Below are 72,089 nucleotides of genomic sequence, written 5' to 3' on the forward strand. Positions count from 1 at the left end.
TTTCATTCTAGCAAAGCTCTTAATTTAGGCACATCTGTGCATCCTAATCACAGATCAGATGCCTCCTAAACTCCTTGTGATGCAGTGTGACACACCACAACTTCTGAGTGAGGTGCTATATTAAAGACGCAGTAAAGTCCAAGAATCCAGGAGTCCTTTGTCAATCTTTCCATCAATATGGAAATTTAGTGTTAATACTATCTGTTTATTGATTCCTGCTTTGCAATTTGTCTGAGCTGAAGAACTTCTGAGTTTGTACAGCCCAAATTGCAACTGGAAAAGCATCAAGACATGGAGATCTTAATCAGGATAAAAATCAATAGTGTCCAAATACACTTGCAAGATAAAAGATAGTATTCACAAGCAGAACCATCAATGCCACTGACACCTTTGTTTGTGTGTGTGTGTGTGTGTGTGTGTATGAACTAACATCTGTTGCTATTCTCCTCTGGGAGATGGCTAATCCAGCAGGTGACTGTTTTCAGTCACTGCTGCGTCTGTCTGGTTTTACATCAGGGCTGAGAAGTTTGTGCTTCATGGTAATGCCAGTCCTCCTAGAGTTGCCTGGGGTTTTCCACCATTATCTTTTATGATGCAGAATATCCCTACTCTGTTTGAAGGGGTTTATGAGCTTCTCTGAGCACAACTGATGCTGCCTGCAATGGAAATAATGTGCCTTAGAAAAGCTAACTGCAGTTTAAATAAACACTCGCTAGATTACAGTAGCTTCCATCAGAGGCTCATTTCCAAAAACTACTAAAGAAAACACCAAAGAACAAGAGAGGAGGAAACATGCTGGAAAAATTACCTTGAGATAAATACTGTTCAAGTTTATTTTTCTACTCCATTTTAACGAGGTAATATTGCACAGATGTAATTACTTTGGCTAACTGGGTTTGCATCCTACATCACCATTTTTCATCCTCTAGGATTTCCTTCTATTGGATTGTGGGGAATTTATACTATGCTAAGTGCTTTCTTGGTATGGAAAAGAGGAATCCTGGTGGAGGCGTGTTGTGTAAACATGCCTTGGCTATCAGAACAAAGTTAAGGTGAGCATGCGAGCGTGATGGTTTTCTGTTTGGTATGCAGTATGCCTAGCCCATCTGAAATTCTTCTATGTGCAAACACGTGTGTGTTTCTGAGTGCTTTGGACTATTTGAGATGAGAAGGGCAAGCTGAAAGGATGATTATTTTTTTTTTAAGTTAAACATACTATGTAATAACAGCCCAGAGACATTTCACATGCAGCTGTTAACAGCAGAAAGCAGAACAAATGAATGCAATACCCCTGAACACTAAGTGTTTGCAGAGGGGAGGGATCAGGTTTTCAATATACACCAGATTTTCTGTTCTGAAAAAGCATTCCCTGTGCATTGGAGCATGTAGAAAGTATTTGTAATTGCTAAGCTCCCTTCTTAATTCGTGAAGAAAAATAGGCATCTCTAAAAGGTGATTCACCTCTTCTTAAAACCAGAGTGTACAGTCAATTACAGTAAGCCAAACCACCCAGCTGATTTGGGGTATTTATCCATGACTCCTCTAAGAGACATTCTCATCCAGATCAACATTCACAATGAATTTTTCTACACACATTTCTATCTATTGTACTTCTTAGACGAAGCTATCTCTCTCCAGCTATCTACTGACATTATATTCCTATGGTCTATGCTGGCTCTTAGTTTTCCTCCTTTTCTTTGCGGACTTTGATGCCAGATTCTCAGTGCCAAGGACCTGGGATTTCTTTTCAGAGAACGTGATATTTTGGAGTTATCGACCTGAGGGACTCTGACAGAGCTTTTCTAGTATTCAAGGCACTGGGAGTCCCTGGAAGCTGCTACGAGAGGGGTAAATGAATGCAGCCAGCTGCAAAACATAGTTATACCTGCTATTTTCCTGATTGCTGGGAGCAGGATTCATCTCACTTGAAAATTAAGCACTTAGTCTAAGCAAGTTGCCTAGGCTGCTTAGAAAGGCAGAGCACTCTTAGGGAAAGAATCACCTAGATGAGACACTTGAGTCAACACAGGTTTACTGATGCTAAATGTTTACATCGATTCAAAATATGAACAAGCTAATGACAGATAAAAACCATGAAGTTCACTACATAAAGATACCCACTCTGGGTCAGGAAGTCCTCGAGGCAGAAATTTCTGGAAGGTATTTTGAGGATGTGTAATTCTTTTGATTTTATATTCTTCCTAGGCATTTACTGTTGGCCAATTTCCAAGAAAGACTGTGCTCGATGGATCGGAGGTCTGGTCCACTGCAGTTCCTCTTACATTCTTATTTTTTTCAAGTGGAATGAATTACTCTCTGGAAGTACCTATATGTTTATTTATAATATATATATGTATATATATGCATATATATGTGTATTTATATGTATATATATACACACACATAAAAACCACATATATATGCTTACAGATAATCTTTAGAGAGATTAGAGAGAGACCCTGGATCAGTTGTTACTGGACACGAGGAATGGGGTTCTTACCTCCTGTTAGACAACTACAGTGTAGACGTCTACACTGGAGTTAGTCACTCCCAGCACCCTCCAGTCATTGCAGAGGAAAAGGGCATTTTTAGAGAGCGATCCATCTCATGTTGGAGTCAGTCCCTTCTATAGACCAGAAACACCATACCTACCACACCTACAAAGTTTCTTTTTCTCTCCCATATATTTTTCAGAGAACAGCACATATCCTAACTTCTGCCTCTTCTACAGACCAGTTGAGTGACCTCAACTTTTCTATTTCTCTTCTGTTTCTTTCCCAGACATCTGGGGTACACAAACAGTGTTGTGTGAAGTGGTGGTAGCTGGTGGTAGGTGAGATGAATTCCTCCTCCGTACATTTAGGTAGCTGAAGATAATTGCTGTGGATCTCACCTTTCATGTCCTTGTTCCAGATATAACTAGTCAGTTTCAGGCTTATTTTTGTGCCTTTGATTGGTAATTCAGTCCTCGTGCCTAGCACAGTGATCACGTGTGATGCTCTTTGAGTGTCCCCACCAGGGATATACAGAAGGCCTCCTTTGTTCTCTGAACTGTCTGGTCCACTTCTTCAGACCACCATTTTCCACACAGCTCCCACCATGATAGACAGGAAAGGTTTTGCCATGTTGACATAACATAGTTTCCATGGCATCTGATTAATCTGTGATGTCTTTTTTTACCTCTTGGAGCAAGAGTGGGTACACAGTAGAGGAAACGGTATTCCATGGACTGGTAATCAGGGTTGAATAATAAGATGAAATTTTATTGTGTAGGTCTTCCAGGAAAAAATGATGACCTCTGAAAGGTCTTCCTGTTTCTTTCAAGATTTCGCAGGGTGATTTGACATTTTTTTGGTCAGACTTATTGCTTTATATAAAAAAAACAGGACCTCTCCTAGTCTCAGGACAAAGATGCCACATCCACGGGTCACCTCGCAGAGGCAACAAGCCTGAGACTCTCAGGGTCTCTGCAGTCTGTAGTTGTCACACTGCAACACAGCAATCCTTGTTCCTTCTGAGCGATTTCTTTCACTCACCCAACAAAATCTCCTATATAAGTGGGATGGTGGAACATGCTGTTAAATGTTTATTACCGAAAATTTGAGGGAAACCACATGGATTTGCTAGACAAGATTTACAAAAACAAGTTGCAATAAAAACTTTATAGCATCTCCCCCAGTGCCCTAGCATAGACTTCCTTTTTGTTTATGAAACATATGCATAAACTGATGGACAAAATTTGTCTCTCTGGCTACATGGCAAACATCCATTTCTGACTCTGCTCATATGCACCAGATGAAGAGTTTTCCTGTTACCACTGCATCTTAAAAATCAGAATTCAACACACAACTGAGGTTTGCACTGCATGGGGCAGAGTTGCAGGAGGAAGAGAGGAACACTATGTTGCTAACATAAAATCCTTTTATTTTACTTCACTTCTTTCTCCCTCCGCTTTGGGTATGTTTACTATGAAATTGATAGATTTGATTCTGACATCAGATTGAACAATTAGTAATGGTCTGATTATCTCAACTTAGTGAGTTACCAGTGACAGAACTCATGAATTTATTTCAAATGCCAAGCATGGTGCATTAAGCAAAGGAATTCTGCTTTACATAGACAAGCTTGAAGCACATGCAAATACAGTGATTTCTTCACTTGCATTTTCCTTTCAATTTTTAACTAATAATAATCAAATCTGTAGATGAAAAAACATTAATATTAATATTTTGCACTGTTACAGTACTGCACCAATGGAAGCTATTCTCTGTATGGCTTGGTGCTCTCTAAACTTGAAGTAGTTGAAAGTTCCCAAGAAAAATGAAGAGCATCTGCAGAGTAAAAATAACACAGTGAAGAAAGGGCTAAAAAATTTTTTTCAAGTTCTCAGTGTCCAATCCAGATAGGCCAAGTAGTCAGAGGGTTAAATCACAAAAAGGAATAATCAGTTTAAGCACCTGCACAAAACCGAAATAAATCCATGAAAATCGGTGTAATGGCTTGGGGAAGGAAACCAATGCATTACTTGGGAAGACAGAAAATTTCCCATCCCTGCAGATTTTAGGCACATTCCTGCTGGGAATGACAGGTAGACTCAGTCCTGTCTTGGCAGAGGAGACATGAGTGAGATGATTTTGTGAGATTTCAACCAACTCTGTAATTGCAGAGAAAGGGTTAGTTTTGCAAATATTTTGTTAATTCTTCATTTGCTTTTTTTGGCATAGGCAGGAAAATGAAGCCTTGTTAGGGTGAAGATTTATAAATAAGATTAGGATGAGGCCTAATGGAGTGAAAGGGGACTCTAGTAGCTTTGCTATTTGATGGGTCCCATCCAGTTTTCTCCCATATGTCAAGTAATGCTAACAAAGAGTTTCCTGTTGGAAGAACACTCTCAGGAAGTACTGCTTGAAATAAACCTAAACAGAATAAAATGATTTGTCATTCTTTGGGGGAAAGATGAGGTCTTATAAACACATTTTAATTACACACCATCACTTTGCCTTCTGTGTTCATGTACGTGCAATGATCTGCCTTTTACTTAATGTAACACAAGCTAAAATGATACTTAGAAGTGGAGGAAAGTGGCTTTTGCAACCGTATAAGTGGGTAATTCCTATGACAAATTGGGCAGTGCCAAAAAAGCTTCCACGAGAGCAAGGAGACAGGACAGATGGAGTCAGAGACTGATTCATCTCTCTTTGAACATCCGCCATGAAAACTGAAAAATTTCTTGCTCTTTACCTGCTTCCACCTTCCGTGCCGTGCTGGCTGTTTGCTACAGAACCTTCTTTGGGGTTAACTCTCTTCACGGTTTGGAGTATTTCATATGGGTGTTACCTTTCACCACAAGGTTACCTGTCTTTGTGCTGAAGTGGAATAAAGAGTGTCCCACCTACCCTAATTCTGCTGGTTGCATGGGCTTGAGGTTTCTTCTGGGGACAGGGAAGAACAGACATTGCGGGGAGGCTGAAACCACATTAGCTATATATAAAACCAAGCCTTCATCAGCAAATCTTAATGACTTTGCCTGGAGTACCTAATGAATGTCAACATTGCCTTGTGCTCTAGCAGGCTGCAGGAATATCAAACTTCAAGCTGATCAATAGAAACAGACAGTTGAACATGCTAACATTTTTATCCAGAACTAGGTCTGGAAGAGATCCTCTTTCCACTTACAGCTGAACCTCTGGTCTGTCCCCAGGACATGATGGCTATTCAGTGCGCTTTTTATCTATTAGTGGTGAATATTCTCTGGCTCTTTGTGTGATGAAATGTAAGACCAGAGATGTGCGCATGAACAATTCTTCAGTATAGAAAGGACCATGAGGGAATGTGATCTGACATGAGACTGCAGACCTTTGAATATGAAGATATCTCAAATCCCTTTCAGAAAGGCAGAGCTATGTGACCTAAATATAACAACTACAACTTTCTGTGCTCGGCTTTACAGAGAAAAACTCCTTTGACTTCAGCAGACCTTGGATTGGGCATCTGAGAAATCACCAGTAAAAACACATCAAATAATTAGATGGGAGAAATCTTGAGGATCAATCAAATCAATATGCATACCTCGAGGCAGAATGAAGCTGGCTCTAAGACAGTCTTCTGAGATGATGGACAAGTGGAGAGTATGGCAGACCATTTGCCCATATACCATCTTGGTGAGACTGAATATTCCTAGGCCCAGTAACAAAAAGTTTAAGGCTCTAATACCTGTCTGGATGGCCCTGTGATGATTTGGTCTTCTTTCCTTCCTTCTCTGCTTTTCCAAGTTACTAGTGAAAAAAACCCTTCTCTAGACCCATCTGACTCCCTTTGTCCCTGCTGGGACAGAGAAACATGCAGGTAGCAGAGTCTGGATCGTGGGTCATGTTTTCATAGCCTGTGCAATTAATAACTACCCTGGTCAGGCAGGCTGTTCAACAAGAAGAGCTAGATCCCAGCTGGATCCGAGTATGAAAACTTCCTGAGGAACCTGGACTGCTGTCAGCCTACCTGATTGCATAATTGGTACCATTCACTGACACACCAGATCTAGTGGTCTATACAATGACTGGGGTGGTCAGAAAATGGAAGAGCCTCAGGATGTGGCCTAAGATTGGTTCACCCACACTCACATAATCCTCTCCAACACACTGTGGGACTCTCCATGGCATGGCTCCTTCCCATGAGTTCACGTTGGTTACTGAACCCATCTAGGTTTCAATGTAATGCCTTCAATGCAAAACAGAACCTTAGGATCAGATGACAGCAATTGCTCCCACTGCATCCAAAACACTGCCTCTCAGCAGAAAAACATGTCTGGAATGCACTGTCATTGTATTACACAGGGACGCAATTTCACTGCAGGGGATACAGTAAACCCCTGAAAGATGTTGGCCGATCAACAGATCATGCCATAAGACTCTGCTCAGATTGCTTTTGGCATGGCTGCCTTGAGACAATTCTAATTAAAACCAGCTGGCCCTAACTATATTTAGTGATATTTATTTGGGTTTTGATGCTTCTTTTTTTTTTTTCCTTCTGTTTAATCCATATGGCTGTAAAGAATTTCTAAACAAGCAGAAACACGCATGTTGTTGATCAGCTAATGAGAACAAGAGCTGGATAAAAGGGGATGGCAAACCCAACTAAGGGGTATGATATACCAATGAATGGGCCATAGGCAATAGAGCTGTCAAGCTTTATTTGTCGTAGGATTGTGACTGAAAACTAAAGCAGCTAATTGTCATGCCTGTGTGATCGAGAGAGTGGGATTAGTTCTGATTCCTAGTGGGATTCCCAACATCCTGGCAGACCCTGAAAGACCATCCAGTCCCAAGGCAGGAAGAATTACATCTATGCTCTTCCTGACAGCAGTTTATTTAAACTCACCTTAAAGCTTTCCAGCAGGCAAAAGTTTTCCATAAAACAGATTCCAGCGCACAGGATTCATCCTAACACAGAATTTCTCCTAACATTTAAACAGAAAGATTAACTGTCATGCAGTTTAAGCTCTTGATTATCACAGACATCGAGAACAGAGTAGTTTTGTATGCTGAGGCATTTTTTCATGTTCTTGAAGGTTATCAAGTTCTTGCCTTCTCTTCCCCTCCTCCGCATCTCGTTCCTCTTTAGCCCAAACAACTCCAGTTCATTCAGTGTGTCCTCATAGTTCATATTATCTGGGTAAGTGCTGTTTGGCAGCGTCTGGGGAAAGCCCACCTGCCCCTACCCACACAAACAAGGAACCTGCTTCTATGTCTCTGCCTATCCGTCTACAGGATTTGATGGGTTGACTTTGGGTTGAGATGAGTGGGCTGCAGAGCACGTGGCCATCCCCACTTCACAAGAGTAGACGCTTGCCCCTTACCAACCAGTACTCATCGGATGAGGATTTACACAACTGGAAGCCCCTTCCCTTCCTCCCTCCCTTTAAATCAACTTCCAAGCTAGTGTTGTAACAAGTCAGATGGTCATATGGCTCCTATTACCCTGGGATCCCAGCAACGCCCATCACTTCATCTAACACCTTGTGAGTGGTGGCTGGGGATCTGATGTTTTGTGAAACCATGCATTTCACAGCTGATGAACCAGAAGGCAAAATCTGGTAGACTCCGTGTTTTATGAGAATGGGGAGAACAATGCTGTCATCGGTTTGCACTTAATCTTTCCCTCTTGGCAGTCCAGATGTAAGCGAGGTTAACATGCTGCTTTGTTTCAGACTGTGAAGTGCTGTTGTGAATGACTGTTCTCTCTGCAGCTGTCACTCAGTGTGACACAAATGGGACAAAATCAAGCTCCACAAGACTCGGAAAACCCACCTGGTGGGTCCTCTATCTGACCTGTTTATAGAATCATAGAATCATCTGCGTTGGAAGGGACCTTTAAGATCACTGAGTCCAACCATTAACCTAACACTAACAAAATGCACCACTAAACCATGTCCCTCAGCACCATGTCTATCCGTCTTTTAATTACTTCCAGGAATGGTGATTCCACCACCTTCCTGGGCAGCCTGTTCCAATATTTGATAACCCTTTCTGAGAAGACTTTTTTCCTAATATCCATCCGAAACCTCCCCTGGCACAACTTGAGGCCATTTCCTCTTGTTCTATCACTTATTACTTGGGAGAAGAGACCAACCCCCACCTCGCTACTACCTCCTTTCAGGCAGTTGTAGAGACCGATAAGGTCTCCCCTCAGCCTCCTTTTTTTAATTCTTCGTAAAGCTCTCTTTTTCTGTACTTTTTCTACACTGTGTGGCTGTATACAGGGAAAGATGGCCAGCAGGCTGATATTGACTGAAAAATGTTGATAAAAAGCATATCCATAAGCAGTTGTAGGAGGTTCTCTTTCTCTACAGATGCTTTTACCAGATGAGGATGGGAAATGGGAGTAACAGTGTCCACTACCAGGTACTACTCTCCATTCATTTCATTGGGTTTACTTTGCATGGTTGTGTGAATCCCAGGAAATAATCATATTTGCATATCTTTTGGAAACACACTGAACAATTTATCATGACTGCACCTACACTGGAGGAGATCTGAACCAATCATAGTGTCCATCATTTCACTCGTGGCTGTGGGACTGAGACTTGTTCACCAAGTAGGTCTTTCCCTGCCCAGTATAGGATCTGGTCCAGGGTTGACAGCCTGGGACTGCACCCCCTGAGGTCTGGGCTGAACACTAAAAAATTATCGCCATCACCCTCAGCGAACAGATGAATCTCTCTGCATTATTCCAGTTCTCCCTTACCAAGTCCCAGATCACCTATATCCTGCCAGAAGGACTGTAGACCTTCCTTTACCATGCTTTCTGTGCCAGCAATTTCAGGAATCTTGTGTCTATCCAGTGCTCCTGTCAGAAGGAGCATAAAACCCTCTGGTCATTCAAGAGCAAAAATAACAGGCAGATTTTGAATTATTTTTTTTTTAAATGACATTATTAATGCTTTCATATTGATTACACACATAATATGGTTGTCTATGTGTGATATACACAAATTCATATATGTATATGGAATCATAGAATCATAGAATGGTTTGGGTTGGCGGGGACCATAAAGATCTTCCTAAATGCAAAATTTCCCTGACAGGTTAATTGAAATACATTGTATTTTTCACTTCCAGATAAGCCAATGTAACAAGCCAGACAGCAAGCAAATATGCTTTGATATCAGAACCTCAGAACATTCTTACCGAACCACTTCTGGGTTTTGGGAAATACTTTAAAATGGTCAAGCATTATCTCTGGTTTGCTGACGTCAACAAGTATGAATTGGAGTCATTCTTTCCAGGAACTGTCCTCTTCTATTACATCTTTGCGGTGTGCTGTAAAACCAAGATGTGACTGGCCTGAGCTACTGGGGATCACATGCCTCTTATCCCATGAGCTGGAGTCCAAGGTCCACTTGCGAGTGTACGTTAAGTTTTGAAGTGCTCACAGACACCTCTTTGGGATCTTGAAAGGGATACCCAGCGCGTCTTCAACTCCTGTCAAGTGCTAACCACTGTATAGCTATTAGTTGCTATTTTGGGGGCAGAGGGATTGCCTTTCAGTGTGCTGTGTGCAGGACATCCTGCAGACAAAACTCACGGGACACAACTCATTAGTTGCAGTAGACTGATAACCCCTGTGGGTATCACAGCGCAGAGGACACTTGGTGGAGTCCAGGTCCAATGTCGTATTTCCCATGTCCTTACTTCAAAATATCTTTTGGCCACTTTCTGTACAATGCCATCTCTGGAGAAACTCTTGTAACTGAAACTGAGCAGGACCAGATTATTATCTACTTTATGTCTTTTTATTTGTTTATATCAACATTTACTACAGAGAACCGGGATGTCATCTGTGGGAACAGGCTTGTTTGTTTTAATTTTGACATTTGTTCACTAGATATGCTTGGAGTAGGCTGTGTCTTAGTGGGAGTGTATGGCTGTTCAATGTATCCTACACAAAAAGTGCAATCCCGTAAGGACCAGACACCCTTGGCATTTCTTTAAACAGAAAACTGAAGGAGTAAGAATACCTAAGACCAGAACATCAAGCCTCTTTCCCATGTGCCTTCTAATAACCCAGTCACAGGACCATTGCAACATACAATCCACCTACACTTGTCTTCTCAGTGAGAAATAGTGGCATTTTCTTCTCTTTGGCAAAGAATTCAGATGCACAGGCTTGGGAGATGCTTGGTAGGTCAACTTACTCAAGCCATGTTGCACAAACACATAAGGATTGTAGTGAAAGGGGAAAAGAGTCTTGTAGATGAATTCTCTGTGCGGAAGGATATCCAACATTAGCCCTTCTCTGTGATCAGCAGAATACAATGTCAAAGGAAAAAAAATCAGCCTAAAGCAACATAGAATCATAGAATGGTTAGAGTTGGAAGGGACCTTAAAGATCATCTAGTTCCAACCTCTCTATGGCAGGGACACCTCCCACAAGACCAGGTTGCTCAAAGCCCCATCCAACCTGGCCTTGAACACCTCCAGGGATGGGGCAGCCACAAATTCTCTGGGCAACCTGGGACAGTGTCTCACCACCCTCAGAGTGAAGAATTTCTTCCTACTATCTAATCTAAATCTTCCTCTTTCAGTTTAAAACCGTTTCCCCTCATTTTATAGCTACCCTCCCTTATAAAGAGTCCCTCCCAATCTCTCCTATAGGCCCCCTTTAGGTACTGGAAATGGCTAGAAGGTCTCCCCGGAGCCTTCTCCAGGCTGAACAACCCCACTCTCTCAGCCTGTTCTCATAACAGAGGTGTTCCAGCCCCCTGATCATCTTTGTGTCCTCTTCTGGACTTGCTCCAACAGGTCCATGTCCTTCTTACGTTGGGTACCCCAGGGCTGGAAGTGGTACTGCAGGGCGGGATCTCATGGGAGTCTCCCCAGTGAAAAATGCTTATTAAATATGAATGATTCATGACAAACAGCTTTCCAGGTCCCAAAATCTGTGCCTCTCTTATCTCAAATGAGATTGGGTGAATGTTAGCAATGGTTTAGCTGACCAATCATACTGCTCATGCAGTTTTTAATCATTAGATAACTGTCCAAATCTTATTCCAGCTTCTTCAATCTGTATGTGGGAAATCTCTCTTGGCAGAACTAAAAAGCTAGAGGAAGGGGAGGGAAGAGTAGAACAAAAAGGGAAAAGAGTGATTTTTGAAAAACGATGGAAGTTCAATTAGATGTCAAGACCAAAAATATGTGTTTGGTGGACCCCTTTTTAAAAAATATCTCAAGGTCCTTCAGAAAAGTGCCAGCAGATCAATAAAGGAATAAGAGGATAAGCTGATAACTAAGGCTGAGCAAGAAATGTGACTAGAAATACACCCAAGGACAAGTCCTGGGTATGAATGCTGGGGGGTTAGCATGGGATCATATTGCTTGTTTGCGGGTTGAATTGTGTCTGTATATCATGAACTGATCCATGGGCAGAGCTGGATCTCCACGTACTTTGCACATACTTGAACACTGACTCAGTTGCCAGAGCTCAGCTCTCTTTTCACACCTCCGTGGCTTCTTCACCCAGGCAGTGCCTGATGGAGGGTCCCCAGGTTTCAAGAGAACAGAGCAGAGCTAGCCCTCAAGTCCTTCAGCCCAGGACATTCCTGGAGTTCCTCTGCCAGCCGACTCTATGTGGCTATTGTTCCCAAGCTGTTGGTCCAGATTGGGTTACAGCCCTTCACAGTGGGGGTTGAGTTTCACAACCAGGCCAGAAATTCCACTGCATGAAAAAGGAAGATGAGTATTTTGGGAAGTGACATTAGTGTTACACGTGTGACATCACAAGAAAAGACTCTGTGTTTCCTTTTGATACCCCCTATACTTATTAAAACAAACAAAAAAAAGCATCTACAAGTAAATTATTTACTGTTAAAATATTGCTCTGTAAGATTACTTGAGTATGTTCCCATCACATAACACTGTGTGCCTCCTGCAGGAAATCTATTCAGCTCCCAGGATGGATAGTACAGTGTGGAAACACCAAGAGAAATTTATTTCCTGAATCTGTCACAGACTCTCTGTTTGACCTTGGTCAAATAATCTATCTTACCACTAAAAAAAAAAAAAAAAAAGGTATAGGATAATACTCCCCACTCCCTTTTTCTCCTCCTGTCACTTGTATATATATTCTAAATTTTTATATTTTTATTTCTATATTTTAAATAATTTCTTATTTTTTTTCCCTCCATGTCTGTAACTAGTAAGCTGGAACTGTGGTTTCTGCTGGGACCTCAAGATAGTCCTGTGACTCAAATGATAATGATAAATGATAGAAAAGTGTCAATTACTTTGATCATCACTGCAAGAGTTGCCTTTATGGTTATGGCCCAGAATTTTAAATATCTCTAGTAATAAAAAAGGAATAAAGAAATGAGTAGCAGGGCCAGATCATGATTCTTTATGGTTCATTTGAAGTTGGTAGTGCTCATCTGCAAGCAGGATTTGTCCTACAGGAAGCAGAAGTGAGATAAGTGGGGTGCATCTATTTTTGTTGTTGAACAGAAGTTCCAACAGACACCTGGCTTGTTGAAGGCTGTTTCTTGTGATGTGAGATTTCTGCCTTCATCTCCCATCACATCAGGAGATAAGCTCAGAGCTTCCCAAAGCTGTGCTTAATGTTATAGTTGTGTTATGTCCTGGGAACTTGCTCTGATGGACTCTGGGCTCATGCTTTGGTAACGACGGGGATAGAGAATTCAGGAGTGTTTCTTGCACATCACTCTGACAGCATCAGAACCAAAAACTGGGAGTCTCAGACTCAGTCTGGGACCTTTGCTGGAATACCAAAGTTGCAATACTGTAGCAGTTATCACAACTTTACAGCTTGAAATATAGTTTCATTTGGCTGGAGCTCATTTCCATATAACTAGCCATCCTGATTAGTCTTCCAGGGTTCTTTTCTGCTAAGTGGAGTGATATAGATGTCTTTGTAAAGCAAGAAAGACAGATTTCCATAAGAATGTGAGAATATGCCCTTTTTCCATGGAAGTCTTTCTACTAGTTCCTAAATGGAACCTGAATGGACAATAATACAAAAGAATAAGTGTATTTAGGGGGAGGAAAGAAGGAGGGAAGGATGACTTGTAGATCCACCGTGGGAACAAACTTGGCTCTTGGTGTTTCCCTTCAAACAAGGAAAGAGTCAACTACAGGCCCTGACTAGATTTTTTTGTTGTTGTTGTTGAGGTTGAAAGCAGGAGTCTTAATTACAAGAGGTAGTTAACAGTGGCTGGGGTTTGGGCTCTGGAGGTGACCAGAAAACTTGTTTCTGGAGAACTTCAGATCAAACTTTGCTCTAGGAAGTATGCCACTGCCATTGTGATTCATCTACTTTGTGACAAAAAAATCAGTATTTGATGATGGGTCCAAATGAAAATGCTTCTCAAAATACTTACCACATTCTCCTCTAGTGTGTGATACTTCTTTTTAGCTTAAGAGGTAGGAATTTGTGCTACAGCTTTGCTTGCATGTGACTGTGCAGAAAGGAACGGGGTGTTCAACTTTTTACAGATGATCCCATTAAGGAGGCTGTACGATTAATTATCTCCTGTGTCCAGCACCAGGTCACAGAAGTCTCCTGAGATGTCCTCTTCTCAGACTTTACTGTGAATCCAAATAAATTGCTTGCTTGTTTTTTTTTATTTTTTATTTTTTCCCCTGTGTCTATCACTGGCCCCTTTGGGGTCATTTTCCCAGTATAGAGCTACATCTCTGTGAATTCACTTCAGGTTTCTAGAAGAGGGCAGCTGTTACTTATTGTCCCTGCGATTGATTTTCAGCTAATGTCACTGAAAACAACACAGCTTGGAAGAAGGGAAGAAATCCACCTTTGCCCACCCCTCTCACTGCAGCTGTCTCTGGTAGTGGTTTAGTAACAACATGAAATACTCAGCTTCGAAATTTGCAGCAGCCACATTGCAGTACAAGCGGGGACAGTCAAAGGCTATAAAAATAGTTGCAGTGCCATATGAGCTGCTGATCTCATACAGTACCAAAAAAGAGAGAGCAAAGGAGCGGAAAGGAGGAGAGCAAAATACCTCAGCCCCATTGAAATCAGCTGTGATGATCTCATTTTCCTTATAATAGTCTTTATAAAGTTGAAAACACAAAGTAATGATGAAAAGGTGGTGGTAGTGGGGACTTCTAGATAAACCAATTTGGATCTACCACTTTTGCCTTCAGCATCTGCTCTAGGATCTGCAAGGTCACCCTGAAAAGAAGTATTTACTTGCCTGCTAAGTGTATGGGCAGTAACCTGATGTCAACCTGTCAGTCGCTGAGGTAGACCATTTTACTTTGTCCCTGAGAAGACCGTGAGTTGACTTGCTTGTGGCCCATAAGTATTCAAAGGAGAACAGTTGTCAGACTCTGTTGAGTCCCAGAGACAAAGGCAGAAAAAACCTGTGATGGATGGAGGCTCAGGGTAGGTATATTACTTTTGGAAATAAAGGAATGCATCATTTTATTCCTTTCCTGAAAAGAAAATTGAAACAGCCTAGTGGGGATGAAATGGGCTGTATGAGTATGGAAAAGTGGAATTTCCTTATTTTAAGCATGTGAAAGTTAAGCCTACAATCATCTGGGACTTCCTTTGCCAATATATATAGTAAAAGAAAAGTCTAGAAGGATATTCATCCTACTTTGTTATAAAGACCAAAAATTGGAAAGAATCACCATCTGGGAATGTTTCCTCACTTGGACAAAGGGAAGGCATTGCTGATTGCCCATCTGAAAGCTAGGCATTTCATCAATGCTAAAGTTAAATGACATCACTGTCCCCTAACCTTTCTAACAGGAGCTAGGTGATTTTCTGAAGAAAATAGAAGTCTATACTTAAAAGAAATAAGCTATCATGAAGTCTGCAAAATAGCTGTTAATTAGTCCTTTTAATTGACATCTAACACTTTTTCCTTTCAACAACCAACTGAAGGATCCCGTTGATTTTTGTAGACTTTTAATGGCTTTGCAGAAGGACTTTAGATTGTTTGCTAAGTCTGTAACGAGCAAAACGTTTCATTCAGAAATGAAAACAAAACATTTCATTTTTGTTCCTCTTCTTGTGGTACCTAAATAGTCTCAGAATCCATTATATACTGATTTTCTACTAAATCCCACGTGTAGAAGGACCAAGTTTTGTGTCACCAATGCTGCTTTGCTGCTTGGTATCTTCAGTGTTGCAATTTCTATATAGATTCAGATTTTCTTTTTTCTTTTTTCTTTTTTTTTTTCCTGTCCCCCACCCCAGCCTAATGAACAGCAAACATGTGTTCTCCTGATCCCAATAGTCAGAAAGTAAATGATGGTTACTGCCAGACAATCTACTATTCTGGTCCGTATCCACAGCTGGTATAAATCAACATAGTTCCCTTGAAGTTAGTGGAACTCATTGATTTATAGCAGCTGAAGAGTTGGTCCAAAGGCAGACATTTGCTCTTCTTTCGAGCTGATGTTCCTATAGGGAGCAGTGGTAATATTGGTCAGATGATTCACCCTATGGACGTTGGGAACAGAAAGAGTAATCTCAGGAAAATTCTCATTTTTACCTTTATTTCTGTCCTCCACCTTTGCTCACAGCAGCTTCCCATCAGATAAATACCCTCTCAGTTGGCCTGCCACTCTCTCCATGCAGATACCACCCCTTATGTTCTTCCTTCCAGTATATTTTTGTCTTTGCTTTAACCCCTCAGGTGTTAAAGTATGGATGGAAAAACTGACGAGCTCTACAGCTGGCAAAAAATAGAGAGAGAATTGAGATTTCTTGGAAATTCTCCTTCTGGTTTTCCTTTTTTTTCCTTTTTTTTTTTCATTAACTATCTTTGAAATGCAATTGCCATTTGAAAATATTTGATTTTCTGTTTATAACTTGGTTATATTAAAGTACAGAGGCTGAGTAACATATGAGCAGATGTGGTTTGGAGCTTGCTTTCTTCGTCCAACAGCTGACAAGACATCTGCTGTGCTGGGGACTGAAGGAGTAGAAAAATAAATCGTCTTCTGGTTGCAAATCTTCTAAAAACACTTTTTCTCTGTTCTCTGGGGAAGACACTCAAGCTGTGGCCATCTCACAACTTTAAGGACAGCATTCCTTATTGGGAAAAGTTGCACAACCACTTTTGGTTGGAGAGAGAACATCTTTGACGTGCTCTTAGCCTCTCATTTAAAGATGTCTGGAGAGTTTCCATCAATGGTTGTTTTTAAAGACTGAATTGAAGTTTAAACTAAAAGATTTATTTTAATTTTATTTTTAACAGAAAAAAAATCCCAACAACCTACTTGGGGGGCAGGGGATATTATTCAGTTGAGAAGTCAAATATCTGAAAACTGATACGTTTTGGCCCAAAATAGTTAAATTCAAACATCTCACAACAATATTTCATGAAAATCGTTAACTTGTCCCAGCTCTTCGTTTTCCTCAGAAAGAAGCAGTTCACATTCTTTATATAATCTCCTCTACTTGGTCCGAGGGGGAGTGTGGCAAATAGCAGTAAGTGGAGTAAGATCGATAATCTCATCTGGGATCCCTTTCCTATGAAAGATTGGACCAGATGATCTTTTGAGGTCCCTTCCAACCTGGGCTGTTCTATGATTCCAGTAAAACTGGACAGACAGACTTATCAAGGACCAGAGAACGATAAGACACTGAGGCAATACTCCCAAATTTAAGTGATTCAGATTTTGGCTGGAATATTTTGTTTTTAATTTTATTTTATTTTTCTGGTTCTTAAATCCATTTTTTTTCAGGTGGGAAATGTCTTGATGGGCTCTCTTCTCTTTGAAGATGATCCCGGTCCATCTCTCAGGAGAAACTTATCATACCCCGATGATCAAGAGAATTTTAGAAAATTCACAGCTAGCCCAGTCTCTCATGTAGGACTCTAGGGTGACTCTGGAATAGCTTTTTGTCACTTATATCTGCTGCTAACATCTGTTGTGAGCATGACTGAAAAAAATTGAAGAGCACAACCCCCCCACACCCCGTGCCCTTCAAAACCTATTAACAGGAAGAGGGATTTTTGGTCAGGGTTTTTTTTTTTTTGCAGCTGCTGGGACTCTAGGGATCCTCATGGAAGAGATGAATGGGGGATTTAGGGCAAGATTAGCTGCATTGATTTGGCTGTTTGCAGAAGGATTTACAGGGCATTGGAGTATCTTTAATCCATGGAATTGATCCAAGACATCCACCCAGCAGTGGTTAGCCAGCCCTGCAGATACTTAAAACTCATACTGTACCTCCCTGTTTTTCCCTTGACATTGTATATTTAAATAAAGATAAGCATACATATAAGAAGTAATCAGATAGATGGGGCTACTTCCTGCCATCTACGCTACCTTGTGTTGAAAAAACAAAGCAAAGAACCACCTGAAGCTGGGAGAAAAGGCTGATCTGTTTGGGTATTTTGGTCATTGACAGGTCTACACAATTAAAGTAAGCAGAAGTCAGGAAGGAACATGCCATGGGTCTAGAAGAGGAACAGAGACGTAGGATACTGAATAAAATCCCAAAGTATTTGACTGGGATTTTTTGGCATTGCCAGAAGCCTCTCCTTCCAGGCAGAACCTGCAATTTACAAAAAGTGTCAGGATGCTGCAACCATTTTGATTTTGACAGAAGTGGAAAGGATCTTTTCTGTGACCTGTGTCGAGCCAGTTGTATCATGAATATATTTTATCATGAATATATAAAAAATGTATTTGTATGACAGTATGACTCCTGAATTTTGGCTGAGAATCAGATGGAGGTGAGCTTTCAACCACCTTTCTGGATCATCTTTGCTATTATTTCTCTAACATCTTTTTATTAGTGAAAAGCTGAGGGGAATCCCTCCCTCCTCAACTAATTCCACAACCGTGGCTGATTTGTGGAATTTGGAAGAGAAGGTGAAATATGACTCTCCTTGTTATTATGGTCTCTTCTTATCTCGCAGAGGTGGAGGTGACAAGATCCCAAGCTGCTGTTGAGCTGCTGCTGGCATCTTAATTGCCTGATATTTTCCAGTGCTGTTCCCAGTTTAGGAATAAGACCTGGTGGCTTTTTCAAACCTTGTGTAAAACACACTTATGTGCTTAGGCTGGTGCCTGTTCAGATGCTGTCCTTGTGGTTACAGCTGCTCTCAGAGCACACAATAATTTGCACTGCAGTTTTGCTGCTTTGAATTAGCGGAACCCAGGATTTTCTGGGTCTGTGCTGGCCCCTGCGGTGTCAGTCGAGAAGTCTGTAGTGGGGGAACATGGTGAAATTACTCCCTGGTATTTCTTCAGATCTGTAGAAAGCTCTTACAGTTCTTTAGCCATGACTCATTTCAATGCAGAAATCAATGCAGCAAAACTTTCTTACAGGGCATGAAAAGAATGCATGATTCCAGTTATTTCTTCTGCAGAAATATCTACAATTTGCAAAGTTTGCAGAGATTGCTTATTCTGATCATCAGGATACATCAGATACTTTCCACACTTCATTCTTTTTTGCCCTGGACAGAAAATGGGCAAATGAGAAATAGAAACCTGCAGAAAAACCTCTACTCTGGAGCTTTGCAATATGAAGGAAATGTCAGAAGATGGAATTCAGCCCCAGTAGGGTTCCTTTCACTTAATTTAGGTGTCTACAATGTAAATATCTTTATGTGAACGGTCACGTGGTGGGTTCCTGTGGTGGGCTCCTATCACAGTCACCAGAATCCATATATTCAGTGTGAGGGTGATGCATGTATTTCAGCTGCAGATATCTATCACTTCACTCAGTTGCTTAAAAGTAACTATCTGGTGTCATTTGAGATGATTCTGCCTACAATGGCCTCTCCAGAACTGTGTGAGTCTCCTGAAATTTAATAATTCACAGGGGATGGAATTAAGTTGCCTACATAAGTGTTTCTAGAGCCATTTCTGATACCCTATGGTATCTGAGATGTGTATGGCACTGGTAGGTATGCAGTTATGGCACAGACCCTACAGGACACTGAGGCCCTTCTGCAATGGCAGCTGATGGCCAGGTGGGATCATCTAGTGCATCTCTGTTGCATCTCTAATGCAAACAAATCCCACCCTACAACCCAGAGACCAAATGCAGGTTTTTACCTTAGGGAAGCTGAACTGCTCCCCTGGCTGCACTGCTTTAGTGAGTAGATCAATGTGTTGGTAAGCTCCTGTCAGAAACTTCCTCCCCAGGTCACCAACTAAACATGGATTGGGCCTGGTGGGCTCCATCAGAATGGATCTGTGGCTGTGGTGAACTGAAGAGGACTAGAGTCTGGTCTGGTCAGAGTGAGCAGATAGATCTCTGCACTACTTCTCACGGAGACGCATCCCTTCTCTACTACCAACTCTGTGGAGGGAACAAGAGTCAAATTTCAGGGAAGGTGTCAGGCTGCAGGGAAAAATGCAGTTCTGCAGGCTGTCCCTGAAACACTGAAACACCAAAACACCAAAATACCTTGTCAGCCTGGTCAGGAGCAGCTCAGGGCTCCTGTCATAGACAGTGTTTCCGAAGTGCCCTCTTTGGTTAGAGGAATGAGATTTGCTTCCCATTACACAAAAAACAGAAATTACCATTTCTGTCATAATCATGAGATTGCAGGGAAGTATTTTAATAAGTAGTGCAGTAAATAGTGTGGCGTTGCCTCAAACCTGGAATCAGAAAGCAGGCTCTCATTCAGGTAGGACCTGGAACTGTACACTGTGGTGTATATACACAAAGCTCAGCCCTTTTCCATTCCCTCCAGTCTCTCCAGGATTCCCAATTATTTTCACTTGCTGAAGCCATGGTGGAGACAGAAGCTTAATGGGGGTGGCCAGCCTTCTGCTTAGTATTCAGGTTGCGCTTCAAAGCTGCTGCTATACTACCAGTAAGGGATGTGCTGTGATTTGGGAGCAGCTGGGCAGGATCATACATGAGTGCTCTTCCAGTAGAGCCACCCAGAGAATGGAAGAGAGCATAGAGGCAGGCACTGAGGCGGGGCGGGGGTCAAGCTGATGGTGGTGTTGGGAAAAGCAGGTCTTAAAGGGGTCTGAATGGTAGATTATGAGGATGACATAGTAAGTAGGGGGAAAAAAAGAAAAGAATTATGATCCAGTTTATTTGAAACACCAGCAGATACCCTTTTCAAGTACATTTTGATTTGGTGGGTGGTTCTCTTGTTACAGTGGATGATGGCTTTTTTGGGAAAAAAATAATAATCTAGGCAAAGGGGAAAAGACTTTCTCAGAGAGTGGCCTCTTGTTTTAGGAAAATGACAAAAGCAAATACAGATCTGAAAACTGTTAATTTAGTTTTCCTTTGAAGGGGGGTTATTTAAATCAAAATAAAGTTTGGATTAGAAAGGCTTCAAATGGATACCCTTATCTTAATGATTTTAATAGGAATTTGACATTCAAGTCCCTAAAATGGTCTGGAAAATCTCAGCCATGAGGATGTATTTACAGACACCCAGTGCTACCGTAGCCTCTGTGTGTGTGTGCGTGTGTGTGTGTGCATGTGTTTTCCTGCTCGTTAGATGCTTTCTGCTATAAGCAATACTGGTGCTTTCCACCATCCCGGGAGAAGATCAGTGTGTGGTCTGGGGCATGGATTTTCCCCTGCACCAGCTGACATGTTGATGGTCAGCCTCCCATATAACCTCATCTTCATGTCTATATATAAACCTCTGCTTGTCTTTTAATGAACCGAGGCATAACAAAGGCCAGGGGTGCCATCCAGCCTGGAAGAGAGAAGCTCTGCAGCAAGTGAGCTGGGAACGTGTCAGCATGGGGAGGATAAAACCCATCCATGGGACCTGAGTTGTAACCCAACCTCCCCCTTGTACACGTACACCATGCACACCAACACTAAAAATGTCTGACCCAGCGCCAGCCTCAGCCCTAAAATCCTCAAACTCTCTTTCCATTTAAGTGCTAATTCATAACAATGCCGTATCCGATGGCTCTAAAATAGCCGGGTAAATGTCTTGTCCTTTTATAGCAGTGGCCCTATTGTAAGCTCTGGCATGTGACAGGTCTCAGAGTGACACAATGTGTGACTTCAAGAGACTGGACAGAGATAAAGACCTGTGGGCACTGGTGATTTATCCTGCAGCAGCCACCTCTTTCCTGTCTGTCTCTCTGTCTCCTTCTCTCCCTCTCTAAAGCAGCCCATCAACAAACCAACATGGCTCCAAAGAAGCCTGAACCTAAGAAGGCTGAACCAAAGAAGGAAGAACCCAAACCAGCACCTAAACCAGCAGAACCAGAACCCAAAAAAGAAGTAGAATTTAACCCAGCTTCTATCAAAGTATGTATCTTTTGACCTGGCAGGTTGGTGGGGCTTGGGTTGGTGGTGGTTCTGGTGGTGATGTGTTCAATGCTGGGAGATGAAGTTCTCAAATAGTAGCTCTTGGTTTTGAGCAGAAAGTGAGTAGCAAAGACAATTGCCACAGGTAGAGTAAGAGTGGGAGCAAAGTCACGGAGAGCTCTGCTGAACAGAGAAGCTAAAAGCTGAATCTTGTTTTATCTGAGGATGTTCAGACCTGTTTGTCTTAGCCCCAAAGCAGCAAATTTCATTGTGTGCAAACTTCACTGACCTTGGTGGGAAACTTACTGCTTCTCTTCAGGCAATACTGCAGGTAGATGCCAGGAAGGCTTGACTGTACTCAGGGCTGACCACTAACTAAACAACGGTCAAGGCCTCATGGCAGGCTTGGAGCATGGGTTGGATTAATTTCTCTCTGCCTGTAATGCATCACTTTGGTAGACACCACCAGCGTGGGCCTTCCTTAAAGTGAGCCAGTGACACCTCTAGAAAAGCCCAACTGAATGGCAAAGCAACTGCCTGCTTATGTTTGTGTTTTGGAAGGCAGAGAGAAGCTTGGGCAAAAACCCAGGTTTCCTGAATTACTTGCTATTCAGGTTCTGCCCCAAGAATTCCTCCAAAGGGCATGAGCCTTCTCCTACTCCTCCTTTAAATAAGTCTCTGCTGGAAAGAAACACTGCTGTTTTCAGCAGGTGTTGCTGAAATCTTGCTCAAATGTGTAAGAACAAGATTAGGTTTCCGAGGCCATTTCAGAAATAGGTTTTAGGAAAATTTGGGGTCACTACTCTAATCCTGAGCTGCCTAACTGGCATCTTGTTGCCATTTCAGTGAACTACCCCATTGACAGGGAACTGCCAAAGTTTAGGAAACACTGAGGTTTTAAAGCTGTGAAGTAGGTGATTCCAGTGAAATGATGCTTGAGATCTGTTTCCATTTCAAACACTTTTTTTCCGTGGGAATTTACCCTTCAGATGATATCTGAGAGTGACTCTTATTTCAAAAGAAATTTCTCACAGAGAACGATGAGGAGAAAGAAGTAGTATATTCCTATGGAAATGACCATGAAATGGACTATCGAAAGGTGACCTCTTGACTTACAAAAATGCAATAAACAAATAAAGATCTAAAAATGACTAGTTCCCCTTTGCTCCTTCTGCTCCACACATATTCGCAGGCAATGTCAGAGACCCCTGCACTCATCTCTAGGAACAGCTTTCCCGTATTGTTTGCACAGTAAATACCACATGAGAGAGAGAACTTGCAAGAGATAGCAGGATTTGTTTGCAAGGCATTGTCCTTTGGGAACTGTCCTTTGAGAAAAGGCATTGCTCTTGCGGAAAAGCAGAGGAGCTTTGCCGCATCTCACAGGTTTCTTTCTCATGGGACTTTGGGCCAGGCAATGGCTGGGTGTAAATCAGCATTATTCTGTTGATTGGTTTAAAGCAGCCAGATTCTTTCGTGTTTTTCACAAGAAACTGGGCAAGCAACAGGGAAGTCCTGGTGATCTCCTGTGTTTCTGGTGAGCCCAGAGGACATGAGACAAGACTAGATAATGCCAAAGAGGAAAACAAAGAGATCTCCATAGCCATCCATGGGACCAGCTCCTTGGAGCTGAGGCAAGGGATGAAAGTCTCTGGAACCCTCTCTTGTTAGCTAAAAAAAGTAAAATTTCCTTCTCATAAACTATGTGAAAAAGGGAATATGTTACTCCTCAGCATGTGTCCTGAGCACACTGCAGCGGGTCTCAGGGGTGGCTCATAAATCCCGGGCTGCTGAAATCATTTTCTTCTCCCGCGTGGGACTGACCCGCAGCTGGGGATTTCTAACAAAGGAGTCACTGAAATGGCTCTGTCCCGCCTTGAATCACAAAGACCTTGTGAATCTTTCAGTTTAAATACTCGTGAATATAAAAGCAATCATTTGTAACTATATCAAGAAAAAGCTTTTGGGGCTAGGTTTTGGATTAAAGGAATTTGGTTTGGGGCTAGTTTTTAAAGTAATGACACCAGAGTTAGTGTGGCGCTCTGAGAGGACTTTCACTATGACCTTGGGCAAGTGGTACGTGGTGGGATGCAGCTCTCTGCTAACAGCTCTGTACTTAACATTCCTGCACTGTAAAAGGAGGAGGGGGCATTTGCAATAAAGTCTTTTTGAGGGCACAGATACCTTCAGATGGGATGCCATGACATTGTGGTAATATCCAGCCGGGCTACTCTGACATTGTGGTATGAAGGGCAGCTAAGTCCAGTAAAGAGATGAGTTGTAATTTAAAAAAAAAAAAAAAAAAGACAAACCACAAACTGGTGCCACTCAAAAAACAGTGATTCATCTTTGCGGTCACCACAGTCTCAAAATTACCAAATATATAGGATTTGAAACCAATTAACTTCTGCATTTTTATTTTTTTAAAAACTTACTCACTCTGCACACTTATTCATGCAAATTCTTATTTTTCCCTCCGGCACAATTTGCAATTATGGAATCTTATGGTTTTTAAAGTGTTAAAAAATATGTATTGAGTACCTAAAAAATAAGTAAATCCAGTACTCCTGTCATAATATCTCTTCATCTTTGCAGAGAATATTCCACTATTTGCTATATAACAATCTGGACTAGGGAAAGCAATGGTAGATGCATGGTTTGTGTCTGGGGTATTTTTTCCCCCAAAACTTTTAGCAAGGGGAGATGATATTGTCTGGAGAAGTTTTCCTGGGAATTTTTCAATTAAATGTTTTTCATCAAAAAATGCTTTTGTCAAAATTGAAGCTATTTGTGCACAAGGGCTTGGTCTGGCAAATATACTGCTTCCTGTTTCATAAACCTAGCTCTGGTGGAGTTCAGGCCATCTGGTGTAGATCAGAATACCTCCCTAGATCATTGTACAACATTTGAAAAAAAATGCTTTAATGAGTTTTGAAATTCTCCAAACATCCCATTTCTGCATTCCAGGGTGAAACTTGTTCTTGTTTTCATGTGGAAGATAATCTATAGTTGAAAAAAGGTGAGGAAAACAAACTTGTGTCAAAACAAAATGTTAAAAATGATTAAAATGCATCTCCTGATGGAGATGTCTCAAATTATCAATATTTATTCTCAGACCTCATTGCACAATTTTGTATTTGGAATTTATTCATTTATTTTTTTTTTAGACACTCAAAAGTCTCAAAGCTAAAATATTTCCGTGGAAAGGAAAAGTATTTCTTGTTTCATTTTTATTTACTGTTATAGTCTATTGTCATGATAATGGTCTAACAGCCTTATTTTGCACTCCAGCATCATGTTAAATTTTCCCATTGTCTTTCTTTTGCTGTTTCATGGTCTCAATCTGTACTGGGTTTATATTGGGATGTCAGTTACAGCAACCTAAATGTGAGCTACGTCTCCTTAAGTAAATGCAGTTATTCTAAAGTTTTGATGTTATTCACATATACATTCCCATAGGATTTGATCCTATGTTTAGAAATTTTCAAAGTAGATGTGGTGCGATTTAATGTTGTTTGCAACTCAGAGAAAAAAGTTTTATGGGTTTTTATTTTGTCTTTATTTTCTGTAAGAGTTTGGCTGAGTCCATGAGGAAGTCTTTTTTTAGGAAAGTGTTTCTCTAGAATGGCTCCTGAACCCCTTTACTTTGGGGACCAGATTGTCCTGGAGAGATTTTGTAGCAAGAAGACTGTCTTTTCCATATATCTAATTCATTTCCACCTGAATGCTCTCTTTTAGCCGGGGGGGACACACCCATTTTGACATGAAATATATGCTACTCTCCTGAGAAAGATTAAGGTTGATGCAAACAAGATTCATCTTTTATTGTTATGAACACAGAAAATGGGACTGACTCATCTAGCTTTAAGTTGAAAGTTGATCATTGATCTTAAACAGATCACCTGGAGAAACTCTCTAGGGGTTTGTCCCTTGCAGTAGGGCTAAACACCTATATTGGGACGGACTGAATCACCCTTGGGAGATGCTGTTGATAGGGGGAGATGAGACAGATATTTGGGTGCCGACATTTCAGCAGCTAAAGTTAGCTGGGATGACGTATGCTCAAAGTCCAGAGAGTCTTGGTCACAAAAAGGCCATGCAGAGACAGCTGGTGTATGTGAGGACCTGGAATGGACATGGCTTACCATATAGAGTTATCCTTAATAGCCACATTTTCCCTTGTCATCACTTGATATGCTTATTGTAGCAGCATGCAGTAATATAGGTGCCTGGGGAAAAAACAGTCAGCGTTTATTTCTGTGGAGTACTGTGATCTTGAAGCCATGTGAAACCTGTTCTCCCTGAAAAGCCCTGCAGGCTTCCGAACATGTGCAGGGATGCTAAAAAAGAAAAGTTCCTTCCCTTTTTTCTGCCAGAAAAACTGTAAGAGCATCTGGGATGGGAGCGGCCACGAGGGAAATACGCAGGCATCCTGCACCACCAGGAAGGATGAGATCCTGCTGGACTTGTCTGGTCATCTTCGAAACAGCGAGCGTGTGTCAGTGAAATGGCAGAGCGACAGGCAGGCAGCTGGGGGGAGATAAATTGATTTTCATGGGGGAAAATCCCATTTCAATAATTTGTTCTGGGCTGAAGGGACCGAAATGATTATTTCAGAGTGAGCTTGAATGTGGGAGAAATGTATATGGGTTAATAGTGGACTTACCTGCGAGAAGGGCTTAGATGGGGGAAGGAAAAAGTAGGAGTTACTTTGTGGATAAAAAGGATTTTTGCTTGTCGGGTAAAGGTGTTGCATTAGTGTGCATGAGAGAAAAAAATGCTCTATTAAACTTGTGGATGTATTAAATTCGGTTTATGGGAGTAATGAATGTGTGTGCAAGAGAGGGTGAAGCAGTATATGACACCTTTGTGCCTACGTGTGTGAGACAGAGGTTTTGTAGTCATGTTTTTGTGGTGTTTGTGTGTGCAATCAGTAGCCATGGGGTGTGTGCCCTGATTTCTTGAATTTTTGTAGTTGCGTGAGAGGTTTTGAATGTACCTCTTATTCAGAGAGAAGAATTCAGCTACATCCCTGAATTCTGTAAGAAGGGGCGGGGTGTGTGGGGGGTAGTACAGGGGTGAATGGTTTTGCAGGCAAAAAGGCTTCTTTGTGATTAAAAAGCTGAGGTGTCAGCCCACTTGAGAGAGATTTTGAGCGCGCAAAAGAAGTGTTTTATCTAGATGTGTGAGGGAAACAGGGGATGAGCTCATGGGAGCACATCTCTTCTGGCGTGTGAGGCTCAGCAGCAGGTAACCTTGGTTGGCAGGAGTGTAAGGTCCTTTATGACATAGCCCGATGGAAATCATGTTACAACAGGGGTTGCTTAGGAAAGAGGGGGGCTTTTCTTGCCAGAAAAAGCCATTTGCCAGGCCAAGGTTAGGACATCCCAGTGTGGCTGTGATTTGAATCTCAGCATATTGAAGAACCCCTTCCCTCTGGTGCAGGTGTTTCCAAAGCTGTTCACCAACCTGTTTCATCCCTGCTTTACACCAGAAAGGCACAGCTATTTCAACAGTTCATCAGGTAGAAGATGGTACAGAGCTATCCCTGAGCCACCCATGCAAGGCATCCCAGTATTCAGTGTGGAGACCATTTCTTTGAGTAGATGATGACCCAGGACATACTAAGTGCATCCGAAGTAGTATGGGCTTTTCTGATTCAGAAGAAAGCCTGTCTGTATATCCCATGCAGTGTACACATATATTCATCTTGGAAGAACAAATCATGGTATGTTTTAGTAAGATGTGGGGGCAGTGCGGGTCTTTGCCCACATTAAAACCTGTCAGGATGTTAGATCTTGTTGAGAGTTTGGCCAAGTCTTCCTTGAGGATGACATGGGAACTCTTTACACATCTATACCTGAGCCTCCAAGATCAGGCACCAAGACAGCTGAAGGTGGCCACCATATGTGTTCAGTCTCCCAACACCCTCTCATTTTTCTCTCTCCAATCTATTTTTTCCCTTGATTTCATTCCTTCCAGGTGCTACATATTCCCATTGTTATCACCGTTATTATTATTGGCCTACAGTGCATCTCAGCAGAAATACTTTTAGAGAGCAATTTCCCTCCTGTGCTCACATATTTGAAGGTTTCTGAAGTGGGCAGACACCTGCCAGGCTAAACCAAGCCCATGCTGGGCCTCTTTCTCTCCATCGTTTCTTCCTGAGCCTTTCAAGCACAGAGAAATTTGAGTAGTGAGGAGGCCCCAGGCAAAAAATGACTGAAAGTTTAGCAAAGACAAGAGACCCCATTGCAAGCTCGTTGGAGTCAGTAGGAAATTTTTCCTCTTGCATTTTATGGGATTTGCCTCTGACTCACCATTCTTGCTATGGACCAGTTCTCTGGCAAGGTGTGAGAACTTTTGTGAACTTACTGTGATTTATTTTTAGTTTAGCAAGTGACAAATGCCTCTTAGGTATGGGCTCAAAAATTGCATTGATCTGGCAAAATATCTTCAGATGCACAGAGACAACTCCCTTTTCAGCATAATAATGGTTCAAACTCCTGTAACTCCAGAGGAAGATTTCAGATGCCATCTATTTTAAATACCAGATATCTTTCTTAAGATGGAATGAATCTTTATTTGAGAGTGGAAAAAGCCCAGCCTGGCTTCTAGGAGGGAACATAGACATTTAGCTTACATGAGATGTCTATCTCAGCAGGTTATAGTGAAGAAAAAGGAGCTCCATCCTGAAACCTATGGCTGCACAAGTTTGAGTTGCTATTTCAAGCACAGGTCTTAGTGGACTATCTAGGTAAATGCAGAAAGCCACTGGAGATTTGGATTGCATTATTAAAGAGTTTCCACAACTTGATTACCACCTGACCCACTGCCCCCTTGCTCTAGAAAGCTAATGAACCAAAGTGCCCTGATAGCCTAGGCCTGGGCACAGGAGAAGAACCAGAAAAGAATAAAATAGGAAAAAATCTATTCAATTGGAATAACCAGGATAACCAGGGTCCTCTGCCCTGCTCAGCCTACACCAACTTGAAAACATGAGGATGAGTGAAGAAGGCCAAAGGCTCCTTCATGATCCATTAACATTTCGTGACACCGAGTGTGGCAAGTACTTCTTTTATAGAGCTTAAGGCTGTTTAATCATCTCCTCTGACATCCTATACATAGATTTTGACTCAGATGAGCTCTAGTGAGGCCAAAGATTTTGGTTAGGGAAAAGCATTTTGGGCCCAATGAGAGAGAAAAAAATGAAGAAAAAAAGTGGGATCCACCTGCTTTATTTCAGGGATCTCCAAGTTAGATATTCAGGGCTGAGCTAGTCTCTTCAGGCTCCCGATACAGTTGCTAAAGAGAAACAGGTACTTTCAGAAGTGCATTTATTTCACGTGAAGATGAGCCTCTAAGATAGATCAAATAAAGCAGTGGAAGAGAAAAGGGTCCACTGAAGAGCAGGGACACTCAAGCCATGACCTGGATGCAGTGAAGAGCCCTGGCAGCTCACTTTTGTGCCCTAGCTAACAAGAACTGCAAAAACTTGGAGCTCACCAGTAGAGCACTGACAGAGCTGGACTGTGCCTGGATGCAAGCCAGTAAAATTAACTGGTTTGTATGGTGCTGTACAGCTCCACTGGTTTGGATTTCTAACAGTTTGGGGACTTTTCCACAGCACAGACATTGGCTGATGAGTTTTAGCAGTTCTGCCCAAGGCCCTGCTGTAAAAGAAGTTATGGACCTACTCCAAAATCCTGGCTCTGGACTGACCATGGAAAATAGATCTGCAGGATCCTGAACCTGAGCAATCTCTACCATGTCTGAAAGAAAATCTCCCATCCTCCCGATCCGTCATCCCCTCAAAGCTGGGGGGAATCCAACCTCAGTAGCCACCGGTCCTTCCTAGGAAAAAAACTGAGGTCATAGTGGGAAGTAGTTGCTTTGGGTGGAATCTAGAAGAGGATCATCCTTCTGGAGGGATCCCCCTCCAAATTCAAGACAGAAAAAGTCTGAGGCATAGAACTTTTCCTCCATAAATGGTGCTTTCTCCTACCCTGCCTTACGCTCTCTGAGCAGCAAGAGGTGCAGAGGTCTGATGTTACACATTGCGCACACATGAATGTGCACGGGGAGGGGAAACTCACCTAGAGGATGCTGTCAGGGCTGTCAACATAATCTCTGTTCCCTCTCCAAAGCCTCCCCACCTATGAGAGGCTGTTGTATGCAACCACCACAGGTATTTCTCGTGTCTCGGTGGCTGAGACATGCTGCCTTGCCCATTAAAATCAAGTGATGGTCATGCTTATAATGCCCGATTAGCAATTTGCTTCAGTACTTCTGGATGGACCCCAGAGATAAGCATAATTAAAATGCCGTGCTGCCGTAGCAAATTTCTAAAGGCAGCTCTGCTCTTTTTTTCTCTCCTTTATTTATCACAGTCCAGTCACTCTGGAAGCACAGGATGTTCCCAGCCAGGCTGGCCATTGTGGAGCAGATTTTAATAGCAGAGAGAGCATCTTTGTCCCTCCTCCCTCCTGTCCCTCCCTTCGGAAGAGATGGCCCCAGGTTGACTTGAATTTGGCAGCTTGCTTGACAGAAATGAATCAGTGCCTGAAAGAGTAAAGGGAATTTCAACAATAGAAAACAACCTCTGTCCTTGACCCAGTGAAATGTATCATCAGAAGAGGGGATGTGGGATGACTCGAGTCCTGGGGGCTGGAGGTATCCCCAAAGAAAGGATGCCCAAGAGATTCAGGTCAGGATGCAGAACGGTGAAGAAATAGTAAGATATTGAACAAACATGCATTAAAACACAGTAAAAGGGTTTCTTTGTGGTATATTCCACTCATGCTTAGGGCCAAAACCGAATAGCACTGGAAATCGAAGGAGCTTTCCAGATGAATTTTCTTGGCCAATAAAAGTCTGGCTATCTTTGTATATCTCTCTTGTTCGCTGAGCTGTGTGACGTTTCTCATAAAACTGTTTTTCTGGGGAGACTTGAAAAGTGCAGTTTGGTAGTACCAGAATGTTTTGCAAATCTAGACAGATTTTGCAAAGACTTTTCAAAAAAATCTGAAAAGGATAAAGAAAATTACAAGTTTCAGCTTTTCTTAGTTAATTCCCTGTTTAGATTTTTTTTTTTTAATCTGAAGCAGCTATTAATTTTCTTCTTATATAAAACAAAATACCCAGAAATTTTTAATGGCTGAAATTACTTCAATTTGGGCAAAAGAGAACATTTTGATTGATCTGGAAGAATTTTTCTCCCTCATTTCCAACTAAAACTGTCATCAAGTAGAACACAAACCCCAAATCTGTTTTCATTCTTAATCGAATGACTTTTTCTCAGAAAATTTGGAAATTGTTCAGTGGCACCCTAAAATATGTAGTAGTATGATTTATTTTTTTTTTAATTCTTTTTTTTCTGGGCAGTTTCCTCTTCCAAGTATTTGTTATGCAGCTGCCAAAAAATAGCTTTTCTGCAATGTCTGATGTCCGTGGCACTGGGACGTACAAAACAAAACCTATGAACAGCTCAGCTTGGTCTGAGGGATGTAGAGATGAAAACTTGTCAAGATTCATGTGTTTTTTTTTATTTGAAATAACTCAGAGTTGTGACATTACTGAATCCTCAGGCCTTGGAGCATTTGAAGCAAAATGTGCAGAGTTCTGAGTCTGTATCTGGATTTCAAAGAGCCAGGAGCACAGTGTGATTTTCTGAACGTGACTTTCTTTAGTGTCTCATAGAAAAGAGGTGATTTCTGTAGAGGGTCTTAAATGCTATTAACTTTATTTCCCTAATGCAGAAGAAAAGGCTGTGGCATTGGGTAAACCCTGCCCAAGGGTAGCCCAGATTTACTGAGTTATTTGAAATCATCAAAAGTAAGATTTTCTGCAAATGTGTCTGTTTTTTTTTAATTTCTTTCTACATTTCCCCTCATACCCCTTTCACATTTTCATCTGTCTCCCTTGATATTTATACACCCCTTGTCTCTGCAGTATTTCCCAGCCTGCTTTTCCCTTCCACGTGAAGCACAGAAATTGTGCAAATTGTGAAAAGCAAAGAATTGTGCAAAAGTGAAGAGTTGGTTCGAAAGGGTTTGCATTGCTCTCAGCAGGGTGATTTAAATGCAGTTATTATTTTCCTGGTTCATTTTCCCTTTTCAGTCGTTATCTCAGACAAACTAGGATACAGCAGGTCCTGACCTAGAAAACCCTTACGGCAATGCATCCTGCCATGGAATTTTATCTTCTGAGATCTCAGCCAACATGTTTGTCTCCTTCTCCAGCACGTGGTGTGGATGTGGCCTCTGTAGGCTTGTCTGCATGTCTGTAGTTGTGTATAAGGTAGATTTTCTTTGATTTATAGATGGGAAATAAGCAAAATATCGGTGTGGAGATCTCATGCTTATGAGCGTGTGTGCCCGAGGTGGGAAGCGAGTGAGAGCTGCCCGACCCTCAGCCTTACCGTCATCCCTCCAGCTGGTGCCTCCCAGCCTTGCCTTTTCCTTTTCCTCTCTCCAATCTGCCCCTTGATGAGCAGGGAGTTATTAAAAGCACACGCTGGATACGGAGCAGCTCTGTAATAAGATCTGCATTTCTCACATAGCTGCTAAACCTCAATCAATATGGTTTTAATCGCCATTTGTGTAACGTGCAATAACTATTAAATTTAAATTAAATGCACAGCTCACAGCATGCAGAAGGCCCTGGCCAAAGTGCTAACTTTTCCCAAGTTGCTGGAAAGCCGGACTGTAGAGACAGATCATTTATTTTTCTCATAAACCAGTTAAATCTTAACTTGGAGAAGGGGAAAAAATGTTGAGAGTAGCTATAGGAGGGAAGGGGGCGGGGAGGAAAAGTGTCTCTTCATAGAAGCAGAAACTTTGGGTTTCCCCTAACTTTTGCAAAGACGTTAATGTTTAGACAGAGGTGCCTGGGTTCACTTTTCCCCGGTGTCTGTGCTGACCGGATGGAAAAAGACGTTAGTGGGTGTTCCCTGGGTGAAGCAAAGCCACATACGTTCTGCCTTCCCCCCTGGTCCTGCACCCCATCCCTTCCCAGGGGCAGGCTGTTTACAAAACATAGAATCCCAGAATGGTTTGGGTTGGAAGGGACCTTAAAGATGACCTAGTTCCAACCCCTGTGCCATGAGCAGGGACACCTCCCACTAGACCAGGCTGCTCAAAGCCCCATCCAGCCTGGTCTTGAACACCTCCAGGGATATGACAGCTACAACTTCTCTGCGCAACTTGTTCCAGTGCCTCACCACCCTCAGAGTGAAAATTTTTTTCTTATATCTCACCTAAATCTTCCCTCTTCCAGTTTGAAGCCATTGCCCCTCATCCTATCGCTACATGCCTTTGTAAAAAGTTCCTCTTCAGCTTTCTTATAGGTGCCCTTCAGACACTGGAAAGCTGCTATAAAGTCTCCCTGGAGCCTTCTCTTCTCCAGACTGAACACCCCCAACTCTCTCAGCCTGTACTCACAGCAGAGGGGGTCCAGCACTCTGATCATCTTCATGGCCTCCTCTAGACATGCTCCAACAGGTCCATGTCCTTCTTATGTTTGGGGCTCCAGAGCTAGGATCACCAAATCCTTGCTATGCTGGCCCAGGGCAATACATTTCCATATGTCAAGTGTTCATAAGTGAAAGAGCCCTTCAGCTTTGCTGTGCCACCCCCAATGGTAACTTTGGGAGCAGTCACCTTGGGTAAAGACCTATCTTTGCACTTACATGCTCCAGCAGCAAAATGGGGACAGCAATAATTATAGCTCTGAGATGGGCTTTCATGAAAGGTTCTGATGTGTTAGAAGAGTAAGACTGATATAAATCCCTAAAAGCTACTATGGAGCAGACCCCCTTGGCAGCAGAGAAAGGCAGAGTGTATCTACACTGATTTTCAGGCAGAGAAATGCAGTGGGTACCTGCCAAAAATGGGGTAACCAGTTAGCTCTGCACCAAGACCAGGAGCATGGGAAGAGCTCTTGCTGCTTCTCCATGCACGTTGCTCAAGCTACTGAGACCTGTCCATCTCACTGCACATGCTCTGGGACTTTGGGTGCCAAAGCATCCCAACCCCTCCTAAAGCTGTTGCAGCTCTGAATGGTCTCAAACTATGGGGCTTTCTGACATTAGACTAATAGTGAGCTCGTCCACCTCCATCTCCTTTCCTTGATCAACCGAAGGACTGATGAGTAACTTAGACTTTGTTGTAAGGTCTCCAAGTGGCAAAAGGAGTAGTTAAAGCCCAGGTATTATTAAAAACAGCAACAACAAAGCAATGTCAAAGTATATTTCCTAAAAATATTTCATATATATATATGTATAAAATTACTGTATTCTAGCCAGTATAAAGAAGTGGAAAGAAATATGGGAAAGGAAATGGATGTAATAACAGTAGAAGGGCAATGCCAATATAATCTCCAGAATGTTGGGGTTTTTTTTTTCTTCCTAAGAAAATTTCCTTCTTGAGTTTAAATTCATATCTTATTATATGCATGTATTTTATGTAGCATTGTTCAATCCCCTGTCCTATCTGCAATCTGAATGCTAAAAAAAGCAGACAGGGAGAAGAGGGACTCAACTAACTTTAAACTGAAATCATCGTGCTATGCTCAGGGTATGCTAGCTTGCGGCCCAGCTGTCTTTGATGAGATAGCTGCTTCCCAGAATCCCATAGCCATAGCCAGGGAACTGTATGTTGCTGCCACTAATAACAGGGATCAGGAGACCTTTAGTGGCTTTTGCTCATGAATGCTGTCCATGTCACGGATTGATTCCCCACAGGGGGTTAATCAGCATAGCCCCCTCCAGTCACGCATGCACCCATGTGGATTTATCCCAGCTGAATACCTGCATCAAACTTTTCCAAAGATCTGTGCTCTGGATCCAAAAGATCATATCCTCTAGATTTAAAAGCATCATTGCAGATTTATCGTGATCCTTTATAAACTATCATCTCTCACTTCTGTTTTCTCTGGATGGCTTGGGGGTTAATGTGTGTGTACTGTTGTCAGTGTGAGTTGTGCATACAATATATATTAGGAAGAAATTTTTCACTGTGAGGGTGGTGAGCCCCTGGCCCAGGTTGCCCAGAGAAGCTGTGGCTGCCCCACCCCTGCAGGTGTTCAAGACCAGTTTGGACGAGGCTTTGAGAAACCTGGTCTAGTGGGACGTGTCCCTGTCCATGACAGGGGGTTGTAACTGGATGATTCTTTAAGGTAACTTCTGATCCAAACCATTCTATGATCCTAAGAGATATATATATGTAGTAAGCATAGATATATAAAAAAATATGTAGCATGCGCATGTGTGCATAGACAAGTATTAGGAAAGAAATTTGACTGTGCGCTTATATATTCAGATATTCATATGTATGTATAGTCATATGTACATTTGAATTAATACTCACATAGATGCAAATATATAAATAGATGAGCAAACGTTTACACCCATGGATAGCCCTACGAAGTTTTTCTTTATCCAAATGCCCAACGCATGTGTAAGCACACACCATACCCATGCAAGGTGCCTGGATGGCCAACTCGGGGACCAGTGCCCCCCTCCCAGCCCTCCAACAGGTGCAAGAGAGCCCAACCCCACAGCCCATCCTACTGGGATCATGCTGGGAAGGAAGGTGGCACTCAGCCCACGACCCAGCTGGAGCCAACCCAGTCTCCAGCCTGCAAAAACTGCTCTGCTCCAGCAAACTTACGCATCCAGAGCCCAGAATAGAAACAGTGACAATCCATCGATTGTGTTTTCTGGGAAGCAGCTGAACATCACAGCCACCAGGCAGACGCTGCTGAAAAATCTCCTGCGAGAAGTCTGCTCCTGTGAATGATCTTAGAAAAACAAACCAGTTTATAACCCACCCAGACTTAAAAAAACAGAAATGGGGAGCAAGGAAATAAAAAAGGGCATTATTGAGAACCCAGGTAATGTTAAGAGCAGACTGACAATAACTGCTGAGTGCTTGGGAGGGAGGGGGAAAGAAAAATAATATAAAAAAAAAGAAGGAAAAAAGAGAAGAAAAACAAAAGATAAAATGTTGGTAAAGAAAATAGCTCAAACTTTTCGGTGTTTTTGGTTAGTGTAGGTAACAGCCTTGCAGGGCGTAAAAATGTTCTCTCTTTTTGATTTAGTGGTTGCAAAAAAACCCACCCCCAAAATGCACCCCCCTCTGTCTAGGAATGAGATGTCTTCGAATGCCATACTGCTTGGTGACAGCACTTCATAAACACGGTGACTGAATCTGCCTCCAGCGTCCTTGTGTATGATGGCAGGAGCTGGTTGTAAGGAGTGCGAAAGGGCGTTGGGGACTGCGGCTGTGGGACATGCACAAACCTTGTGGGTCTCGGGAGAAACTTGTTTGTCAGTGTCACCTTGCAGGCTCCACGGCAAAGCCTGGAGAAAACCGTCATGGGTTAGAGCACTTGTTAATATGATCCAGTTCTGGACATTGACACTGTTGTAAGTGGACCGAAAAAAACCAAAACAAAACTCTGAAAGGTCAGCTCCAATTGCAGTTGTAGGAAACTTCAGATTTGGCTTCTTTCTACATAAATAAATAAACCTCTAAATCAAGCAAAGAACCCCAGCAGGCTGAACTGAAAGGAAAAACTCCTGGTCGTGGTAGGGAGGGGGAAAGAGTTTCTCCTTTCTTTTTTCTATCGTAATTCGAAATTTTGATAAAAGGGCAGGATTTAAAATTTCTGTCCTCTTGAGCAAGCTCCCAGCTGGGGTTCAGCTTTTCGGACTTGAGCTCCCTGGTGATGCTGGGGATGGGCAGGAACATCCAGTACGGCTGCGGTTACACAGCAAGATCAGAGCACACTGTTTTTCAGCTCACAATGAATAACGTCCTGCTTCGGAAAATAATTTATAAAAAAACCCCAAAACAACCAAAACCAACCCCCAGAGTATGAAGTATGGCAGATATTAGTTTGTGCTCGTGGATTCGCTACAGGAAAGTTTTGGCCCATTTGAAACTGTGGCTGGGTCACAGTGGTATTATTTTGGGAGCGGCATGTGCGCTATGCCTGCCAGCTCCGTGTAACAAAAGCAGAGCTCTCCCCATTGCCAGCATGTTATCGTAGTGACTCTTTGGCAGCTTAATCCTTTTTTTTTTCCGAGAAAGTTGCAGGGCAAGGGGAGTGACATTTTGAAGAGGTCCAGCTACTGTTTGATTCTGCAGGAGCTGCAAGAGCATGAGGATGGACTGGATTTGTTGGGGGATGGCAGTTGGCATCATCCCATCCCTGGGAGGGCTTGGGGTGGTGATGGCTGCAATGCCCATGATGGCATTGAAACACCACCTTTGGCACGGAGTAGGGAGAGAGGGATGTTTGCATCACATTCCACAGTGTGGAGTTGTGTCAGCGTATCTCTGGGAAAAACCTTAATATTTTCTACCCAGAACACTGAAGCTCAGACTAGACTTGGAGGAAGAAAACCATGGTAGATGGTTGTGGTGGCTGCTGCTGCTGGTGGAGGTATTTTGCCAAGGTATTTTTTATCTTGGGGTACATTGCTGTGTATAAGCAAGAGCTTCAGCTTCAACATCCAAAACTGACTCCTTTGCTTCCAGGAGATTTTTGCCTTACAGACACCTTTCTGCTACGTCTTGCCTGAGACCCATCCAACTCATTTCACTTAGGCCAACTAAATGCTTTATAGGGTCTCATTCACTATTAGCACGACTGGCACGTCTATCAGCAACCTAAAGGAGTTACACAACTCTCTCATCTGAGAGCAAAATTAGTTCAGCAAAGGGTGGTTGTTTTTTAGGCTTGGTGGGGGAATTAAAATATTAGAAGAAACCAGCTTGAATTTTCAGGAGGAGGCTTCAGAAACACACAAAAAAGCCACAAAAATTCTTTTTTGGCAGCACGAACTGGATTTGTTCAGCCCAAAAGGAATTGTTTTGGTAGGGTTTGGAGTGATCTAATGTGGGGGGAGCTGGATTCTTTAAGTAAATTTTACATGAAATACGCCATTTCAATATAAAAATATTTGAATTTGAAATTAAGAAAAAAAAAGAAGAAAAAGGTGCCATTATTTACAAGACAAAACATTTGACTTTGGAAATGAAAGACAAAAGGAAAGGCTTTTATGTCAAAATAATACGTGTAACAGTAATAATAATGCCTCATTTTTTTTTTTTTACTTTAAGCCGTTCACCAAATTAAATACAGAAGTGTTTCAGATTTTGTGGGTATTTTCTAACATATCATGCCCAACAAATGTATTATCTGGTGACAAATTTTCCCTGTCCTGTTTGAGACCTTCCATCTTAAAATGATGATATTGCAAGGGGCACAAGTGCAATGCTGTTCCATAGTTATGTGTGGAATGGTGGAGTCCACCTGTCCCCATGCATATGCGTTGAGAGACTGGCCTTTTTCCTTCTTAGCACCTACTTACCAGGAGGTTTGAGGGCCTGAAGCCCCCAGGAAGCGTTGCAGTGTGGTCCACAAGTTGTATCCTTGGCGTTCTTCTCCATCAGAAACCCAACCCACAAGCTAGTATATACTTCAAGCAGACAGCACCAGCAACATCCGACCTCTCCTACACCCCAGGCTCCCCTCCAGAACTTAACAGAGGGTATTTTATTAGGTTTTATAATTTCTTCCATGGTTGCAAACATCTGAACAAACATCTGCTGGTAAGGCTGGTGGAGGGGGGAGTTGCAGACCAGGCGGAAAGCCAGCTGTCAGTAAATGGTTGGAGAATCCAAACCCATGTTGCTACAGGGAGAACAGTCAGTCTACAAAGTGTTTTATATTTCTGGTGCTGGCTGTTGCCAGCAGCTGTCTCAGTTCTCCAAAGTGGCTGTGTCATTCTCCTGTCGAGGCTCTGGAATTTCCCTTTGCACTCCAGAAAGTTGTGGCAACACATTCCCCATCCGAGAAAGGGAGCTATCAGTTTATAGGCTACTGCCGGAGTTGGAAAAGCACAGTTGGGAAAAACACTCTCAGGAAACCCAAATAAAACAAAGATTCAAGGTGACCATCTTCTGATGGAGAAGGGTGCAGCCTGGAGAAAAAAAATGCTTGCGTATTTCCTTATGTAGCAGCACCTTCTCTATGACCTTGACAAAGACTTTGCCTCATTTTCCTGATCTTGAAATACATCTTTTTTTTAATGAAAGGCTTCACCAATTTGGCTGAAAATAATGGTTGATTTCTATTTTCACTTGACTTTCATTATCAGTATAATTAGGTATTGTAAAAGGTCAACAGTTCAGTTCTGTATTTGACTCCCAAACAATATATTTTCTGCCACCCTAAAACGACCTGTCATTTCAGACCAACTAGAAATATATTTATTTTTTTTTTCTGAAAACATGGGGAACAAAACTTAAAAGTGAAAACATGGAGTATCAGTAGAGTTTTATGGTTGGGTTTTTATTCCGCAAAATGTTCATTGTGCTTTAGCTCTTCCCCATGAAGACCAGGGGAGCACATCATGTGCTGTTGTGTGTCACAGTTCTTATATTAATCAAGTATCTGTATGCTATACCATGCCTTCCCTCCCATTAGACCATGGCCCGAGTAGAAATAATGAGGAAAGTCCTCATGGCAACCCTGGGAGCTAAATGTAGATGTACCAGAAGAGTTTCAGAAGGCAGAGGAGATGAGAGATCAGGAGTGACTATCAAACAACAAGAAGAAGCTGTATGAAACTTGACCAAGTGTCAAGGTTTGCCCATGGGCAGTGGAGGTGTTTATGCATATTGTAATTGCTCTGTGCAGAAAGTGATGGGAGAGGGGATGGTGGGGACGATGTGCATTAATAGGTTTATAAAGGTCTTAGTGGAAAAAGCCACATACTTGTGAAATACAAATGTAACCTCAGCACAATGATACTGATCTTGATGGCCTTCTGGGCCTCTTTCCATCTGCTGTATTTCTGCCTCCTAAATCGGTCTCCCAAGAGCACAATAAAAAACCCACCCCACCCTTCTCTTTCTCCCAAACTAGCCCTGCCATGGCTAAGTGAAAACCTTGCTCTTTGTATTAAGATTCCTCAAAATACTATGAAACAAGACGAATATTGCTTCTTTTCAAGAGGGGCTCCTTGCTTGCATTGTCTAAACGCTTCCCCCCAGATAACCTTTTGCCTGTGTGTTAGCAACAGTTTTATTAATAGAACTTATTTCAGACTTAAGTTATATCTGACTTATCATGCTCAAAGCTATGTGCTTGATTGCAATACTACGGGTTTATAAAAAATTCCCTGAGATACGAAGCTGTGAATGACGTTAATAGCACCAAGGGGTGCATGCATCCCTCCTGGTCCTTCTGGGACAAAATCAGCTTAATGCCATTGTTTAGGCAAAGAGGACAGTAACATTAGGGCTACAGCTGATGTCACTGGTGACTGGGTGATGATCCCCTAAACCCAAGGTTGCTAAAAAAGCAGGAAAGCTGGCATAACACTTCCCGTTTGTTATGGAAAGGTTTCCATTCAGACTTCTGGTGTCTTCAAAGAACATGCAGCACAGTCCACCCATCAAGGCAGGAGACAAGTGGAAAGAGAGGAGCAGTCAGCAGCTCTGTCCCTCGTACGGATTTGTACCAAATACAACCACCATGAACCTTGCTACTGTGGATGCTTGACTCTCAGAGGAACGTCCTTGCTTTAAAACCAACAGAAAAAATGCCAGGGGGAATTCAATTCTGAAGTGCCAGTATATTTTAAGCAATCAATCAAACAAACAAACACAGAAACAAAACCCCAAGGGAAATCATCCTCGTCTACTTCCAAGGAACCGGAGAAAGTAAAGCCGTACCCGGGAAAGCAAATACACATCAAGCCTGTGGGGAGGTTTTACAGCCTCCAGCTTTGGGTGATGAGGGCTGCTCTGATGACTGAGCTCAGTGAGGTGTGGGGTGATGCTGGTGTAAGTGCCTGGGGGCAGGAGTGGGCCTGGGCATCAGAGATACTGCTGGGGGCTTTCTCTCCCTTGGATGCTCATTGCAGTAGAACAGCAGAAGCAGAGTTGCCTCAGAACACAGGTATGCGTCACTGTCTGTGGCTGCAATGCATTGTGACTCATTCGCCCACTTTTTGCCTTAGCCTGACCCCATTTTTAAGCCTGTCCTCTGGATCCCACCGGCATGGGTTCTCTGGGACAGTGACCCTTCTGTCCTCATAGACAGCTCTACCTTTGCTCTTGCCTCATGAAGATGGCTTTGGTTTTGTGTCCTCCATGCCGTTCTGAGGGAGAGGGGCGGGAAAACAAAACCCCAGCCATCTTCAATCTAAATATAGCCCAAAGTTCATTCCATCCATCTTCAATGATACCTGTGGCTGGGTAAATGATGACTCGCCTTTCCCTACAACTCCATGGTGGTATGTGCCGAGAGGGGAGAAAATAGCAGCAGCCGCCACCCACTCATCTCTTCAGATTTCCTGAGAGGAAACCATGCCTGGTGGTAGGGCTGGTCAAACCGTCTGCCACCGCTTTGTCAGCTGTCACGAATGGTCCTCCAGATCTGGGTGGTGCTTTTATAGGGACCATGATTAGAGGTGAAAAACACTCAGCCTTTCAGCTGAAACCTTCCCTTTAATCTTGCCATGGGAATTTGCAGTCATCCTTTTTCACTCTGGCATGGTTTCTCCTGGCCTACAGATTGCCAAAGGGCTAGTTCATGCTTTCGGGGTGGGATTCACCAGAAAAGGATATCTGCATCTGTGCTAGTTGCCCACGCTCTTTTTTACTGTCATTGTAGAATTGATTGATTCACTCAGCGAAAAGGAGAGCAAAAATCATTATCTCCTCAAAGGTAGACCTAAAACAAGTCAAATTACACCCTAGAAGTGCCTGTAGCCTTCTGCTGGTATAAAGCGAATGTGGGGTCCCTGACACATCTGGATGTCTACATCTAAGTGCAGCTGAGCTGAATTCTTCCCCGAGAGCAATCCATCATAGTGATTTAAATACGACTTGCCAGCAGCTCTGGCCTTATTTCGCCCACACTGGCTATCGATGCCTGAATAAACTCAATATGCAATTAGGTTCAGTCATATTCTCAGAGCTTGATATAATTAGACACACTGGGCATAAGGCTGCTGCTGGCAGTGCACCTGTATAAATGTGTCCCCCGATGGGTATTTATTTTTAATTAAACTAAGGTATGTAGATTTCGGATAGGACCCAATCTAGATAATTATGATCTCCATGACAAAGATGTGTTTGAACCCCTCCATATGTTAGGAAAGGGAAGAGCATTGCTATTCTTTTGGGGGCTCCTTTCTTGTATTCTTTAAATAAAATTCTTCCTTCCAGACAGCCTCCTGGATGACACTTGGGTAACAATTTTATTAATTGGATTTCATTCAAGGCAAATCATGACTAAGAACTGCAAACAAAGTAGTAATCCCCTGAACGAGCTAGTTCAGATAAGGACTGAACATGGCAGACACAAAAATAGTGGCCTAGTTTTCAACAATTGCAGGATTAAGGTTGAGTCCTGCCTTCCAAGTATACCAGATGTTTTCTGGTTCTTCCTTCTCCTAAGACAGAAGATGCTCAGAAACACTATGGTAGGGAGAGACAGGCAGGGTACTGATGGGAAATAGGAGTTTTGGGCTATCATATGTGTCCCGTAGACCCTCATTGTGTCTTATAGATGCTAAAGCTCCTTGTGGTGCTCAGGGTGTCTGGAGACAGAGAAGCATCTGGGAGCTGCCCACTGAGCCCTGGTGGAATAGAGAGGTTGGTGTTGTCACGCTTTGGCATGTCACAGCCATCCTGGCTGGAGAGATGAGGAGTTACAACAGCTCCACCCTTTAATATTATGAAAATCCCAAGAAGATGAAGAAGGGATGTGTCATGTTGCATTTCACCTTGAAACAAGAAAACGGGGAGTTTATGTTTGAGGTTCTCACTATGCCTTTGTTCCACCCAGCTGCTTTGCTACCAAGGAACAAATTATGATACTGAGGACTGAGAGGTGGTCAGCTTCATATGGAAAATCTGACCCAAAAAGTGTGGAGTTGTACATATGTTGGTGAGGGGAGAAGAGTCATATATATTCACAGAGGAATGCTTCCAAGGGTGTGTATTCATGTACTGCTAGGTCTGTCCCAAGCGTATGCTTTGCATGTATGCATTTGCATGCTTATGCATACCAAAATATGTTTTCTCTTTATTTATCTGTTCATTATCAGGGCACTGCAAGATTGCCCCTATCAGCAGAGACACCCACCCTGTTGGTTTTCCCTGAGAGGCAGATGTAAATTCTGGTGTAAATTCACATTACTGACCTGCACCTGTTCATTCAGAAGCTTGGATCTCATATTCCAACATTGTGTTTCCTTCTTTTGACTTTGAGTTCAGCAGAAGCCTGTTTGCATTTTGGAGCCTTTTTGGAGTCCAGAGCTGCAAGAGTGCTGTGCCATGGAAAAAAAGGGAGTGGGAAACCCCCAAAACTTAGGAAACAGGAGGAAATAAGAAGTTATGAGAAAACAAGAGCAGACGACAGAGTCAGAGCAAGGTCCAGAGAGTTTTCCAATATAGTACAGCAGTGGTTATTAGAAGATGCTTTAGGAAAAGGTACAGAAATAGGGAAAAACTCCTCCAAAACATTCTGCTAAACATCTTGCAGAGATTTCCTAAGCCAGGTATTTCTGTACATTTTGTAATGTATAGAAATGGATTTCTTTTCCAGGAAGTGGTCCTGTCACCCTTTACACACATGTAAGCTCTGAACATCCACAATATCCCATGACCAGCTTTCCACAATTCATCTGTAAGAGCAAAGAACCACTGTCCTGGTTCCGGTGGGGATAGGGTTAACTTTTCCTGGTATTCCATGCCATGTGAGCCACACCCACCCTGAGCTGCCGGGGGAGGGGGCAGGAAGTTGCTGCTTAAAAGCGGGCTGGGGCGTCCCGGGTCCAGCCGGTCGGCGAGCGGTGGGGAGCGGCGGTTCCGTAATCGCGTTTGTATATTCCCCTATCCGTGTTGTTATTGTTGTTGTTTGCCTGTTCCCTTTGCTGTTCTGTTAAACTGCCTTTGTCCCAACCCAAGAGTCTTGCCTTTTCTTACGATCCTTCCTGTATTAGGAAGGCACGTGCGAGCGGCACGTGGTTCTTTGTTGCCCTCTGAGGCTAAACCACGACAACCACTTCCTTCACTTTTCCTTGAACCTTATTCACTTGATACCCCCTAGTTCTTCTGCTGGAAAAGACTATGGATAGCAGATGCAAGGCTGTCAACAGATAAAAACCCTTTCAGTGAAATAGCCTGAGGTTTACCATAGTGTTACTATAATCATCTCTGCAGAGGGCATCAGTGGTGGACAGTCACTTGGGATAGGGAAAGAGACTACACCAGGAACACAGGAGCAGCGGAAGAATCAACAAAGGGAATTTTCAGCCTTGTGGTGGGGCAGAGGTCCCAAAGGTGGGACTAGTGAATAGGGAAGGTGGAAGAGGAAAGAAGAATCTACCGTCTCTATAAAATTATTTTCTTGGATTTATGAGTCAGTATTTTTCATGGACCTCACAAGCACCCAGATCCATAACACAGAGACTAACCCAGGGCTTTTCTTATTCACTTCAGTTTTCTGTTTTTATCTGGCTTTTATTCTTTGTCTCTTCCAGGTTGAGTTCACCCCTGATCAGATTGAAGGTGAGGAAGATGTGTTTCTCTTCTGTGCACAGTAAATACCATCACTGGGAAGTGCTGGCAAGTTCTGGGGTGGACATGGGTGTGGCACTGGAGGTCTCCTGAGAAGGAAGTTGACTCCCATGCTGTTAAGTTATGGCTTTGCTCCTTCTCTGTCCATCCTCCAAGTCCTCTGCTAAGCTGGTCAAGAGAAAAGGGTGAAAGTCATACACCATGCAAATTAGGTACTTATTTCATTAAAGAAGACATCAGCCTCATTTACCAATGAGGTAAAATAAAAATAAAAAAACCCAAACCCAATAAAAAAACTCCCTCAAAACCTCATTCCATATATATTCTCTTTCTTTTAAGAAAACTGCTAACAAAACTTCAATCTTTTCAAGAGAAAGTCTCACAACTCTGCTTTTGAGAACTTTTCCCTGTATTCAATCAGAATTTAATCTGTTACAGTTTTGTGACATCTCTCCAGAAACCAGCAAATAATGACAGTGATGGCATTTTTTTGCTTTCAAAGCAAAACATCAGCATTAGTTTCTGAACGCCTTGTCCCAGCCCAAGAAACTGATTCTTAAACCTCATGCATGAAGTCCTGGGAAGACTACCAGTGCAGCTGTCCCCTTTTTCCTCAACTACCAGCCTGCTTTTTACTTAGGGGGATAATTGACAGATGGAGCCAAACATCTGGCAGAATTTTGCTTTAGTCTTTAAACATTTGTCAGAACTTGGTAGAGCCTATGAAAGATGGTATCAGAAAATGGCTAAATCAGAACAGATTAAAAATTTAAAAAAAAAAAAAAAAATCACAGGCTATCCAGTCAGACTGATCCAGAGAGGAGAGATACAGAAAGAAGGATTTTCTGAAGTGGAACCAAATGCCATAATATCTTAGAGACTGATGATTTGCCACAGACTTCCAAAATTACCTTGGGATTTTCAAGCCCCCCTTTAATAGCTTTAGTTTCTATTTTCTAACAACAGGTCAAAAGTAACTCATGATTGGAGGTAACTATTAAATTCTGGGAACGTGCCCCTTTTCCAGTCCCAAAGTCATGAGAGAACTGTAGGAGAGTCACAATTCTGAGCCACAAACCTTTGAACTAGTCCAGCAGCACACAACAGCTGGATCTCCCATCAGCTAATGTTTTGAGGATTGGATAGGAACCACCCAGTTTAAATGCCTTGTTTTCCCTCTCGCTGAGGAGAACTAGCTTTAGAGATTATATCAGAAAATGGGAAAAGACCTATTCAGAAAAAAATGTGATACCTTTCTGGCCATGGGTCCATTGGAATGGCTAGGAAATGGCAAATTTGGAGCAACCCCCGGGCTGCCATGAAAGGTAGCAGGTCTAAAGCAGATGTAGATCATCTCTAGAAACAGAAAGATATTCTTTTTTTCTTACAGCTGCCTTCTGGTCTAGCTGTACTCACCACATACACAGAGAAAAGCTGGGAATCCAGGACTTGTGAAATAGGATGTCCTTGAAATATTAAAGGAAAAACCATGGGGCAGGAAGCAGATAACATCATCTATGTGAGAAAGACTATAAGACCTCCACGTCAGCTACAGCAGCATAACAGAGTTATACTGTATGCTAGCACTGGGGAGAAATGCTAAACTCACTCAAAGTTAACCCCGCAGTTAGTTCATAGATTCCGCCATGAGTTGCTGGAAGGAATCACTTTGGGACTGATCACTGCTCATCAACCATCTCTTCAATTCCTTTCCTCCTGGCATCTTCTGATTATTTTTTTTTTCTTTCCTCTCCTTCACCTGACCTTCAGAAGGTGCTTAGGATCATAGATGAGTAGGCAGACAGATTGATAGTTGCTAGATAGACATTTACTCATAGGTAGGTCTTAGCTGCTTCAGATGTAGAATTATATCTACAGCATGGTCCACTGTTGTCCCTGGTTTGGCTGGCGTGTGCCTCCCTCTATACTAGTTGGCACATGTCAAAACCTTGCCAAGAAATGTGCCACCAGTTGAAGAAAGTGGACAATCAGTATTCTCGTCGTTGAGATTGTTTTATTTTGTGTGAAAAACACAGGTTAGAAAGCAAGCACCACTTGCCATGATTTATAGCTGTTATACTGGCTGTTGGCGTGACTCGAGAGTTGGGACTCACAGGAGCTCTAGATCAATATGTCAATTTTGATTTGTTTTCTCTTTCCCATTCACTTCTCACTCTCTCAAGATTCCAAGATTGCCAGCTCTCCCTTTCTTCTGGGTTTCAGTTGCACTTGTTTTGTTCTGAGTTCATTTTCAGCTCCTCACTGCACTGTTAATTTTGTCGAATATCCTCTTTCAGGAAGTCCTCAGGAGGTCATGGTCACCTGTTACACCTTTATATGTGTTTATTTAAAAATAGACCTCTAATGTATAATTACCACCTCTCTCTCTCTCTCTGTTGACCAGATGAGGACCTAGATGTCCCAGTGAGACTAGATGCTTCCTCATTTGTCATCTGAAACTAGATCAATAGGAAGTTCATCCTATATGTTAGATATTACTTGCCATCAGTCTGCCACTATTGACCCAAACTGTGTTTCTGACAACTGATTTTGAATTGAGGTGGTGGAGGAGAAACAGACAACACAGCATCTCAAGGTCTTTTCCAACCCTATCTTCTAGGATACTCTGAACCTCTTCCTCTTGCTAAGGAAAAGACTTTGTTGCACCAAACTTACTTCCCTGCAAGGATTCATTATTATGTTAGCCCCCAAAATGTTACTTTCAGAAGGGGAAGAATACTCTGTGGGTGAAGCCATGTGTAACACACCCATCTTTACGTGTCTTCCTACCTCAACTGCCACTGAAATTCATTGGTTGTGGCAACGTTTATTTATGAAACTGGATTCTTGACCTCTTCAGCCCGCTAAATTGCTGAAAAGAGAAGAATATGAGCTATTCAAGATGAGAAGATAGGTAGCAATTAAACATATGAAAATATAGGCTGCTCCTTCCAGTGGTTTAATGGCTAGCAGGAGGTTAGAGGCCATAGCCATACTGGTTTCATTGCTTTGATGGGAACTTGCATTAAACCAGCAAACGCAAATGCAAATGAGAAAAAAAAAAAAAAAGAACCAACCAAAAATGTTGCTTCTGTATATTGACGAAATGGGGTTTCCAAACCCACAGACCAATGCTCTGGTGAGAGGCGGTTACATCTGATTTTAAATTAAAAAGAAAAAAACAAAAGATAAATGGGAGCTGTCAGTAACTGATGAATTGGGAACCTTTAGGAGGTGGTGCAAGGGTGCTGAGGAAATTGGTCTCAGGGAGTAGGTAAGCGGCAGGCAGGTGAGTAGCTCAGGGAAGTAGGTGTATTTCTTATCCATCTCAGCTGCTAAGACACCCCAGGAAAGGCCAGATCTAGGAGCGGGGGTCTGGACTCTTCCAGTGTCAGCAAAGAGCCCGTGAAAATCCACTATTGCCCTCTGCTGGAGTGAGGGTTGCCAGTGGGACCCCGGCTCTGGCCGGTGAGAGAGAAGGCAAAGATCCAAGAGAGAGAGGCAGGGAGAGAAAGAAAGAGAGAGCAAAGAGAAGAATGCAAAGAAGAAAACAAGAGGAGCATTAAATAGTCCAAAATGAGAAAATGCATCACTGTTTGGAAGTCTTGGATGAGGAAGGAAATGAGTAAGATATGAGTGGCATGATAAAAATGAAAAGGGAGGGAGAAAGGAGGAGAAGCAAACCCAGCAACACTGGAAGAAGGAAAGAAAGAGGGAAATAAGCAAAGGAGAAGGAAGAAAAAAGAAAGAGGGAGAGTAATGAGGAGGAATTGAGAAAGGAAAGATGGAGAAAATCTGGCATGCAGAGTGCATGGCTGAATGGTTGAATGAGTCAGGATCTAGGGAAAAAAAAGATAGCTTTACTGTATTCAGAGAGAAGGAGGTAAAACTGTAAAGAAGTGTAACAGCAGGGCAAAGGGCAGATTTAGAGATTCACAGCTTTAAAGCTAAAGGGATATCTGTGATCAGTGGTAGACCATGTACTATGCAGTGTGTTCATTAAAGGATAACAGCCTGTCGCTGTTGCTTGTGCCTTGAGATGCTCCTCTGTCATAGAGTCATGGAATGGTTTGGGTTGGAAGGGACCTTAAAGACCACCTAGTTCCAACCCCCCTGCCCTGGCAGGGACACCTCTCACTAGACCAGGTTGCTCAAAGCCCGATCCAACAATCCAACCTATCCTTGAACACCTTCAGGGATGGGGCAGCCACAGCTTCTCTGCACAACCTGTTCCAGTGTCTCACCACCCTCACAGTAAATAATTTCTTCTTAATATCTAATCTAATTTTCCCCTCTTTCAGTTGAAGAGACAAAAGCAGCCAGATATGAAACAACTGGAGGGAATGGGTGCATCTCCACACGTGAGATCTGGCCTGGCATAGGTAGCTGATGGCATATGAAACATTACTTCTCCAGATGCAATTGGATTGGGTGCTAGAAAAAAGAAAAATCAAAGGATTCCTCTTTATCTGCTCCTTGACACTGTTAAATACAACAATTGATCAATTATAACGTTTTTCCATGGGCATTCACCCTCCCTCACCAATAGACTGCTTGTTGTGTGATTATTCCAGTAGCTTATCATGGCATATCTTGTTACCTCCTAATAGAGGTGCTCCTTTATCTCAATGGGCTGTGTCCGTGCTAAGTGTATAATGCTGAATACAATATCCAGTTAGCTAATGAGCAGAACTGCTGTTGAATTCTGTGCCATCCCAAGTGTTCCTGACGAGCTGGAAAGCTCTCAAGGCAAATCATTTCTATAAGGTTTTCTGCACTTCCTGGCATTAACTGAGACAGAAATAGCATGAGAAGAGCATTTGACCTCTCTGATTCCATTCCCCGATTGAACCGGAAAATGCAGGGGAGGAGGAACACAAACACTGCAGATAACAGTAACAACAAAGATCATCAAACTTGTTCCCAAACTGCAAAATAAAAAGGTCAGGCAGAGTTAGTTAGGGGGAAGGTCTAGGCTTGCTTTGACTTTATCTGAGGGACCATGGCATTTCTTTTTATCATTTTGTCTTCCAGAATTTAAGGAAGCATTCTCACTCTTCGACCGGACTCCTAAATCTGAGATGAAAATCACATACGCACAATGCGGAGATGTCTTGAGAGCTTTGGGGCAGAATCCAACCCAGGCTGAGGTCATGAAAGTGCTTGGTAGACCCAAACCAGAAGGTTGGTGTCCTCCTCTGTGTTTGTTTTGAAAAAGATCACTCCAAGAATTATCCGAGAAGGAGATGAGGTCTCCATTTTCTGAAGGAAAGAATAATTGTGAAATGGCAAAGGATATAGAGGAGCCCCTGCAATTCACTAGCAGAAAAGTAAAAGAGGAAAAAAGTGATCTTGCAGTCAATATAATTGTCTCAAATTTAGGAGAATGAATTAATTTAATGGCCCTGTGCGTCAATGTGTTTTACAATGACAAGTTTTGGCCTTTTAAAATTGCTTTGATGACAGGCATTCGCTTGTGTTTACTAAAAATGCAGACATTTTGAAGACATCCAAAGAAACAAAGGCATAGATTGAATGTGAGGACATAGTTTGTTCTACAAAAGTATGTATTAGAGGGTCTGTAATAATTACAGTAATATCTCCCTTCAACATTTGCCATACACTGGATATCTCTTCTTAACAAAGGAAATGTCTCCCAGACCATTTCTATGTTCAGGCATTTTCTAGGCTATTTTTCTGTCCTTTCCTTCTGTTGAGGTAGAACTGACAATCAGGCCCTCATTCAACAACTATGATATGTCAGGATATGTCAGTCACACAGTGGCAGGTGGGACAAGGAGTCATGTGGGAACAAAATGCCCTCTGATGCTCTTGAAAGGCAAAGAATCAGGAAACTGGGATACCCAGCCCTGGTCCGGCCTATTTGCTCTGAAGCCTCCCTCCCCGTATGGTTTTAAACACCTCTGTGTTATAGGGCTGCAAAGCAAAGCTGATTTCGTATTGGCAATGAGCTTCTCTTATTGTCTTCTGCTTAGTTTCATTCTTTTATGTTGCATAAAACAGTCTTGGGAATCTAACAGTATTTTCTTTCCTTGATGTTTTCTAAGTCAGATACTAAGACATCTTTCTCTCTCTCTCTTAAAAACTCATATTTCTCTCTTTACCAGGCCTCTTTCCCACTCTATCTATTCTTCCATCTGTACTTACAATATTTCTATGTGCTTTTCTCCCCTTTAACTGGCATTTATTGCCACAGTTCTTCTAGCCTCACCACCTGCCCATGGTGGATGCCCCATGGTTGGTTCTCAACTCTCCCAGAATCCACTAAAACTTTAATTTCCTTCTGTGTCTTTGTAGACATGAACTCCAAGATGATCGACTTTGAGACCTTCCTGCCCATGCTCCAGCATATTGCAAAGACAAAAGACACAGGCACCTACGAGGACTTTGTGGAGGGTCTGCGCGTGTTCGACAAGGAGGGAAATGGAACAGTCATGGGGGCTGAACTCCGTCACGTTTTGGCTACGCTGGGTAAGGCGAACCTTTTTCTCATGCAGTTTCATCACTGAAGTCTTTCCCATACAGCTTGTATCATTCTGGGTGACCTTTATGCAGAAAATGTCTGAGCAAAATTTCAGCCATTGCATTGTCCTTGATTATAAAGACCAAAAAAGTTCTTTAATAATGAAGCTAAAAATCACTGACCTGTAGCTCAAATATTTGTCTTTCCTTCCTTCCTTCCTTCCTTCCTTCCTTCCTTCCTTCCTTCCTTCCTTCCTTCCTTCCTTCCTTCCTTCCTTCCTTCCTTCCTTCCTTCCTTCCTTCCTTCCTTCCTTCCTTCCTTCCTTCCTTCCTTCCTTCCTTCCTTCCTTCCTCTAGTATTTTATTATTTCTCCAATAAATATTTATTTCACCATAAAATGACACAGACTTTGGAAACCCCATCTATTCCTTCAATATTTGTCTCCATTTTTCTGTACCTTCAAGAAAAGTTTTAAGATGAAGCACTTTTTTATCAGTCAACTGTTTAACAGAAATGTCTCTGAAATAGAAAGCTCCTGTTTTTAAAGTAGGGATCAATATTTCTCTGTCCTCTCAAATTTTGGCTTCAGAAGCTCAGTTTTTCACAAAGAGTGATGCCAACAGAATGAGTGCAGGACAGAAAATTTGGCTGTAGCTTAATGACAGGTTTCCAATTTGGATTAGAAGGCACTGACGTGTTGTCATCTGAATCCAGTAAACATTTCTCAAGATCAGTCTTTTCTATTAGGGTTTATCCACTATTTAAAAAAAAAAAAAAAAAAAAAAAAAAAAAAGAAAAAGGATAAGCCTTTACAAAAGAGATTTGATTCAGACCGAAGGATTCCAATGATGTGTTCTGACCTAGGATATCAATTCAAAAAGCTGAACTTTTTATGCCCAGGGGTTTTCATTCAATGACACATCTATCTCTATTAATGACACTGGGAATAAGAAAAGAAAGCAATGCTATTTTGTTTTTTATCACCGATACTATGATGGCGTCAGTTTGGGGACCAAATTCAGTGATGAGAAAACAACCCCAGCAGGATTCCCCTATCTAACCTTACCTGGGACAAAGAAACCATTCTGAGTGGTTTTGTGGGTTTCACAGTACTACAAGAAATGCTTTTCTACTTACTCTTCTTTTTCCAGAAACCCATAACAATGTGGCAATATCTGATTTTCAAGCACCAATAGGAAGTATTTCAATCTTGAGAGTTAACAGTTCTGTTTAGAGTGGCATCTCTAAATACTGGTCAAATCCTAGGCATAGCCAAATATTCTGTAAATTAGCACGCTTTTCTGTTCAGTTTTCAAAAAATTCTTTGAATTTTCACAGGTTTGCCATTGATGGGGACTTGTTCCTGTGTGCCAGAATTCAGTGATGGAAAAGTAGAACAAGAGTAGCAGGGCACATCCAATGACTTTTACTTTATTTTTTTCAGTTCTACGATTTCAGCTGAAATCACCCTCAAATTTCCTGTTTAATTTTCTGGAACTCATTTGTTCTCATCCTAAAATCAGTGCCTAATATTCAAAAAAGGGGATGGAATGGGTTGATCTCTGCTTAACCAAAACGAAGCCTTACAGGCAAATAGGCACCTGATATTTAGATAATTAAATTAAATGGAATGGATCACTGATCTAAATCAGAGATCCTAAGTTTGACCTTGGAATCTTCCTGAAAAACTCAGAGGCAAACTAGATGGTGACTCTACTAAGATTTTGCTGAGTGAGGACTTGTTTAAAAAGTGGCTAAAGCCTTCAAGATTTGGCAGTTAGAAAAAGCTTATTCTTAGAAGAATGAGCATGTGAACATGATATCATGTGGGTTTCCATATTTATTCTGTCCTTCTGGTTTTCAGATCAAATTTTCTCAGTTTGCAAGTATATAAGTAGCTTTCCTAGCAGTCAGCACCACAAACTAAATTGAAGAGGAAATCTCCTCCTCTTCTCTCACTTTTCCTTTTTTATTCTTTTGTTCTTTGAACCGTGCTTTGTAAATTCTTAAAAAAAGGGCCCAGATACTCAACAGGCATTTTGCTTTCCACCCAGGTGAGAGATTGACTGAAGAGGAAGTTGATAAGTTAATGGCTGGTCAGGAAGATGCCAATGGCTGTATCAACTATGAAGGTAGGTATGACCACTCTAGTCTGAGCAGTGGTCAGCTGCTTGAAGGCGTTGTTGCAATTATCCTGACAAAGTTTAAATCTGTGGAAGATCTGGAGCAGGTTGTGTGCTTTTACAAATTCTGGACCAATTCAGATTCTATAACTCATCTGTTGAAGCTTGCTTGTATTTTCCACAGTTGAATGGCCATGGCCCTTTCAGGAAGTGGGGCTGTATATTCTTCTTTTGTTTGACTTTCTTTTTTTTTAAATTTTTTACATTATTTTTTCTACCTTCTCCCACAGTTCCTTGTCTTCTCAAAAAGAGAAACACATCCCTTTTGAGACCTCCTTACAGAAAATCACTAAATTTTCCTTCGAAAACTAAGCAAAAAATTTTACCCTTAGTATCTTCTTTGGTGTCCTAAGAATCCTTCCAAAGTCCTTCCAAAGACCTTCCATTTTATTTCAGTGTTATTGTAGAAAGACAGAACAAAAGGGTTTGCCCATGAGTACCTGGACCATGGTTTTCTCCTGCATCTTACAAGGCTATGTGCTTGAGGCTGTTCATTGAAACCACAGTATTCTGGTAGGGGTCATGAACACATGCTTTTGTACACAGCTGAGTCCTTCTTAAGGTTAACTGGTGACTGACCACCGTATCATCTTGGTGATTTATCTGGTCTGTCATATTCACTGAGCCTTTCATGAATATTTGGGTTGGTGGTCTTCTCCTATTTACAAATACCTGTGATCTGAGCTCAGGGAAACATTTCTTACAAGTTGTTTATTTGTAGAAATCTGTAGATTTAGCCAACCCAAATGAGTCATGAATTTATGCTGAATTCAGAGAAATTAAAATTATTGGGAAGGAAAAAATATTTCCTTACTGCAAAATGTATTTTTCCTTTTCCTTTTGAATTTCAAAAATTATATATAATGAACACTTCTTTAAATGGAGAAAAATGGAACCCGAAACATTTTGAAACAAAGCTTAATTTGATTTTGAAGTACCTTGTTTGTTTATAAACCTGAGTTCACTGGAGAGATATAGTTGTGATACCCGACTTGGTGACCTTCTGGGGATTCTGGAGGTTCACTCCAGAGGCACCTTCAGTATCCCCTGACTTAGCACAAATATGCTGAAGTCTTGAAAGCTTTGCAAGATGAGGACCCAGAGTTTCTCATGGCTGTATACTTTGGAAAGCCAGTTCCATATAGCAGCCAGGGGTAAGGGATTAAGCAAGCTATGGATTGACTGATGTGTGTGTTCGTTTCCACTGTCTACCTAGACTGTTGCCTACACTGCACTCTCTCTGTATATTATCTTAAGAACTTACAAAGCATTTAGCATCTGGTATCTGGAGTCTTATTTACAAAGTGTTGTAGTCTTTATTGCATCAGAGAGAAGAAAAAGAGTGAATTTATATAAGAGCCAAGCTGAGACACCCAGGACATTCCTGAGTTCAACGAAAGGGAATTGATAAATGACCTCTCTCTTTCTCTTGTTTCTAGCTTTTGTGAAACATATCATGGCTAACTGAATGCCAGGTGAGTCTCTTCTGTCCTCCTTGCACATCTTGTCATTTTGGTTTTGACATCTGAGATAGACTTGAAGAACGTGTAAGTGACTAATCAAAGAGGGTGACTGTTTTCAATAAGCTGTATGAGGAAGTAGGACAAGAATGAGTAAAAAGTTTTATTCATCCCATCAAGTGCACAGAAAATTGGTGACCTTTCTGCAATTGCCTCTTAATCTGGATGCCTTTATTTGAGAAGTCCAACATAACATATCCTAAAAGGATTTGATTTCCAAAGAACTGGAAACTTCAAAAGATGCATATTTTTCATGTCCACTTACAAGGCCCTCCTCCTAGGTTTCTCCTAAAAAGGCAAGGAGATAGAACTGAGCTGACTAGAGAAAGAGTGTGCAAAAAATACAAGGAAAAATAGATAAGAAGGAGTAATGCATGCTTTTATTGCTGAACCTACGCTAGGAGGATAATTATTGGCCTTCCATAAATCTGGCTCCCAACATCTCCTGGCAAATTGGTTCGTTTTTGCAGGAAAAGACATGAGCTTTGTCCAGCATATCTTCTGGCTTTGTTCAATATTGTTCTCCAAACCACAGTACCATTATGGGTATCTTTGTCTCGCCAATGCAAATGAGCTGAACTTTATTTCCAGTATTTCCTGGTCATCATTTATTTTTGTATTCCTGGAAAAGATGCCCACTGTGTTCAACTGGCATTCACTGTTATTTATCTCTGTGCAGCTCTTGGGGAAGGTTTGACCTGAGAGTTAACCAACTCCATCTATTCTGCAAAGTCTGATAAATGGGAAAAAGCAGTGGCTTCTTTCAGATTTTTTCTGGTTGCTTTGGGTTTTGTTTGTTTGGGTTTTGGTTTTGTGTTTTTTTTTCTTCTATTTCTTTTGCTTTGGTTTATTTTTCTACTCTTTCCTGACCGGTCCTGGCTTTGTTTTGCTTTTGGAGATGATATTATCCAAGCCTACCGAGACCTGTCTGTTTTGTGGTGACTTTTGAATATGTTCACTCTTAACTCCCAGGGAGGGAGTTTAGGAGTCACATCCAGGTTTTGGAGAATTTTGTTCCAAGATAACATTGAACAAAATGTAAACTGGATAAAAAAGATGACTGGGTTTCTTTTCTTATTATAGTCCAGTTTTCTTTCTGAAAGCATTTATCTTCTCTGAACATACACTCAGTTTTCCAACACTGGCTCCCGGTTTTTGATTCCAAAGATCTGGACTGGACCACAGCCATAGTGGGTAATCCCACAGCTAGTGTGATCCCTACTTGTTGTTTAGAGATGTTTTCAATCCTTAATCTTATCCTAAACCACCTGCCATGGGAAACTCCCATTCTGATGCCAAAAGTCTTTCTGAGAGTCACCTAAACCAATGTCAGCCACCGAAGAAGACAAGTGAGCAGTAGTAAAGCTGGCACAGGGTTGGGAGATGCAGCACAGGGGCCAGCAAAAGTGTCTTTACTTATGATGGGTTTGGAAAGGGAGCTGAGAGCTCCTGACTCACAGAGAACCAATGTGCCACTGATTTGCCAATGAGCCATGATGGGCGTCATTCAGGGGTGGCATCTTCCACTCCCTGCTGTGTTGCTGTTGGCATATTTAGGGAAAGACAGATGCGGTCTTTATCCTTGAAAGGGCAATGGCCTTTTGCCATAGAGCATATAACAAACAAATCCCAAAACACTGGATTTGAACTCAGTGGGAATCTGGATCTGAATTGAAAAATAAAGTAGCGGCTCGTGTTTCTTGGCCATTCTCATATGCTGGAGTGGAGGAAAGCTAGAGCTGTCTCCCAATATAAGAAATGAACTGTGTCTTTCCTTTTGTCTTTATTTTGTGAGTGTACTTGTAACTACTCTGTATTGACTTTTCTTACATAAAGCCTTTCCACTAGCTTTTCCCAGGTGCTACGTACTATTTATAATACGGAGTAATCAATTACATCTTCAATTAGTGACTCTTACACTGTTTTTTTCAGCCCCCCTCCCACGTCAAGTGTTCTGCAGGATTATAGCCAACTAGTCTTCCTTCACAGTAGACGTTGCTGTTGAAAACACTCCCAGATTGGCTACACATGTACTCATTACGCTATTCAGCCAGAAAGACGTGGGCAGCAGGACACATTAAGCTTTCTTAGATAGCTAGAAAGCACTACACCCTACTTGTGATCTAATGACCACTGCAGTGTGGAACAGGGCTATGGGATATGTGTGGTGGACTACATGGACCCCCTGTGCTGGCAATGCACACAACTCTCCCCCTGCCATGCGACTGAATGTGTGATGTGCAGAGTCAACCTTATCTCATGGCCTATCTCTTGGGTGCATGCTCATTTATGGGAACTGATCAGACAGCCCAAAATGCTGGGAAAGAACATCTTTGGGAGCAAGTTGGATGTTGTCAGAGTTGTTCAGATACCTACTTCTTTAACACAAACCTTGTGGCACAAACCCACCCTATTTAAATTTAAACACATCAACTCAAGTACTAAAGCAGTACAGCTGGAGGGACAGTCCATAGTGTATACACAGAGGCTTAGTTCGGTCTCCCACAGGTAGGTTCATGGTGTTGTTTGAGATGCCTCAGGTGTCTCCTACATCCATGGCCTCACAGATGGCATGAAGAACCCGCGGCAGACTAGAGCTTTCCGGCAGTTGTCAGCCAGGCAGGGTACTCTGGGACATCTCAAGTGGCTCTAGGTGCTGAGATGTGGGGAAGAGAATTGAGCCCTGTGGCTTGAGCTCATGTGACTGTAGGTGAAATCCTAGAATAAGCCATCAGTATTTGTCTGGCTGACAGAGTCTTCCTCGTCTCCCATCAGATTAAGATGCCTACAAGTAGGTGTCTACATGAAAGCAGGGTGTTTCCACACCTAAAGGAGGTCCAGTTAGATGAACAATGCAGAGTGATTCACCCCTTCCGAAGAAGGAACATAGATGCAGTGAGTCCAGTTGCTGACGTTGAGAAGGACAAAGCTCCATGAGACCTATGCCATATTTGCCATCTGTATGGGGTGTTTTCAACGCCTTGGGTCTCTCAAATTGCGTCAGACACTTACGATTCAGGAACTGAATCCTGCCTGAAATGTAGACATTAACTAAGAGAAATGTCTGTGCTCAAATGATGCTGATGGGATTGTCTGCTGACTACAGATAATAGAGGGAAAACAGAAGTAGGAGAAACTGCCTAGTGGTTCAGGAACTGGACTGTCTTTCTGCAAAGTTGAGTCTTTGACCTAACTTCACGTCTGACATGGCTATATTGCCTTGCATGCCCGCTTCTGGTGTTTTGCCCATCGTTTACACATCGAGTGTGAGATTGTGGGGTTGGGACTGACTAAGGATATTTTGTCAGGTTGTGCGATTGCTCTTTGATGTCAGTTGGCATCTACATAGTGAAGAGACACTCAGCTGCAGGCCTCACTGCCAATAAGCTGAGTACAGATGCATGAGAATGATTGAGGCTCATTCTTGGTGTCATTGTTTGCTTCTTCTTTCCTCCTCTAATGCTTGAAAACAACTTTATTTTTAGGACAAGATAGGCACTGAGAACACCAGATGCCGGCCTTGGATTTCGATGTAGTGGAATGTCTTCTCCTTTTTCAGCCCAGATTCCCATTACAGAGCTAAAAAATGTGCCGTCCCTAAAGTTATTTGGATAAATGTTTTTTGGATTGTTTTGTTTTGTTTCTTCATTGGAAGAGGGTGGCCTCTGTGGAGATTCAATACACTCAGGAACTGAAGAAACTGGAATCTGAACTATGAATACCTGGGCATTGTAATTTTTTTTCTGATACAGACTATAAATAGCAATACAAAATTACTAAGGGAGGGGAGAAAAGAGGAGTAACTTTTTCATGACTAAATCAATCAAAAAATGTATTAGTCATCTAGTTATACCCTTCCCTCCCCTCTTCCTTCCCAAACAATTGAACCTTTCTCTGTGTTTATTGCATTTGGGAAAAAATAACTGTAAGAGAGTAAGGGAGAAAAGAAATTAAACCAACTGTATAAATCTCCTGTATGCAAGGAAAACTCTTAATCTTTAAAGAGAAATAGTAAAAGTAGAGTGCCCAGAAATCAGCAAGAAACACAACCTTGTTCACATGTTTCTTAGCTTTGGAAAATACCGCAATTAAAGGAAAAAAAACAAACAAAGCCAACCATAAGTGTACACAATGTTTTCTAAAATGCATCTCTTCTCCACAAGGTTTACTTCCCTTTCCAAGAGTCTGACCTATGAGACAAGCAAAATGTCTTTCCCAATGCAAACTGGAAATTGTTTTAATATACATAGTGGTCCTGTAGCTTTTCACAGTAAAACATGGGATTCTTTGTCACCTTGTTTCATTGTTGTTTCTGTGTGTGAGGAAAGGGGAAATGGGAAATAAATGCTGTTGGGAAAAACCTCAGTAGAGGCAAAGGAAAGCTGAGAAGCGTGAAAAAGCACATGGATTAAGTTGGATCATTTTCTGGGGAATAATTTAAAATGTAAAAAAAAGAAAAAAAAAAGGAAGCTATATCCTTTGGGGCTGGAAAAAAGAGAAGCTAGAGGCTGGTACAGTTTGTTAGGAAATACCAAAAAATTTAAATATGCAACACTCCATTTAAGCAAGAGGTATTGTTAAAACAGACAACTTGAAAACTTAGTGGAGGGAAGATAATCAGTGGAACATTGTAATACCAGGATACAAACTGCATAGCAATGACTGAATAGGTCATCCCTGCAGAGAAGAATTGCTAAGAACGAGAGAACACAATCAAATTACATGAATATAAGACCTGTAACAAAATGTACTATTGAATAGCCATAATAGAAAATCAGCAGTCAGAGAGCTAGATGTAATATCAAGCTGATGGCAATAGCAGTAAAATGCTAAAGGAAATTCAAAAGGCTGATGCAGAGGGAGGAGTAGAAAAATGTTAATAATGACAGGAATACTTTACATCCAGCCTGTACATAAGGGTTAACTGTACATAAAGGTGCAAGTATGTGGGGGGAAATAAAGGTCACTATGAATCACTGGTTTTGAAGAAACCACCTCTGAAGCATCACTCCTGAACAGAACCATGCATTGAACAGGCTGTTGACAAGGCCATGAAACTAGCAACTGGGTCTGCTCTAGTGTGCCAGAGATGGACACCAGAGATAGTCAACCACCCGTGGTCCATCTCCTCCTCAACAGTCCCTTTGTGAGCATTCACTTCTATTCTCAGCATTGGCTCCTCCGATCTCCTAGGGCCTAGTCTGTCTTGGGTCCAACACCATTTTGTAGGCATCTTGCCTTTGACGTCTTGTAAATACATATTTAGACCCTAATGACAACTTAATATGGTTTTGAAAGGTGTAGAGTAGCTGGAAAATGCAGTGCTTTCTTCCTCTCCTGCTGGTGAAATGAACCACTTGGGAATGTCTCCTATCTTCTGCGAGACTCTTACAAGGGTATCTCTAATTTAAGGACCCCTTGAACTCTAGGACTCATACGGCTGAGGAGCACCATGAGGGCTCAGTACAGAAACACTCTGCCAGCAGGTACTATCTGACTAGCTCCTCTTTGTCCTCTATGCCCTGTTGTTCTGTCACCAAAACTCATCTCTGAATTGGGCTATTGGCATCACACAATGCGTTCTACATGTCCCAGTCTAGGGCTATTTTGACAGGTGTCTGTCAAAATGGTATTTTGTAAAGTTCCCCAAACAACATCTGTCCTCATCCACAGATGCAGGTGAGCCTTTCATCTGGGAATATGGATGTCCTTGACCCGCCTAAGTGCAGATATCTGTAGAGTTGGTGTCTCCATCTGTCCTAGGCTTCAATGCTTATCTCATTGTCACAGATGGTATCTGTACCATGAGGATCACACATTCTTACTGGTTTTGTTACTGGTTTTGTTGTTGCTTTTGCTAAAATCACAGTTGAAACACCCTCATCAAACGAATCCAGCGGCTAGGATTTACATGAGGGTCACAGCTATTTCAGGAAAATTTGAAGTGTTGGTAGTGCTGCAAATGAGGAAGCAAGTCCTTTGATGGAGAAACATCAGGAGCAAAGACCAACAGGCCAAGAACAACCACCTGAGTTGACGTACGCCAGTCAAGAAAGCAAGGTAAGAGGACTGCCAAAGCGCAACACACAGGGCAAGCTGGGCTTACCAGTGGCCCAGTGAAGTAGAACAGAATAAAATACCAGGTGGTGTTTCACCCCCAGTGCATTGGCAGGGCTCTTTGAAGAAGGATCCCCAGGTCAGTCCAAGGTGCATAAGCAAAGCTGTGTGTGGGAGAAGGCTGGAACTGTGCCTGTTGCCTTCCGTGCCTCAGGACAGGCTATTGCTGAATTTTGTTTTTATAAGCACAAGATTCACTCACAAGCAAACTGGAATAAATAAACAATATCTCCCCCTTCCCTTCCTCTTCTCCCTTATCCCTAAATCCAAACTAAAAAAAAATAAATAAAAAACCCTCGCCTATCTAGAGAATGTGTCTTTAAAAAAAATGTGGGCAGGAGACATGCCAAGTTTCTAGAAGGTCTTTTTATAGCAGTAGCATCTGGCTCTTTGGGAGACTCCGTAGGGAGTTTTGTTGGTGACTTTACATCTGCTGTGGTTAAGCTGCTAATGGACTGGCTGTCTGGGCTGCTGCCTGTTCCACTGATTCCTTAGTACCATGCGTTGGTTATTTGAGGAGTTCAAGCCTATTGACTTCTTGCCAGAATTACATAGTACATTCCAGCAGTAACTTGTATTGCGACACCCAGTCATGCAGAAGGGGTTTCAGATGGAGTGAGGATATTGGCTGGCATTTCATTACCCTCTCTTTAAACCCACCCAAGCCTGGATTAGAGCAGGGGCTGCAGCATGGATGTTTTTGATGCGGAAGCCAAAGGGAAAGTGAATACTGTAATATTTTTTCAGTGATGTCCACAAGAAATTAAACAAATAAATACATCAATAATTTAATCTCGGGGGGCCAATTAGAAATATTTTGCTCCCTGGTGATATGTTCCAACTCATTTTTTTACTTATTCATCACTCTAAATGCTTTTATTTCCACCTCAATTAATTAATTACCGCTTTGAAGGAAAAAATCAAAATGCATCCATATTCATCATTTTGAAATGAAACATTTTTACATTTTCAACATTTTCCTCTATGAACAGAATTAATTTTTTTCAGCCAAACCTGTTGTCAAAATTACACCTGATTTCCTCCTTAATGCCATTCCCCAGAGAAACTGCAGGTTTTCCCAGAACTGGTTTCAAGATTAATTTTTCTCAGCTGACCCATTTGATTTTTCAGAGCTTTTGCTCTTACGATCAGATAAATTGGCCCTTAGAAACACCGTTTTTTTCCCCTCCACTGTGAATAAAAAGACCCTAAACAGCTCCTTCAGGCATAGGCTTTTTGAACATAATTTGGTGGCCTAAACAGTGATATGGTTTGTTATTTGCACTGCTCTAGGCTATGGCCCCAGTTTGCTCAGATATACGCATATCTTCTGCAAGTCTTGTTTTGAGTTTTTATGGATGAGATTAATCCTATCCAACTTGTAAGCTGGACTGATATGTTCACAGACAGACTTTCTCTTCACAGACCTTGTCTGTGTACTACTTCACCCCCTTCTTGCCCCACCAAGATACCACCCCCGCCCAAAGTAAAATAAGTTTCTTATCTGATTTTGGAAAGTGTTTTTGGAGTGGTAATGATGTGAAAATACCTGTGAATCCATGTTTACTGGTAGAATTAATATCTGATTATATGTACTGATCTTAAATATATATATATGAGTGTTTATGCAGAGATGCAACCACACTGCATAATGTAGACAACGTGACCTATGAATTCACCAAACATCTTGTGATACAGTGCAGCTATTTTTTCCCAGTTTTATTTAACACAGAAAATTCTTTGGATTCCCTAAAGTTTCTCACATAGCTGTGTCCATCTATCCTTCTTCTCCCGTTTATCTGGTGAAGTTGTTGAAATATGTCAAAAGCCCTGCAGAACAGCAAAATGAATGTTTTCATTTATAAATCCAAAAGTGCCTGTGTTTCTGAACTAGCTGTTCTGTGAATTCCTTCACTTTCCTGTAATAAAAGTGCCACAGGAGAGTTATGATGCATGCCAAAGATAAAAGACAGGAGAAATGAAGAAAGAAAAGTATGTATGTGTGTAGGTAGACCTAGACTGAATTGAAGCAACTGTGTCATTTGGGACAGCACTAGCATTTGAAGCTGTGCTTCTGTTCCCACCAGCAAGAATCAAAGGGTGCATAGGAATAAGCACACAAACACACAGATAACACAGACTTACAAAGAATCTCTCAAGATGTGGTTTGACATTTCTGGGATGAAGTTTCTAGTTTGATGATACTAGGTTTTTGGGAGCCTAGTAACAGATTTTAAAAAAAAAACCAACAAAACAACCTCAAAACCCATGGTCGCACAACACAAAGTACCTCTCCAGTTTAAATTCAGTGTGTGTCTTCAGCTCAAAGCTTCCAAAGAACTTCACTGAGTTTAGGTAGACTTATGGCCATCACCTTTGTCTACCACCAGCCTCATGCTGGCTTGCCAGAAATAAAGTATCGGTAGTATCTTTCTGTAACTTCTGTAAAACAGGTATAAAAGTAGAAATTCAGCATACTCAGACTCTATCATGCACACCAGACAGAGTGACAGTATCACAGTTGCACACTCAGGGTTGGTCTGGATGAAAATCGGTGCATGTAAGTTTGTGAGCCTCTTCCAGGCGCACTTGTAGACAAACTTACATGCACAGATACTTAAAAACAGAGACACTACTGGAAAATCCATTGGCAACTGACTTTCCAGAAGGCCCCTTTTGCTTATGTGACATATATTTTCACATTTGTCCTGGATGATGGAGGTCCCAGGTTGTGTCATTTGGGACACACAGACACCAAAGGCAGCAGATTGTAATGGAAGGACATTGAAGTAACAGCAACACCATGGCAGTGGACTGCAGAGATCTCTGCCTCCGTCAAGTCCTTGTAGAAGATTAATTTCTTTTCTCTGGTTCAGCAATGTAAAATTCCCCCAGGAGGTCCCAGGAGGGACCCTCTTTTACTGTCCAACAAATGGAGTCTCATACATTTTGAAAAATAGAAAGTAGAGAGAGAAGGCCGATGCATGCATGTAGGAGACAGCTAGCACACACACAGTATTACATTAATACATCCCAGTATCACAAGCATGATGAGCAAAGCCCAGAATGAACAGAGGCACTGTTAGTAACTTCTACTCATCATTAATTGCCATTAATTTGTAAATCCCTAATAATCATTGCTCTTGCCAAGAATTACAGCCATTGACTGGGAGCATGCTGTGCTTGATGCTAGACCAAAACAGAAGAAAAAGACAATTGCTTCACTGTGCCATTTACAGTCTAGTTTCTTTCAAAACCATTGTTTTCATCAAAATGCATATTTACGATGTTAGCCTGGTGATTCATGACTCCATCAAACAGAAAAGTGAGCAACTGACAAAAAAAATACCATTTTAAGCAACATTACAGTGTGCAGGAACTGGATGAAAAATGACAGAGGAAAATTCTTCAAAGTAAAGCCCAAATTTCCATGACTTTCTGGGGTCAAATTGTAAATGAAAAGTGGCAGAGTAATTACACCTTTCTGTTTTGGAGATTGGGGATGAATTCTAGTCTGGGAAAAGTTACCAACACCAGCATAAGCTGGAGATTTTCTTTCTGAGACTTTTCTTTGCATTTCTCCTGCATTCACATTACAGCTGACTCACGTTGTCACATCCTGCTCAGCAGCGAAGTGTGGGCATGTTGGCTCAGCAAATATTTAATCACCTGAAGAAATGTTGCCACAAAAAGCTGGAAACTGCATTGTCTCCAACAACACGGTCAACATCCCTGTTTAGAGGCATTCCCAGAGGACAACTGCCCTGTTTCAAAGCTCTCTGATGCCACCCCTTAGGGGACATTGTCCCTTCGTGACCAGAGCCTGTTGTTTTGGAGTACACTGCAGACAGTGTTGGGATCGGTTTCCATGCTTGCTGCAGGTGATATAATGGAGAATTTTACCCTCTATAATAAGCACAACCACTGGGCTAAAAGGGCTGTTTCAAACCATGAGTCGATGCAGTGAACTGTGTTTATGCTTGTTTCTGCTTTTATATGTTGTTCAAGAGCATGAAAAGGTGTGAGTGTTGTCTGGTACAGAAGCTGTGAAGATAATTACACAGGCAAGACTGCTTATTTTTTATTGTTATAGTCTGTGTGCAGTGGTGAAGATGCCTGCTCAAAGCTCCCCTGTGATAAGCCTGGTTGAACTGCAAGATGCAGAGTTTCAGGCGTGACTGAAATCTAGATTAAGTATCAAGCTAGTGAATTTAGGAAATAGCAAGGTCTTTGGCCATGTGCAGAGAGGGGATAATGCATCTGGCATCATGTCTGGATGCTTTTATCTCCCTTTACAAATGCAAATAACAGGACTTTATTCACAGCAGTGCCAATGAAGATGGCAGCGAGTGCAAGGGTAGAGCAGTGATGTGTACATAATGATACCTCTGCAGCACTGCAGTCTTAAGTGCATGTGATATCAGATAGAACCAGTATTAATAAATGCCGATACTAGTGTGACACCTTTGTAATGTACCCATAGCCTGGCCCTGTTTCATCTCAACTGAGGGGTTTTTTTCTGGGAGGGGAATAACTGGCCTCAGAGCTGCAGAGTTTAGAAGGAAGCTGGGACCACTCAGGGAGCCGTGCAATACCTGAGACCACCTTGAAGTTCTCCTTATCCTAAAGAAACAGACTATTTCTGTTAAAAGAGACTCTTCGTCCATGGCTAACAGTATAGTGCTTATGATAAATGGGTTTGAGAGCCTGGGGGCATCTGCTGTAGGGCACTCAAACATAGGAGTCAACTTCCCATTGCTGCTATTTAGAACAGGGGTGATGGATTAAAGTGATTCTTTCCAAGGTCAAAGCTGGAGTCTGTTTCAGAGCCAGGGTAAATACTTAAGAAATACTGACTACTGTCCAGACCCTGTTTTTGTGTACACAAGCACTGCAAAAAATGCAATCAGATAAACATTAATAAATAACACAGAAATAACATCAAGATGCCAAATTCTGCTCCAATGCCCAGTTTGCCATAAAAGCTAAGACTTGAAATGTAAAACCTCAGAAGACAACTGAAAATATGTGCCACAGGGGACTGGTTCATATTTCTAGCAGAAGTCAAAAATACTGTTTGAAGAAGTTTCAAGGTTAGACTTGGTTCATGGCATACAGATTTGTGAGTGGTAAAGTGTGTGCCCTAGGCTGTGTTGGCAATTTCATGCTGCTCCTGGACAGAGCTTAAAATACAGCAACCATCTAGAAAGCTAAATAAAGTTCTCTCAGGATGAAAAAACAGCCACAATTTATGGGAATACGTCAGAATAATTTGAGCCACATGGTGTTGTGTAGAGCAGCTTAGACTAATATCACCTCAAAGATCTAATGAGCTGCTCCTTCCCATGAGACCTGCAAGGAAAAGGTGCAGGATAAAGAATGGAATCAAAACCAGAGGGTGCTTTGCTCCCAGGAATAATGTCACAAGGAACTGGAGATGGCATTGCTGCCATTCTCCTGCAGGGAGGGAGGAATTTTATTAGGTACCTTGTCACCCAAACACAGACCTTTCACACAGTAATTTATTGAGGACTTCATTAACTGGCTGCATTTACTGCCTGCCCTCCTGTGATGGCTGAAAAGGAAAAGGGATTCCTTGATGGGCAGTTTGGGGAGATCAGTTTCTAATCACAGTTCAGATACTAGCATCAAACATTTCTCTTCAATGAACATATCCTTGTCTTTTCTAAAGAACTCTTTTTTAGTCATTATCAATAAGATGAGATGATGTAGAAACATCTGTTATGGATATCAGTACCCACACATCTTGTATTTATCTGAGTTACATCACAGAATCATAAAATACCAGGTTGGAAGGGACCTCAACAATAATCTGATCCAACCTTTCTTGGCAAAAGCACGATCTAGACAAGATTCCCCAGCACCCTGCCCAGCTGAATCTTAAAAGTGTTCAATGTTGGGGAATCCACTGCTTGCCTGAAGAGATTATTCCAATGGCTGATTGTTCTCATGGTGAAAAATTTTACCCTTGTGTCCAATTGGATTCCAATATAGATGCTTTCACGTATGTGACTACATATGGCTTTACAAACAATTTTGTGTGTGCCTGTGTCTCTGTCTGATTCCCAACCGTGGGTGAAATATATTTGGGAAGGGAGAGGATGTGACATTTATGTCTGTCTACATGTATTTCTGCGTAGGTACCTGAGCCTGGAGAGTCATAATATAGTGGTCTGTATCTCCCTTTGCATTTATACAAATAATATGTGGTATAGTCATGCCTACAAGGTAAAGTTGGTGAGAGACAGTAGAGCCAGCATAGGTATATGATGCCCGAGATACATCCTGAGCAAGACGTCATGTCTGAAACACATTGTGGCAGATAAGATTATAGGAAGCATTCAGCCCAGCCACGGTGTTTAGCAAAGATCTCCTTTCCCATTTCACAGACGATTGGTCTGGTCCTGCGCTGGCTGAGCTATAATGAAGGATGAAATGCTGCCTCCAATGTAAAAGGGAAATTTCAGGTCTCCTTCCTGCCAAAGAGGAGGTGTGAGGTGGAAAGAGGGGAGCTGGGTCTCCAGGATGTCTGCGTGTTCAGGGTTGGAAAACTTTTTAAAACGAAGTGGTAGAAATAACTTGCCCATAATCCATAAGAGCACATCAGTTCCAGAAACTGCTCTGAGGAAACAGTGCTCTGGAGGCTTCATGGGGAGGTGGGTTGCTGGGCAGGGAGCCTGAGACTGTCTTTTTCTCCATTCTCTTCACTTTTGCTGACTACAGCAAGAACCAATATCCAGGGTGAACCTCAAGTCCAACACAGATACTTTATAAACTAACAAAACCTCAGAAAGACAGGAAGCGTCTAGAGACAGGGCAGCACAGCCAAAGACAACAGCTCCTGAAGATACCCAAAAAAGCTCCACCACCCCCTCCCCAGTGCCACCATTAAAGATACGTTAGCTCTATTTTGGCTGGGTTTTTTTGCAAGACAGCAAGATGCTCAGCCTGTCCCCAGCCTGCCTGGATATTGCATGAACGAAAGACAGACCCTTCTTCTTCCTCCTTCCCCTCTCCAAGGGGTGGCCTCTCTCAAAAACCAGTCAAGGAGAAAAAGAAACAAACAAATAAAAAAGAGAAAAAGAAAAAGGAAAAGAAAAAAAAAGAAAAAGGAAAAGAAAAAGGAAAAGAAAAAGGAAAAGGAAAAGGAAAAGGAAAAGAAAAAGGAAAAGAAAAAGAAAAAGGAAAAGAAAAAGAAAAAGAAAAAGAAAAAGAAAAAGAAAAAGAAAAAAAAGAAAAAGAAAAAGAAAAAAAAAAGAAAAAGAAGATTATGTGGGGATATGACCACACAGACAAGCACAAAGTTTCCCCAAGGGTGGGTAAATGTTTCAGACTTGGAGGGACTTCTGGCAATCCCAGCCTCACCTCTGGCCTTCTTTTTACCCAGGAACAATCCCACAAAAACTGCTGAAAGTCCCCAGTGAGCAGGGATCCAGTGGTATAAACACACACACACGAATTTATGTTTTAGATCCTACAGAAAAGACTTTACTCCTGGCTTGCTAGATAGTTGTACAGGCTTACCAGTCCCAAAACACGTATGGTAGACTCATCTCTCACCTTTCCCACAGCCAGGTGTTTATACCCTTGTGGTCCTCTCTCCTTCTCCATTGTTTCCAAGCAGTAGGTACAACTGTCTGGGATGATGGATCTCAAGGGCTTCAAAGAAGCCACTTACGTGCTGGAGAGCACCATCTCCTCATAGGTCTTCATGAAGGTTGAGCTCCAGTATGGGACTGGACACTGGGGCATCCTTTCCTCCAGGGAGTCTCATGCATCAAGGGAGAAGGTATCTGAGGGGTTCTGTGGATCACAGAGAGCTTCTTGCCTTGGGCATGACAATGAGTCTGCCTGTGCCATAGTTTGCCACTGGAGGATGGAAAGTAAGAGTTTTTACCTCAATTAAATGAAAGGTAGTTTGAGGCAAGGCTATCTCTTGTGTTTAATTCTGATCCAAATACAGGGCAAAAGTGGAAATTCCTGCTACTGAACTGACAGTGGGTCAGCTCAGGAGACAATTTCCCACCATTGCCTTTTCTTTCTTTTATTTTTCCCCCCTACAGGGACTTCTGACATTGCCAATATCCAGGCTTCCTCCTATTTCCTTCTGATGGTACATTTTCTCTTTAAGGCTCTTGCTTTGAGGTTGTAGGGATCCTGCATTTCACACAGGAATTTACTTAAGAGGGATATTTTTTGACTTCTGCAAGTGGGCAGGGGGAGTATTTATATTACAGACTTGTTTGAATTAAACATAAATTGAGTAGTATCTGAAGTGGGGTCAGGAATCAGCTGCTATAAGAGTCCTTTCCTACCTATGAAACCTTTTGAAGGTTTCATCTCCCTGATATAAATAAAAATCAAAATATGCACAATTATTGACTTAGCTGTGAGTGTAAATTGGTACTACTGAAATGGTCATTTCTTACTGGCTTTCCTGAAGGGCATATATTGATGAAAGTCTGAGGGAAACTGGCACAACTGTGCGTTGCTGAAAGCCAGTTTGTATTCCTGTCCTCCCTTGCCATCTTCTTTTCAGCTGTGCTCATCTCTGAGTTTCTGTAGGATGTGGGTTGATTTAGGGGCCCTGATATTTTTTTTTTTACGATTCCTGATTATCTTCCTTTGTACAATGAAAGATGTGGACAATGATTGTAATCAGCACCTTGCAAACAATCGGCTGAACCACAGAGATGTAATGAGGAACTCTCTGAGGTACTCTCTGCCTGCCACATACACAGGAATGAATCTCCTCTCACACAAAGGTGGCAATTTATGAGAATAATATCCTTTAATGCTCTGCAGTTTTCATTTCTTACATCTGTTACAGGATGCCAAAGCACAGAATAAATGTCCTTGGACAGAATCCTGTAGGACAGCAGTATATTATAGCTGCCATGAAGTATCTGCTATGGGATTTACATGATGAAGAGTCAACATTTCCATCCAAGCTAGGTACTCTGAATTCTTTCTATTGTCATCAGAGGTGTGTTCAATACATTTAATAAACTGGAGTGTGGTTCTTCTTGTCCCAAAGTTTCTGTTGATGGTAACTCAGATGAATTATCCCCTAAAATCCTCATTCCCCATTGAGACTATAAGGAGGTAGAAGAGAGAGTAACTCATTTGTATGTGTTGACACTGCAGACACCAGGGGTAAGTTCACCATCTGCAGCTATTTAAGAACTTAATGTGGGCATATTTTTCCCCAAAAAGCCAGGTGGGTTTGGCAGCTGGTGTAGATCTCTGTTGCAGAAAGCCACAGGTAGCAGCCAGAAGAAGTCATTTACAGATATCCCAAGCTGACCTCTTAGATTGCTTTGCCCTCGATTTTTGGTGGTGTTGCCCACTGAGCCACATCCCTGGTAGGACTTGAGATGATGAAGGCAGCAGGGGGAACGGGACTTTTTCCTGCTGCTGCTGTACCACATTGTCATGGCTTCTCTCAGCTCTGTGACCCCCCATGAGTTAGGCAGAGCAATGTGGCTGTGTGTAAAGCCACCAAACTGGTTTGCTAAACCTCTCCTAACTGCTGAGACCTTTCCATAGTCCTTGGCCACCCAGCATTCACCTACTTGACCTCTGAGAAACCTCTGCATCTGAGCATGCCAGTACTTTCTCAGTCGCCTTTGGCTTCTCTCCAGAAATAACTCTCCTATTTTACTCTGCTTTTTTTAAACACTAACCGTAGCCTAAAATTATTTTACATGCACACACATAGACATCACACTAATATATATTTTCAGTGCAATCTGCAAAAAGGCAAATTTGTCAATAGCAAGAAAGCCATTCAGAGAATTGAGAGACTGAGAGATGTAGAAATCCTTCATTATTTAATTCTAAATGAAATAACCAGCCATTTCATAAAGGAGAATTCAAATGTACTGTGTGCTGCTTTAGTGGAGTTCACCTCCTTTCCCCATTGAGCTTTTCTGCTTTAAACAGAAGGTGTTGAGTGGGAAAGCATGTAAGGGAAAGAGGTTGGCAGGCATGAATATTTGAGTGCTTATTTAGACTCATGCAATTAGCTTATAAGTGTATTTATGTGCAGGCTCACAGACTTTTCAGTTTGCCATGGGATTGTAGGATGGCGTTATCTACAGACATTTTCATAACTTCTAAAGGAGGATAGAATATTCGTTGCAGCAATACACTGAAATATTCAATACTGAAATACTCAATTATTTCCCAACATTTATAGATGGTTGGGATAATATGAATGAGGTTTCTAATTAGTAACTTTAGACAGCTAAAAGTGATCTACTTAAACCTGATTCATCTTACCCTAAGAGGTATCCAGATACAGTTCAGGAGGCTGGAAGGTAGGGATCTGTAGCAAAGGAGGAGGGCTTTTCATCTCAGGCATCTAAAGTCAGGTTACGTAAATCTCAGGCCTAGGTTTTCTTGTATTTTCTGGAAAAAAAAAGTAGTGTGTGGGACATGTATCTATCAAGTGAAAGAAGGAGTGATGACTGGCTCTTGTTTTGGATCAAAATTCAGACTGCATCTAGAATACTGAACCCAGTTTTGGGCTGAAGTTACAGTATAAACATTGACACACTGGAGGAAGTTCAGTGGAGGGCCACCAAGATGATTGTGAGCTGGAGCTGTAAGGAGAGGCTGAGGGAACTGGGTTTGTGCAGGCTGGAGAAGACAGGGCTTTGTGTGGACCAAATAGCAGCCTGCTGGTACCTGTGAGTAGCTTGTCAAGAAGACAGAGCCAGGCTCTGCACAGTTGTGGTGGGTTGACCATGGCTGGTCACCAGGTGCCCACCAAGCTGCTCTGTTATTCTCCCTTCTCAACAGGACAGGGGAAGAAAATATGATGGAACACTCATGGGTAAGGATAAAAGCAACTTAACAAAGAAAAGCAGAAGGAAAGGAAAACAAAAAATAGGTATTCTTTACTTCCCATCAGCAGGCAATATCCAGCTACTTTCTGGGAAGCAGGGCCTCACTTTGGAAGACTTGAATGATACCTTCTGGGTTATGCTGAACCCTTTTCGTTGACCTTCCCTCACTTGATCTCCCCTTGCTGTGGTCCCTTACCCTTAGAATGGATGGGATACTCAAGCCTCTTTATAGGTAGCTCCTTCTAAAAGAGGTCTTTCCCACTTCTGCCATCAGCTTTGGTTTAAGGTCTGTGGTAATTATGTCCACAGAGGGGTATATTTGTGGAGAAAAGGTATACTTTGGGTTCCACAGCTGCAGGAGTTAGACAGTGGGGAGGATGAGGGGAAATGCCATATGGATTTCTTGTGGTTTGTTAATTTGGTTTTTTACAAAATATTTTCCCTTACTTTGACATCATGGTTGGAGGACCAGGAAAAAAAGAAAGAAAAAAAAAAAAAAGAAAACCTCAAAGTTATATATTTACCCTCGAACCACTAAATTCAGGCACGAA

At 42.0% G+C, this 72,089-nt stretch overlaps 1 protein-coding gene across 1 annotated transcript; it reads left to right on the forward strand.

The window, feature by feature from the left end:
• Positions 1-21,520: 21,520 nt before the first annotated feature.
• On the forward strand, positions 21,521-58,840 carry MYL3 (myosin light chain 3). The gene is made up of 7 exons (XM_063324223.1): positions 21,521-21,750; positions 44,324-44,351; positions 49,395-49,544; positions 50,679-50,852; positions 52,899-52,976; positions 54,467-54,502; positions 58,033-58,840. The coding sequence occupies exons 1-6, from the start codon at positions 21,628-21,630 to the stop codon at positions 54,493-54,495; spliced, it is 582 nt and encodes a 193-aa protein (XP_063180293.1). The 5' UTR covers positions 21,521-21,627; the 3' UTR covers positions 54,496-54,502; positions 58,033-58,840.
• Positions 58,841-72,089: the final 13,249 nt, after the last annotated feature.

This window comes from Chroicocephalus ridibundus, chromosome 2 (assembly GCF_963924245.1).
Source record: "Chroicocephalus ridibundus chromosome 2, bChrRid1.1, whole genome shotgun sequence".
NCBI lineage: Eukaryota > Metazoa > Chordata > Aves > Charadriiformes > Laridae > Chroicocephalus > Chroicocephalus ridibundus.

Excerpts from the sequence above, each read along its gene's own strand:
- MYL3 (XM_063324223.1), top strand. The coding sequence starts at position 21,628 with ATGGCTCCAAAGAAGCCTGAACCTAAGAAGGCTGAACCAAAGAAGGAA. Across the intron at positions 21,751-44,323 it reads TTAACCCAGCTTCTATCAAA|GTTGAGTTCACCCCTGATCA; the intron begins GTATGTATCTTT and ends TGTCTCTTCCAG. Across the intron at positions 44,352-49,394 it reads CACCCCTGATCAGATTGAAG|AATTTAAGGAAGCATTCTCA; the intron begins GTGAGGAAGATG and ends TTTGTCTTCCAG.